Here is a 72,089-nt window from a genome sequence, read left to right as displayed (position 1 = left end):
TTTGTTTGTTTTTTTTTGATTTTATTGTATGTGCAGTATGGATGTTTTGCCTGCATGTATGTGTGTATGCGCACCACATGTATGGTCTTAACCACTGAGCCATTTCTCCAGCCCCTGATTTTTGTTTTTTAATGTGACATAATTCACAACTCAGTATGGCTAAATAGATCACAAAATGTCAAACCATTGTAACATGTTCAACATATCCTCTCCCCCACCGTGTGTGTGTGTGTGTGTGTGTGTGTGTGTGTGTGTGTGTATGTGTTTTAGTTTAGATTTGTTTCATAATGTTTTGTTTTTGTTTGGGGGAGTTGTTTTGAGGTTTTGTTGTTGTTGTTGTTTTGGGAGTTTTGGGGGGGGAGGGTTGTTGTTGTTGTTTTTAGAATATCTATTTATGTAGCCCCAGCTGTCCTAGAGCTAGTTCTGTGTAGACCAGACTGGCCTTGAAGTCACAGAGATCTGTCTACCAACTTGGGATTAAAAGTATGTGCCACCATGTCTGGTTCAACATGCATTTTCCATACCAAAAGAGAAGTAGGAAGTTAAGACTTGGCAAGAAAACAGTAGAATGTGCTTTGGCTAGAAAAAGCTAATTGGCAACCTGCTTCAAGTTCTTAGGAACTGAGCCCACACTGCCAGACCTTTAGCTTTTACTAAGAAACACTGGGCGGCAGAACATATGCACTTGAAAAGGGCAGAAATTCTGTTCGTTTTTAATGAGAAGTTGTGATGACTTTGTAAATTACAGACAGTTCAACTTTTCTTGGAGCCCGGAAGAGCTTCATGTTGTCACTGCAACAAAACAGGACCAAGTGTGGGAAGATGCTCTGTGCGGCCCTGGGAACTGTGTTTCATCAGACCCAGTGACTCCCCCATGTCACCCTTCTCGGTGAGTAGACAGGAGACTTAAAAATAAAATTTCAATTCTGTGTCTCAGGATTTTCCCATGCACAAAATGGTTGTAGCATAGCATTTGTAAACCTTCACAATCTAAGAGCTTAGCGACTGGGTTTTGTTATTGACATTTAAAAGAATAGCCCATTTATTTCCTTTGGTTGTGGTTTTGGTTTCCCTGTTTGCATTCTGGAGCAGTACTGAACTCTAAAGGGTATTGTCTTAGTCAGACTTGTATTCCTGCACAAAGCATCATGACCAAGAAGCAAGTTGGGGAGGAAAGGGTTTATTCAGCTTATACTTCCACATCGCTGTTCATCACCAAAGGAAGTCAGGACAGGAACTCACACGGGGCAGGAACTTGGAGGCAGGAGCTGATGCAGAGGCCATAGAGGGTGCCGCTTACTGGCTTGCATTTATATAAAAGCGAGGACTACCAGCCCAGGGATGGCACTGCCCACTGTGGGCCCTCCCACCCTTGATCACTAGTTGAGAAAATGCCTTACAGCTGGATCTCATGGAGGCATTTCCTGAAGGGAGGCTCCTTCTCTGTGGTAACTCCAGCTTGTGTCAGGTTGACACACAACCAGGCAGGACAGTTGCCTTGGATGCAGCCCTCCATCATGTCTCTGAATCTCTTGCCTTGTCCAGTTTTTCTACACTATGTTATAGTCTATAAGTTTTCTTATCTCAGCCTCTTTGCACTAGGATACAATCTGTCTGTTCATCATGGCACCACCTGCCCCTGTCATGGCTGATTAATCATGACAGTGTTCAATAAACACTTAATGAAAAAAGACATAGATTAGACCAAAAGTCACAGTGGAGACAAATAAAATAAGTGATGAAGGGACAAAGGAAGATGTCCTTGTTATCGCAGGGTTGTAAATGATCCTTACCATGATAATAAAACTCACTAAGTGGTCATTTAGGACTCTTTGATCTGAGCCTCACTTGAAGGCAGCTCCCGAGTTAATATTCTTATTTTTTATCTATTTTATTTATTTTGGGCTGGAGAGATGGCTCAGCGGTTAAGAGCACTGAGTTCTTACTCACATACATAAAATAAGCAAGTAAATAAAAGAAAGATTTATTTATTTCATGTATATGAGTACATAGTAGCTGTTTTCAGGCACACCAGAAGAGGGAATCGGGTTTCTTTACAAATGGTCGTGAGCCACCATATGGTTGCTGGAATCGAACTCAGGACCTTTAGTAGAGCACTTACTTCTTACCACTTGTCTTACTTCTCAAACTATCCGTATATTTCTGTTATTCTTTCAGCCTGAAAGCCCTCATTAATACAAATTATTCACTCTGGGCACTCTACTGTGAACCCATAACACTAGAACTTAGTCCTTCTGTCTAACCAGAACTCTTGTATCTACTGACCAATGTCTCTTCATCCCTTTCTTCACTGTTTAGGATCAGTCAGAGAGAAACAGAGAGACATTGAGAGAGAGAGAGAGAGAGAGAGAGAGAGAGAGAGAGATAAATAGAGACTTTTTGCAGTCTGCCCTAGTGTTCAGTTTTGCACTAAAACCTCACACTTGCACAGTGTTCATTCCCTGTCCTGACTAGAGCAAGCTCCATCCCTGAAAGCTCCATGGTGGCAGCCTGGGAAGTGCCCTTTACGAGGAACTGGGGACAGGGAGTTGTTCTAGCTTGCTGTGGTCTTAGTTTTCGTTTTTTTCTTTTCCTGTGGTCTGTTTTCATTTGTTGTTGTCGTTCTTGTTGTTGTTGTTTTTGTTGTTGTTCCTGTAGCCCAGAAAGGCATCAAACTCACTCAATAATCCTCCTGCCTGAACCTTCCAAGAGCTGGGATTTCAAGTGTGAGCCAGCATGACTGGCTATTATACCAAGTGTGTATATGTTACCCACACCTCTGTTTACTTTTTCTATAATGTTTCTAGTTTGGTTTTTTTATTTTTCCTGCTTTTTAAAAGTTGTTTGTTCAAAGCTAAACTACAAACAAGCACACATCAGCCAAGGCCCTTGTGGGGTCAGAATAATCAATATCACTGTCCACATCTTTTCCTGCTAGAGGGCCCCAGGGGCAGAAACATGCTCAGAGTTGTCATCCCCTTAATAACAATGTTTTCTGGAAGACCTCCTAAAAGGCTTGCCTGGGGCTGACTTGTCAGGGTGTTTTTTATAAGTGAAAGGAGTAGTACATCATAAAGTAAGAGTAAAAAGGACGGTTGCTGCAGTAGAAGCAGAGGTAGTAACAAGCTGACAATACAAAGCACTGTTTAGCATCCCAAACGGCCTGCATCATACTTTGATGAGATTGGAAGCACAGGCCAGGCACCTGATCACACCCTCACCACATTAGCACTTTCATGAACAATATATCAGTCCCGTCATAATATTACAGGGTACAACGGTCTTCAATGTGCCTTGTAGTTGATCCAAACACTATTATAGAAGCAGAGTGTGATATCTCACTTCTGCAATCCCAACACGTGGGAGGCACTGGTGGGAAGATCAGAAGGCCCTAACCATCCTTGGCTACATAGCAAAACAGGTTAGCCTGAGCTACATGAAATCCTCTTTCAAAAGAACCCAAAACAAACAATAATAATAATAATAATTAATAATAATAATAATAATAATAATAATAATAATAATAAAGCCATGATCTTTGGCACCTCCTGGCTGATGCCCATGTGGAGATGAAGCTGAGCATCTCCTTCGCAGCCACAGGCTGTGATGAAGCAGACGATGAACACAGACTTCACGATCTTTATGATAATCACATGACCATGGAAGTACCAACTGATGCTCCATGTGAAAAATGCCCAAATCAGTGATAGGATTGGTAAATGAAGCAAGATGTCTTAACCTGTGGCAAAGTATGCCTGGTATTGAACGAGGCACATTCTTGTTATTACCCAAAAAGAACCAGAGAGAACAAGCAGAGGACAGTTTGGGAATGCATTTTGGATGCTAAGCTGGGTGTTCTCTCTTCACTTACTGTAAAAGAAAACAGGAGAGATCATCCTCGGGCTGGCCTGTACTACTGTGCCCCAGTAGGTGGGGCCTAAGAGAATGGCCAGAACCTGCTAACTTTCCAGTCTCTCTAAGGATAATGCCCACTGATACATTGTTGAAACACCCTTAAACAAACAAACAAAAAAAAAGTGTCTCTGCTCTACTTTTGCCTCCTTGTCTACAAGGATTTCAGTGCCATCTGTATATGCTGCATGTAGACATGTAGTTACACACATATACAAATAATTTAAAATAAATAAAAACTAATTGCTTTTTTGGGTAGGAGGGTGTCTGTTCTTGGTGCTACATGTTCAGCAGTGGCCTCGACAGAGCCTAACATACTTGTGTAAGAAGCAATACTTCCCATGAGCAGCCATCTGCCAGGACAGTTGCTTCACTTCCAGTTGGATATTTCTTGTCTGTTTAATGAGGTCTTTATTTTTCTTTTTTAAGATTTTATTCATTTTTATGTATGTGAGTGCCTGTGTCTGTATTTGGGCATCCACATGCATGCAGTGCCCACAGAGGCCTGAAGAGGGCATCCAACCCCCCTCTAAGACTTAAACCACAGGTGGTTATAAGTTTCCAGTGTAAATGAGACCAGACCCTCCGTATGGAACTGCAGCAGCCAGTGCTCTTAACCATCAAACTATCTCTCCAGCCTGAGAAAACACTGTTTTGTTTTGTAGTTTTTCTTTATTTGGTTGGTGTTCTGAGCTTTTTTCTTTTTCTTTTTTAGGATTTATTTATTTTATGTATATGAGCACACTATCGCTGTCTTCAGACACACCAGAAGAGGGCATCAGATCTTATTACAGATGGTTGTGAGCCACCATGTGGTTGCTGGGAATTGAACTCAAGACCTCTGGAAGAGCAGTCGATGTTCTTAACCACTGAGCCATCTCTCCAGCCCACTCTGAGATTTCTTTGAGACAGGATTTCTCTGTGTACTGGAACTGGCTGTCCTGGACTCACTCTGTAGACCTGGCTGGCCTCAAACTTACAGAGATCCAGCAGCCTCTGGGAGTGCTGGGATTAAACACATGTGCCACCATGCCTGGCTGAAGATGGTTTTCAAATAGTATCTCTTTTTTTTTAAATCTTGTAGATCATGGCTTATTTCCTGCTGTTACATTTGCTGCTCCTTGAAGAAAAACAGAGGTATCTATCATCCGTTAAGTAAGAGAATCTTTTGCTTAGCTGCTTAGACATCTGGGCTGACTTAAAAAGTGTTTTCTGACCCATCTGTGTGCAGATCTCTGCATCTATTTCTCCAGCTGTATTGTTCTCTGCCTCCTCATATAAGTAACAGCATTGAAATCCTCCTCCCCTCCCCCCAAATGTTCCACATCTTCACCCTTTTCCTCCTTGCCCACAAGGACCTCAGTGTCATTGGTACATACCACACATTATTAAAAGCACCTCAGTGATACCACTGAGCTCTGCCTGTACAGAGGCGGTTCTGAAGCTGACAAGACAACTGGGAGCTTCTAAATCCAACTGGTCACCCAGGGCTTCAATGCACACAGGCTTTCCCTCCCTCAAAGAATGTCCACGGATGACTGAGGGGAGAAACAGCATCAATAAATAATTGATGAAAAATTGGTTTGGTTTGGTTTGGTTTGGTTTGGTTTGGTTTGGTTTGGTTTGGTTTGGTATGGTTTGGTTTGGTTTGGTTTGGTTTGGTTTGGTTTGGTTTGGTTTGGTTTCATTTGGCTTGGTTTGGCTTGGTTTGGCTTGGTTTGGCTTGGCTTGGTCTCACATAGCCCAGGCTTGAAGCTCACTTAGGCTGGCCTTGAACCCCAGATCGTTCTGCTACCACCTCACACCTCAGGATTACAGGCATGCTCCACTAGTCTCATCAGTAAACCACATCTGAACTTTATTTTCCTGGGCTGGAGCCTTAGCTCAGTTGGTAATAGCACTTAAGGCTCTTGCAGACAACCCAGGTTTTGTTCCCAGCACTCGTGACTGTATTTATAGTTCCAGGGGACCTCTGGATCTGAACCCACCCACACACAGGTGGTACACAAAAACTCATTCAGGCACACAGACTGGCAGACAGACAAACAGATGAAAGAGTCTAAGCACAAAAACCTATCGAAAGTGCTTGATTTAATTAGCAAATATTCTTTAGTAATTTTTATGGGTTTAAAATCCATGGTTAGAGTTTATCATTTTCAAAAGAGTTATTTGTACATAATTATTAAGATTAATTAACATCTTCTTTAGGGCTGCTCAAGCTAAGCTTAGCTGGGACATTCCTTTATAACCAACACTTGGTTATACAGGAATACCCAAGAGGAATAGGAGGGAGCCATCCTTGGCTAAAGGGCACCCTGAGATTCATGAGCCCCTATTTAACAAAAACAAAAACCCAAACAATCAGTCAAACTGAGAGGAAAAATTACCCTTATGGAAGGATGAATGTATTTACACAATAATAAAATTATAAGTGTAGAGATTGGTAACTGTGGACCGGTTTCTTCATCGGTGACTCATTTTCTTCTCTTGTAGACCTTGTGGTAGATATTGTCATTGCTTCCATTTAACAGAAGTCTAGAAATTGCTTTGCCCAGTGTGTTCGTGATGCAGCCTCAGGGTGTGAGGCTGGCTGGGACAATTCGTGAGCCCCTCGGAAACAAAATAAAGGGTCTAGGAGATGGCTTAGCATTAAATGTGTTTGTTCTCCTTCCAGAGGACCTGAGTTCATTTCTCAAAGCCCACCTTGTGCTCCTCACAACCATAACCCAGACTCAGAAAATTAAACACCCTCATCTGATCTCATTGTGGGGACACATACATAAAAATAAAATAAATTTGTTTTAAAAGTGATTTATGTTAACCAATCATTTTCCTGATATCATTCATTCGACTTGTCTCTCCCTGCCTTATAAGGAAAACAACCTTTTGGTTAGTTTGCTTGAGGTTCTCTGGGCAGCCCTGGCTGTTCTGGAACTTTCTCTGTAGACCAGGTTGGCCTCAAACTCAGACATCTGACTTCCTCTGCCTTCAAAGTGTGGGATTAAAGGCGAATGCCACCACAACAGGCTCTTAATTTTATTTCTTTATTCATTGATCACGCTTCCGGGGTTTAAACCTAGTGTCCCACATATGTCTAGGTAAATGTTCTCCCACTGAACAATAGCCCCAGTCACTTTTTATCCTTTTGCCTGGGACCTCCAGAATAATCCTAATTACAAACAAGTGGCACCAGGCTCAGTCTTCTCCTCTCCTCTGACTTTTTGTTTGATGGAAATTTTTCTTGGGATGTCACTACTTTTTGAGACAGGCCAACGTAAATGTAGCTGAGTATGTAGGCCAGGATGGTCTTGATCCCTCCCTTCCTTTCTCTCATTTTCCTCTGCTTTTGTTATCAAAGGGGTGGTTAAATAGATACTTGTGTTGACTTCCACCAGGATTAACAACAGCTCCTATCAACAGGAGTGTCCAGAAGCGGCAGCACACACCTGTAGCCCAGCAGTCTGTATCCTCAGAGACATGCTGAAACCATCCTGTGCTGAATGCGGCGTAGCCTGGAAGACTGCTCCAGCAAAACTGATACAGTTAGGAAGAGTGGAGACCACACAAATCCTGGTGCATCCTCCTCTGCGAATCCATTTGAGTGAAATGTGACATTGACTGATGCTCCTGGTACCCAAAGTTAAACTCCTCTCCAGCAACAATGTTCAGTTCCCCATATCTAATAAGTTCTTCTCCTGGGATTTTTACCTTTTCCATGTCTCACACAACGGACAGGCATCTCTTAGAGTCTCACCAAAATCCCTTAAATTCTGGTCCCTAGCATACAGTCCTACTAACAGGCCCTTTACAGAGTGAAACTCCTGAAGTCTAACTCCCATCATGCAACTCTCTGTAACACAATGTGCTCATCACTAAATTCCCATCAATGCTGGCCCATAGCAGTCAACACAGTTTGTTAGACCTGGCCCTTGACCCTTGTTAATGAACTTGTCACCACAATAGAAGGGTTATTTCACTGGAGAACATTTGCACAGTTTGGTGTCAGACCAAGAAGCAAGGGACAGGGGTGTATATTTTACATATCAAAGCAGACCTGGCCTACAGGCTCTCCCAGCATCCCTCAGTCCCTACCTGGCGTCCCCTGCCCCCAGCCTTGAACATTCCTACTCAGGTTCTGGTGACTTCTCTAGCCTTGGCCCTGGGCCAGTGAGCTTGCCCACTAAAAAGCAGCTTCCCAATAAACCTGCCTATATATAATGTAATCTGTCTTGAATTGGCTCATTTCACCTTCGGAGAAATAACCTGTCACACACTTGCTGAAATCCCATTCTCCTTTGGATTGAGATAAATAAAATCAAACATTGACATCATTTAGAACAGAGCCTGACCACATTTTTTCTCTTCATTTCTGCCTTTTTATGTGAACCTGTTACCTATTTATTTTAATTGGCAAATAAAAACTATGTATTTATGTTATAAAAATAACATAAATGATGGTGCTGCCTGCAATATCAGCTGTTCCGTAAGCTGAGACAGAAGGGTCACAAGTTCAAAGACATATCTGAACCATAGAGTGAGTTTAATCTAGCCTATGAAATTAATGGGACACTTGTCTCGAAATAAAATTAAAAATACCTAATATGATCCAGGAGGTTCTGGGTTAAATTCTTAACCCTCAAAAACAAAACAAAACAAAACAAAAAAACAAACAAAAAAAAAAAAAAAAAAAAAACAAGGGACCAAGGGACTGAGTATAACTTCCTCCAGTAACAACAGGTACTAAAAATGGTCATCTTCAGCATTTTGTGATAATGACACAAGTTGACATATTCAAATATTCTCATCCCTTCTTGTGAAAACTAACCTCTGTCCTGGACAAAGTGACAGGCTTTCTGAGCACTGTCTCCCACGAAGGACCAAGCCTACTCCACATTTTTATCTGCAGTCTCTGGACCAAATGTTTCCAGATTCTTACACTTTGTTTAAAGGAGGGAAACACACAAAACAGACTACCAAAGGATTTATCTGGAAACAATAACCAAAGTCTAGAGTTTGTGTCCTGCAAAAGATGTCTAGGTAAGTGGGCTAGGTGATGAATGCCTTTAATTCTAGCACTCCGAAGGCAGAGGCAGGCAGATATCTGAGGCCAGCCCAGTCTACATGAAGCATTCTAGGACAACCAGGGCTACACAGAGAAACCCTGTCATGAAACAAACTAACAAACAGGCAGCAGGACCTGAATAAACCCCTGTCCCCATCACTTCCCCTTCTCCCTCCTCTTCTGCCTCTTTCTCTATACAATAATTCTGACTATCCTGGAACTACCTCTGTAGATCAGGGTGGTCTCAAACTCACAGAGACACACCTGCTTCTGCCTCTAAGTGCTGAGACTAAAGGCATGCACCATTTCATCCGGCATATCGAGGACTTTTTTTTTTTTTTAGATTTGTTTATTTTATATATGAACACACTGTAGCTGTCAGACACACCAGAAGGGGGCATCAGATTCCATTACAGATGGTTGTGAGCCACCATGTGGTTGCTGGGATTTGAACTCAGGACCTCTGGAAGAGCAGTCAGTGCTCTTAACCACTGAGCCATCTCTCCAGCCCCATCGAGGACTTTTTAAAAAAACAACTTTATGGGCTAGAGAGAGAGCCCATATGGGGGCGTACAGGAATCAGTACAGTTAAGAGTAATTGATACTTTTCCAGAGGATCTGAGTTGTGACTCCAGCACCCACACAGGGTAGTTCAAAATTAACTGCAACTCCCGCTCCAGAGGATCTGAGCCCTCTTCCGGGCACCCATGCACGTGTGCACATACACACAGAAATATAAATAAAAATGTAAAAACTAAACCTTTAAAAAGGATGCCTTTCTAGAACCTGGGGAGATGGCTCACTATAGATCCCAAGCTGGACAAGAACTAACTCTGTGGCACAGACAAGCTTGGACATTTCTTCCTGTTTTTGTTTGGTTGGTTTTGTTTGTCTGTTTTTCTTCTAATGTATATTTTTATGTGAATATTTGCCTGTGTACATATGTGTATGTAAGGGCATCCCATGTGCACAGTGTTCTTAGAGGCCAGAGGAGAATATTAGATTCCTGGAACTAGAGTTAAATATTGTCAACCCCCACATGGATGCTGGGAACAGTATCCAGGTCCCTCCGAAAGAACAGCATAGGCTCTTAGCCACAGAGACTCCTGTCTCAGCCACCTAAGAAGTAGGGACTGCAATCGGCTGCCACTCTATCAGCTTGTACCTTTTTATGTATGTATGTATGTATATATGTATGTATGTATGTATTTATTTATTTTCTGAAACAGGTTCTCTACAGTCCTGGCTATCCTTGAACTCCCTATGCAGAACAGGCTGGCCTTGAACTCACAGAGATGCACCTGCCCCTGCCTCCCAAGTAGCTGACATTGAAGGCACGCGCCACTATAGCTAGCTAAATTTATTTTTTAACTACAGGCATGTTTGTGGTGGAAGGATATGAGAAAGTGAGCACAGATCCTGTCTTAGCTAGGGTTTTATTGCTGTGAACAGACACCATGACCAAGGCAACTCTTATAAGGACAACATGTAACTGAGGCTGGCTTACAGGTTCAGAGGTTCAGTCCAGTATCATCAAGGTGGGAGCATGGCAGCATCCAGGTCGGCATGGTGCAGGAGAAGCTGAGAGTTCTACATCTTCATCCGAAGGAAACCAGGAACAGACTAAGCATCCTCAGGCAGCTATGAGGAGTGTCTCCAAGCCCATTCCGAGAGCCCACTTCCTCCAACAAGGCCACACCTTCTGCTAGTGCCACTCCCTGGGCCAAGCAAATGCAAACCATCACACACTCCTTGAAACAATTTTAAAGCTTAAGACAAAACAAAAACAAACATACAAAAATCCACAAGATCATGCCAAGTGGTATTGGCACACATTTTAATCCCAGCACTCAAGAGGCAGAGGCTCTCTGAGTATGAGAGCAACCTGGTCTACAGAGTCCCGGGCCAGCCAGTGCTACACAGAGAAACCTGGACTTGAAAACAAACAGACAAAACAAAATTTTGCTACCCTGTGTGGGTGCTGGGGACCCAACTCAGATCCTCTGGAAATTAGCCAGTACTCTTAACTATACACAAGATCACAGTATTCCTAGGGAAATTATGTAAAGATAGTCAGAGGCCAAGAAAATGGGTCAGCAGGCTGTTGTCCTACCAACTTGAGTTCTACCCCTGAAGTACCATCTACATAAAGGAGACTCAGAGAACATATTTCATAAAGTCACCTCCGACCTTCACACATGCACTGTGGCATGCATGACCCACCTCTCCACACACACCACAGTAATAAGTTGTTGTTGTTTTTTAAAGAGGACCAAACTGGGTATGGTGACCATACCTTCAGTTGTAGCACTTGGGAGGCAAAGACAAGCAGAACCTCCTAAGTTTGAGGCCAGCTTGGTCCACATAGTAGTTTCAGAACAGCCAGGGCTTCATGGTAAGACCCTGAGACAACTTTTTAAAAACTAAATAGAGCGCTAATATCAATGTATTCTTCAAGATTTCCAGACTTCTCATCTGTGTACAGAACAGCCATCCTCCTATACTCCGGAGCTCTAGCAGATTGTTTCCATACGCACCACGGTACATCCTGCAAAGCCACACTCCAGTAGCTTACTCGGCACCACACTCTGATGTCTTCCTGGACTGTGTCTTTGTATTGTGATTAAATACCTTCTGGGAAGGCACAGAACGCTCTATGTCCACCTTGTCTCAGTGTGCTGCCGTCACAACCCGAGAGAGCAGCTGAGAAAAATGTCACTCCATCCCTGATCATTATGATTTTCTCCAATGATAATAAACACTTCAAACCTATGAAAGCAGGTGGTTCCACACTGATATTAGAAGGGTCAGAAAATAAGAGAAAAGGCCCATGTTCAAAATAAATGCCCACTGGATTCTAGAGATGCTTTAACTCACTTAAGGGAAATACACAAAAATAAGAGGAGTGTGTGGGTTGTGATTTCAGCACATTTTGCTTCCTTTTCAGGTGCTCCAATGAAAGGCAAGCTAGTGTGACTGCCAAGTGTGAATGCCTGCCTCTTCTTTGAAGCTGCAGTTGTTAGCAATCTCTCTCATCTGAGTTTGTTTTACTGTTTTGTGCATGGTGATGCTTCTGTCTCAGGAGGAAGGTAATCTGTATCATAAAAGTCACCTTGTTTCAGATCTGGGTAAAGCTGAGAGCCGGAAGGAAGTTAATAAAAGTTACAGGTTTTCTGGGGGGTGGGGGAGGAAGAAACAAACAAATGGCAGAATTAAATTAGGCTGCTCCCGTTTATCTTTACATTTTTAAAGACTTATTCTCATCTTTATTTGTATGTATGTGGCAGGATAGGGGTATGTGCAGAGGCCAGAAGGGAAAGCTAGAGGTCAGGCAGCTGTGAACCACGTAGGTTGTGAGCTACCTGATGTAGAAGCTGCAAGCTAAACCTTGTCCTTGGAAATAGCAGTAAGTGCTCTTAACTGGTGAGCTATCCTCCCAGCTTTTATGCTTTACTGCATGCGGTTGTACAAGTAGGTTGACTTCTTTCTGCCTCAGTCTCCCAGGCAATTACAAGAATGAGTTTCCCTCCCGATTACAGGTATGAGTTCTGATGTCTGCCAAACTACCCTACTATTTACAAAACATTCTGTCTTAGTTGTTTTTCTATTGCTGTGAAGAGAGCTTTTAGAAAATAGAATTTTTGGGGGGCATGAGTCCATGACCTTGATGGTGGGGAGCATGGGAGCAGGCAGGCAGACATGGAAGTGATAGCTTACATCTTGAGACACAACCATCAAGCAGAGAGAGATAACTAGACATTGTTAGTAGTTGAAACCTTGAAGCACCACCCTGACACCCCAGTCATATATTTCTTTCAACAAGGCCACACCCCCTAAACCTTCCCAAACAGTTCCACCAACTGGGAATCCAGTATTTAAATATAGAACCCTATGGAACCATGCTTATTCAAATGTCTCATAATCTAGGATGGTTGTCTATGGGAAATGCTTTTTTAGATTTATTTTTAAATTGTTTTTTGTTTGTTTGCTTTCTGTTCTCTTAGCCATTCCATTTTGAAACCAATGGGATTCCAAGGCATATCACTCATATCAGACATGTGTCCTTTGAGAACAGTATTCACTGGGAAGATTGAGGAGAGGCAAGAATAAATGAAAACCCTAGTCTGGTGGCACATCCTGTCATTCTAAGTGCTAAGGAGGCCGAGGCAGCATAAGTTCAAGTTCAAGATCGCCTGTAGTACACAACAAAACTTTATGACTATGGGAGTCTCTGTGAAGCAATGACAACCACAGGAAGATATGAACAAGGCAAACAAATATAAAAAACAAATAAAATGACTGTCTGTCCCAAGTAGCTTAGTTGTGTGAGTATATGTGTGTATAAGTTGCTCGGAACATGTATATACCACACACACACACACACACACAGAGGTAGAGGTAAGGGAAGGAAGAGAGTTGGGGGAGAACACGGGGCTCTGTTAAGAGTCACATAGTCTCTGCAGAACCCGGTCATTATTCAATTGAATCTACCACTGGGGTTTTCTAATTGGTCCACTTAAGTCCTCTTTAAAATGTGTCCAACCACAAGGTGAGATCTTTTCTAATGTTTACAGAATCTTGTCTGGTGCTAATGATGGCCCTAGGACATACAACTCCTTTGGTATTTAGTGCTTTGGAGGGTCAGAAGCCTGTGGAGTGATTCCTAGGAGGACAATTAATTAGGAGTGGGGATGCAAAGAAGGAGAGTGGAAAACAGAGTGCAGCTGAGGGAGCAGCTAGGTGACATGTCCAGGCTTGGTGACACATTCCAGGTCTGAGCTCCAGCCCAAGAAATTGAGAGAGATCAATGAGGGGAAAGTACTCCCCTACCCTCCTAACCCCACCCTCCCCATCTCACCCTATGCCCTTCCCACTTATTTTAAGTAATATGTGTGTGTGTTCATACATAATACAGAGAAATATGTCTTGAAAACAAAGAAAACTCCACAAGATCACAATATTACTAGAGAAAATATGTAAAAAGGATCAGAGGCGGAGGAAATGGGTCAGCAGACTCTTGTCCTACCAACATGAGTTCCACCCCAAGTACCACCCACATAAAGGGAGAAGCCAAGAACATATTCCACAGTCACTGGCCAACCTTCATACATATATCCATACATACATCCATACATACAAATATATTTTTTTCCCAAAGTTGCTCAGGCTGAATATGAACTTGTGATCCTCCTGCCTCAACCTCTTGAGTAAGTTGGAAGGCCTGAATCACCAAGTCTGGCCTCCTTATGCACCTCCCTTAAGGTCACACTTGTAGCTGGGAGTATAGATCTTCTGGGAGAGGATTGCTCGGCATAAATGTAATGCTGAATTCTTTAATGAAGCTCAGCCTAGATGCACACAGGTAAGACCTTATTTCCTTCAGTCTTCATTCATTCAAAACCTTATTTCTAAAAACCAAATAAAACACAGAAATATGCTCTAACTAGGGGCAGATCTCTCACATGGTAGATGGAACTGGATTTCAGTTCCTTGTCTGTACTGCATTAAACGGGAGGTCCTGTCAGAGATCTAGCCAGTTTGGCCATTATTTAAGGGGAGCCTGACAGCACAGGGCTTTGAGAGGAAAGGGAAAGGCCACCCGGGGCTGCTGCTCAAGGCCAGGCTGGGCAGTTTAACCAGACCCTATTTCAAATAACAGCAAGTAGAAAGGGAACTGGGGGTGTCGTCAAGTGGTGGTGTGCAGGTGACCTGTGCTCAGTCTCTGCTACTGGGTGGCTAGAGTTGGTCACCTGAACTCAGTCCCTGGGTCCTACCTGATGGAAGGAGAGAACTGACTCCCAAAAATTGTTTCTCAGACCACCATACATTTGCTACAGTGTGTGCATACACATAGAAAGAAAGAAAGAAAGAAAGAAAGAAAGAAAGAAAGAAAGAAAGAAAGAAAGAAGGAAGGAAGGAGAGAGAGAGAGAGAGAGAGAAAGAAAGAAAGAAAGAAAGAAAGGAAGGAAGGAAGAAACAAAGAAATAAAGGAAGAAACAAACAAATAAATATTTTAAAGATTCTAAAATTTAGAAATAAAAAAGCAACGGTTTTCTTTTATAGGCAGATATTTTTCAACTACACATATTCATTTACTGTGTGTATATATCACAATAAATTATGTAGAGACAGGACGACTCATTGGACTTAGTTCCCTTCAGAAAGTGGGGTCCCAGGGACCAAATTGAAGGCACCAGACTTGGCGACTTGGCATCAAGCACCTCAAACCAAAGGCAAAAGCAGAATTCTGCTGCTGCTGCTGCTCCTGGTTTGGTTGCTGGTTTGTTGTGGTGGTTGTTTTAGTTTTTTTGCTTGTTTTATTTTTTACTTTTTTTTTTTTTTTTTTTTTTTTTTTTTGTGTAGCTCTTGCTGTCCTGGAACTCACTATGTAGACCAGGCTAGCCTTAATTTTATAGAGATCTGACTGCTTCTGCTCCCAAGTGCTGGAATAAAAGGCATGGACCAGTATGCCCAGCTCCAAAGGTAGACTTCTTTGTGAATAAGATGGGCCAAACTCTATTGTGCTTGTTAAAATAGCAATCCCTTTGAGAAGGAGCTGCTCTAGACTTTTGCAGATCAATGAAATCTTTGGGTGCTTAAGCTGATCTCAATTGTATCAAATAAGCCTCACTTTGGACCAAAGCCTTCTAGGAATTCACAGCAGAGGTTAAAACCAGTATCTAGCCTGCCTGATAGAGCAGAAACCACTTTTACTAAGTTTCTCCATTCAGAACCACCTGCCAAATGGCCGCACATGATACAATAGGCTTGGGAAAATTCCCATTCAGGTAAACTAGGTACTCACTGACTTCATGCATTTACTCTGCCAGTACTTACTTAGCCACGCGTGATTGCTCGGTGTATGCCAGTGTCTAGTGCTCTGGTGCCAGAGACAGGATGGATGATCGATACATGTGAAAGTTTAGCCTGGCTTGCACAGAGAATTCCTGGACAGCCAGGACATACCATGAGAACTAGACTCAAAACAGTAAGAACAACAAAATATGATAAAAAAAATAAGACATTTTCCAAAGAGCTGGGCTTGGAGACATGTATGCACTTTTAAAGATGAAGAGAATGGCTTGAGCCTAAGACTTTAATAGTCAACAGCACAGTTCTAGCTGGAAAAAGAAAAAAAAGGTAATAATAATAAAGGAATGAGAAATTCTCATAGTTACATTCATGCTTAGGACATGTAGGCATCAAAATGAGTTGGAGGCCAGCCTTGGTGACACATCAAGTTAAAGACTAGCAGCTTAAGCTATAAGAAACCTTGTCTCGGGGTGGAGAGATAGCTCAGCAGGTAAGAGCACTGACTGCTCTTCCAGAGGTCCTGAGTTCCAGCAACGACATGGAGGCTCACAACCATCTGTAATGGGATCTGTTGCCCTCTTCTGGTGTGTCTGAAGATGGCGACAGTGTATTCATATACATAAAATAAATCTTAAAAAAAAAAGAAAAAGAAAGAAACCCTGTCTCAAAACAAACACAAAACCACGCTGGACATAGAAAAATGCATATGTAACCTCAGCACTTGGGAGAATAAAGTTGAGTTGCTACAAGTTAAAGAGCAGCCTGGTCTACAGGCTTACAAGGAGACCTGATGCAAAACCAAAGAAAAGCAGAGCAGGAATTCTCCATAGCTCTCTCATCAGCAGTCCATGTCTTTCACACTAAGAGAAGCATCTCAACCTGATGTTGCTCCAACTTATTCTGCTGTGAGAAGACACTGGTGGCCATTTGCTATGTTCGGTTTTGAATGAGTGCTCTGTCTGCGCGTATGCCCACCTGCCAGAAGAGGGCATCAGATCCCAGTATAGATGGTTTCAAGCCTCCCTATCATTTCTGAGAATTGAACTCAGGACCTCTAGTGCCCCTCTAGGATGCTGTTTTCTTAGTAAACAATCTATCCCTTTGAGAAAGAGCTATTGTTGCCCTTGCCCGTGTGTGTTTCCGGTTTTGCAGATGAGAGTCCTTTAATAGTGTGACGCCATGTGCGGGGTCACTCAGCTGCTAAGGGAAGGTTGGACTTTGCTGTCTGTGCTTCTTACCATAGTCCCCACAACCGCTCTGTGTCCTACCACTCCCTCAGCCACGTTACCTACCCATTCACACATTCATGTCTATTTTGCCTTTCTTTTAGTTGGAAGGTCCCTATGAAATACCCACCTATCCTAACGTGGAAATAATCCTCCGGCAGCTTTCAAAGGAGAGCCCAAGCTAAACAAATAAGTCTTCATGTTTCCAAACTCATGTTTTCTCCAGTTACACTGGGGGAAAAAACAAAACTCTTCTGGAACTCACTCTGTCGACTGTACCACCAATGCCCGGCAAAGCTTCTAATTTTTAAAAGACATACCGCTTGCTGATATTGTTGTTTGTGACAGTCTTGTGTTAAGTTTGGCAGCGCAGGAACTCACTATGTAGATCAGGCTGATTTACGACTCATATAGATCCACCTACCTCTATGCTGTTAAAAGATGTGTAACACCATTCCCATAACCTCCAAGATGTAACTTCTTTTCTTTTCTTTTCTTTTCTCTTCTTTTCTTTTCTTTCTTTCTTTCTTTTTCAAAGCTACTTTTAATAGTCTGGGGTGTGCCCCACAGTAATAAAATACACTGGGAAGAGGTAACCCCTCACCCCCAGGAGTGGCCCAGAGAGAGAGAGAAAGAGGCTACTTGAGGGGAAGGAAGCATAAAAGGAGCCTGCTGCAGACTCAGGGCAAAAGGAAAGCCATCGGTGCTGGAACCTGTGGGCACTGCAGGAAGAAACTGGAACATGGTGGGTCTGGCTTCAGGCACACAGGCATAGGGCAAGAGGGTTGAACACGAAGCCACAAAGCTACTTGGGTTCCTCCTCCTTCTCGTTTGCCTTTTTCTGCTTCTGCTGAATGATATCCGAGTCCCTCTGCTTGCAGCAGAAAGCCCATCATCTTGGCGCTTTTCCTTAACCGTGTCGCCCTGTTTCTTCATGTTCTTCTGGCGGGCGCGTTCTTGCTGGTTACCACGGGTCATCGCGATGGCAGCGGCTCCAACCTGCCTCCCTTGTGTCCCCTGGTTCGGGATGAAATTTCTAATAATCTTGCCTAGTAAGTCAAACTGACCTGGGGATTAAACCTAATTCATCCAGTGTGGTACTCAAGCACTCTACCACTGTGTAGGATTCAGACACTCTTACGTTGTGTAGTACAGGCAAGTCCTCTAACTTGAGATCCATTTCTTTCAACTCTGCAGCCCACCCATTACAGGTAAGTCACAGGTCTTACCATTATGAGGTGACAAATGGAGATCTGAATCCCACAGTCCCCGCTTCTAAACACAGTCATTCACGTCACATCTCTGGCTTCTTGCAGAGAATATCCAAAAGGAACTTTTCCTGGTTGGTTGGTTGGCTGTTATTTGTTTGTTTTGGTTTTTCAAGGGTTTGGGGGCGTGTTGAGGGCATTTTCTGATATCATAAGGAAGAGGCTTGATCTTTGTTTTAAGTCAAGCTTGTTGTTAACTTACTGTGCAAGGAAGTTACCAGCATGGTTTCCCACAAATCTGTATCATCTGCAAAATGGGAGCCAATAGTGACTCAGTTTTATTGCCAGAAATCCCTATATACTCAGTAGACCTTAAAAACGTTTTACAGAAAGAGATGGGGGGAGTAATCTTGCTTTTAGTCCCAGCACTTGAGAGGCAAAGGCAGGAGGAGCTCTGGGAGTTCAGGGCCAGCCTGGTCCAGGACAGAAGGCTACACAGAGAAAACCTGTATCAAAAACTAACCAACTAGCAACAATAAAACCTTTTAATAGTTGGCAGATAGAAAGCTGTGGTTTTTAAGACAGGCTGCCAATTCCAACCCTGCAGAGGCTGGGGCTAGAAGATCAGAAATTCAAATCCTAGCCAGGGGTGGAGGAGCACACCTTTAATCCTAGCGGTCTGGAGGCAGAGACAGGAAGATCTGAGTGTTCCAGGTCAGAGGGGAGTTCTATTATGAAGAACCTAATAAAAAGAGGGTTGGATGGGGAGGAATTACAAAAAATGTAATTCTACGGGCTGGGATTGTAGTTCAGTGGTAGATTGATTAGTAGGCAGAATCTAAGCCCTGGGCTTAGCCGGAGCCCCAGAATCACAAAAACAATACAATACCCCCTACCCCTGCCGTCCTATAGAAAAGGAATTCAGGAGTAACTAGAAATGAGTTGTTTTCATTCACGTTCAGGATGTTAATTCCATTAGATAAATTTGCAGTCTGCTCATACTGTTTGTTCAGGATTCTCTAGGACTTCACGTTCCCTTAGCAATATTTAGTTAGAACTTCCTTCCTTCCTTCTTTCCTTCCTCCCTCCCTCCCTTCCTTTTTTTTAAAGACAGAGCCCCACTATGTAGACCAGGCTGGCCAGGAGCTCAGAGAGATCTACCTGCCTCTGCCTCTCAAATGTTGGGATTAAAGGCATGTGCCACCCACGCCCAGCAATAATTACAGTTTTTAATTCCCCAGATCTACAGTCTCCAGGAGCAGGGTGTGGCAGCTCACACGACTAAATTCACAGTGTTCCTGAGGCTGAGACAGTACAATATATACAGGTATAAAGTGTGTTTCCCTCTAAGCAAGGAGACAGTAAATAAAAAAGAAGAAGAAGAAGAAAGAAAAAGAAATAGATTCGGAGGAAAAAGCCAAATAATTAAACCACACAATAGTGGCTTTATTAAAGTCAGCCACAAACCAGATTTTAGCATCACAATTTTGTTGGGGGTGGGACCAGGGGGGGAGGGGAGCGGAAGAGGGCCTCAAGACAACAGGAAGTAGGAGGAGAGTTTTAAAAGCCGAGTGAGGCCAGAGGTCATTTGGAATCTGGAAGAACTTTCTGTGCGAGGTTTCATCTCTTCTCAAGATGGAAAATGCTGGAACCAAGAAGGTAAGAGTTGTTTTCCCAATTCCGCTTTCCGAACTGGAGAATTTAGGGCCTCTCATTTTTTTGGGTCTACCCAGCCTTTGTTAGGGGAAGAAATGAATGGGCGGTACAGTTAGTTACACTTTAATTGCTTTTTTTTTTCCTTTAAGGTAGGTGTGTAGCTCGCTGGCCCTCTCGCTGAGGCCCTGGGGCCTGGTTGGAGCCGTGCTAGGAGAGGAGGCTGTGATTTGGAAGGGATGCTTTGTCAGGAAGGAATTTAGATGCCGGAGGTCACAGGATAAAACTGAGGCTTTGGGTAGCAGCAGAAAGAACCCGAAGTCCCCAGTTACCCTGAGAGGAACCGAGGGCTTAACCCAAAAGTGCCTGCCACAGGGCTTCAGGCCCCTTGTTTATCCAAAGGAGTTGAGGAGTTAGAGAAGGCAGACAGACAAGCCCTGCTGGTTCCTAACCGTAGTAGCCGGAATCCTCAGCACCTTCCTGGACTCCTTCCCGAGAAGCCGCCAGCTACCTCCAGCTTTCTCAGGTGTACGGATTTTGGTAGATCCAAAAGTGAATAGTTAATAAAGAGGTTATGCAAAGTTAAGTCTTAATTGTCCTCGAGGAGCTAGTTCCTATTGTGATGTAAAAGTGCCGAGGTGTCAAGTAACAAACATGTTAATTTGTCACTTACTCCCACTCTGGCGGGGGCTGGGGGATGGAAAGGACCTAGGTTTTGGGGCGAAGAGACCTAGTGATTTGTTTATAGCCCTGGGTGCCCTGGGACTCTCTCTGTAAACCAGGCTGGTTTGTCTCCGCGGTTCCACCCTCGCCCGGCTCTTTTATTTGGAGTTTTTTGTCCCCCGCCCACCTTTCTCCCCCCTTCTCCCTCCCTCTTTTTCTGAAAGGAGATTTCGCTGTAGCCCTAGCTGTCCTGTAACTCACTCTCGTAGACCAGGCTGGCCTTGAACTCAGAGATTTTCCTTCCTCTGCCTCCTGTCTGCTGAGTGCTGGGATCAAAGGTCTGTGCCACTACCGCCTAGCTTTAAAAAGCTTTTTAACGTTTGGTCCTCCGTGTTGAAAATACTATAGTGGCTATGAAGGTAAGGGGTGTGTTCAGTTTGTATCTGCTAGAAGAGACCTAATACTTTTTTTTTCTGTGCTTAAAGATTGTTTTATGTGTGTGTGGTTGTTGTGAAATGTCCCTAGGCCATGTCTGAGAGCCTCTGAAGGGAAATCCGGCAGACCAAGGACTGGGGGAAAATATTTGGAGCGTGAGACGGGTAGAGTAAGGTTTTCTTCCTCTAAAATTACTATTCGATTCCTTCCGTTATCTTGAGCTTCGTTCATATCTATTTCATCTTTTAGTTTTATCCCAGAGCCTAAGCTTGGGCGAGGCTCATCACATCCTTGGTGACCCCCCCCCCCCCCCAATCCACTGCCCAGGTGCTAGGATTACAGCTACTTCAGTGTTTTTCTTTATTTAAAATAGTCCCACAGCGGGCGGGCCTGTGGCTCTTGGTGGACACCTCTAATCCCAGCATTTACCGAAGGCAGGCGGGACTTGCGAGTTAGAGGCCAGCCTGGCCTACAAATCTAATTCCAGGACAGTCAGGGAGGCTACACAGAGGAAAAACCCTCTCTAAAAAACAAACAGAGAGATAGTCTCACAAGCCTGGGCTGGGCTGTCCTTGGTTCTGGCCAGTGCTCTGTTACTTTTGTGTGCCTCCAAGTCAACATGTTTTCATTTTGACTCCCTCTCTGTCCCCCCAACCATTGCTTCCCTATTGCATAACTCAGGTTGTCTTTTCAAATGATGCCCCGAGAATGCACACTGGTAGTCCTGTGCACTGAGCTCTTGGGGAGCTCCGATGTGAGTTACTTTAGAGCAAATGAAGAAGTATGGTGGCTCAGGACACCTGCAAATTCTGTAACCCCACTCCTCTGTCCACAGCAGGGCACAGACGAGCTGAGGGAAGAAATGGAATGCCAGATGTCTAGTCAACCGAGCACATCTTCTGCAAACACTAAACCAACGGGGAAAAAACAGAAAAAGTCAGAGAAAGATAATGGTAAGTCTGTAAAGGCTGAAGTCTTTTCGTGTAAGAAACCTTAATTTCCCTTAAGTGTAAAAAAGGGCGAGGGGGCCCCAGCCCTCCTCCCAAACCTTCCCGGGAGAAGGTAAGATGGAATTAGGCATTCTAAGCCCAGAGGCCACAGTCTGACAGAGAAATCAACAAAACTTAGCTGAGTTTGTCCCTCAATGTTTGCTGAAGGGCTTGAGTCTCCTCTGAGGACCAAAGGAGTGTGAAGGGTTTCTTTCTCTAGCTGGAGCCTCATCGGAAGGGTAGAGAAAGTGAAAACAGGTACCAGGTTCTTGTTCCCACTAATAGTAGGGAACAAGAAAAGTGAAGGAGCAAAGAAACTTCAATAAACTTAGAGGTCATTTGACAAGGAAAAAAAAAAAAACAAAAAAGAGCCGGGGAGGACAAGAGTAATCTCTGCTTTTTTGCTAGCGCTGCACTTCACTGAAGTCTAGCTGGGTTCTTACAACAACAAAACACAGACAAGGTGCTTCCCTCGGCCAAAGCCTATTCTTTCCATCGTCAAACTTCCATGTCGTTCTTACCTCGGTTGGTCTTAGCACTCTGGGGTAAATAGGCAATGAGAACAGTTTGCACCTGTTATCCTAAAACTAAGTGAGGATGAACCTAATCTTGAAAGAGGGGTGTGTGTGTGTGTGTGTCTGCGTAAAACTCTATACAGTCTGTCTGTCCCTGATCTGTTTTAGGAGTCTGACAGTTTCGTTTACTCCTGTGGTAAAAGCACTAGGCACCAGAGTATTGATTGGCTCAGATCTAAGGCATTAGTCTCCAGGATTACTCTCTGTTGGAGAATCCTCAGAGCAGCAAGCCTAGCACATTTGTTTAGGCTTAGCAAAGAACACTGGGATTTGAAGAGTCCAGGCTTTGGGTCTGTCCCCTGGAGTCTAGATAGTCTTTAGGTGATCATGTAAACACGCACCTCTATAGAAGTGGGTTGCTACATAAAGAACCAAAGGGGATTGTGGGATTCAAAGTCTATACAGCTGTGCAAAAGTTGTTACCTAACCGTATTCCTTTTGTCTCTCAGGTTGTAAACCAAAGGAGGAAAACCCACAAGCTATTCAGACCCCTGGACACACTCGTAGGAAGGTATCAGTTCCTCCTTTTCCACAGCATCTGCCCCCAGTGAACCTGATTCACCGAGATGTTTTGCGGGCGTGGTGCCAGGAGATGAAGCTGAGCAGCAAAGGCCAGGTGGGGGCCCAGAGGGGGCCTCTTGCTGAGCGGGAGTATGACAACCAGAACTCAACTAACAACTCTTTTTGTTGTTGTTTTTTTTTTTGTTTGTTTTGTTTTTTTTTTTTTTTGTTGTTGTTGTTCTTTTGTTTTGTTTTTGTCTTAGAAATTAGATGCTTATAAACGACTCCTTACAAGGGCTTTCCCAGATCAAACGGTAACTATATTTTTTGAGACTATTTAGTATTAGCCCAGGCTAGCCTGGCAGTCAGTCTGTGAAAATAAAGTGACTTCAAGCTCAAGGTCCGCCTACCTCCCACTGGTAAGATTGTAACCTTGCACTGCCCTCCCCGCCCTGCATGTAACCTTGCACTTTAAGGGATAGTGGCGGAGGGAAGGGTTTGGTTCTAGTAACTATTGGAGAATAAGCTGGGGGATTGTCTTGACCCCTTCTTCCCTCTCTATCCCCAATTGGAAGAGAGAACATGAAGTAATAAAACTAAGTAAGGTGGGTCTTATTCGTGTTTGGTGATGGATAATTAATCTAGGGCTATAATGCATGTTCTACCGCTGAGCTGCATGATCCCTTACCCACCCCAACCCCATTTTTTGTTTGTTTGTTTGTTTTGTTTTGAGTTTACATGTAGCCTAGGCTGGCCTAAAAACTTTTAAGAACCTCTTTTCTCAGAATCTTACTAATCCCAGGTGTGGGCTGCCATACTTGGCTGACTCTTTTGTTTTTGTTGGTGTGCATTTTTGAGATAGGGTTTTGCTACGCAGCCCTTGCTGGCCCCAAACTTGGTAGCGAACTTCCTGCCTCTGCATCCTGAATACCTGGCCAGCATTTTGGCTTTTGAGACTAGGACTTACTATGCTTTCTACAAAAGTAGTAAGTGCTTGTGAGAGCTGCACCATCTCTTCCCCACCTGCTCACAGCTCTATGTGCAGTGTGTCTCTGGGTGCGCATGTGCGACGGTGAGCTTGTGAGCTTAGGAGACAGCACTGGTTGTTCTTGCCTTTTCTTTGTTTTAAGACAGTCTCTGCTGCTTGCTGAGGGATATGCTAACCTAGTTGGCCAGGAGTCCACCTCCCATCCTATCACAGGAGCATTAGAATGAAATCCCAGACGTGAGCCACTTAGTGTAGCTTTTTATATGTGGATTGTGGAGATTCAGCTCTTTTACTACGAGGGTCCCACCTGTCAGCTCCAAATGTTTCCCATTATCTATAATTCCCTAGGCCGAGTTAAAGAATGTTCCTGACACAGCCAAAGAGGCCAGGTTGAAGATGTCTCACAAAAAAATGAAGACTGAACCTGGGGAAGACTCTCAGGTGACATATCCCCTGGAGATTGTCACTGTACCAGAGGAGCAGATACCTGCTCTTGTTGACCCTCCTATGCTCTATGAGGAAGTCAGCACCACGATGGTGACTACATCTGCCCCCGAGTCACTGATGGCTTCTTGGGTCAGAATTGCAGCCAATGCGAAGAAATTCAAGGCAGTGCCAAACACTGCGCCGTCGGAGACCTATGGTAAGTCAAAGGTTGGAATCAGTCACAGCCACCAGCGATTCCTGGGCCTGGCCCATGCAGTTTCCTAGTTCCATTTTGGGCAGGACCTGAGATCTAGTATTCCTTTGCACTGAGAAGAACCACCTTTGGTGTTTTGAGGTGCAGGGGGTTTTTGTGTAGCCCTGGCTGTCCTGGAACTAAATCTGTAGATCAGGCTAGCCTCAAACTCATGGATTCTGCTGCCTCTGCCTCCTGAGTACTAGAGTATGCACCACAATCACCTGGTGAGACATGAAAGAATCTTAGAGTAAAGCACAGGCATATGACAGTTTACCCTGAATTTTTATTAGCGACTCAGGCAATAACGAAGCTGTTGATCTAGGAAGTCACACTTTGGAAAATAACTTCAAGTTACTCACCAAGCAAGAAGCAATGCGCTTGGTGTGCTTTCTTCCTCAACATTTTTTTATTTGAAGTCCAGGGCCGAAGACTAGGATCTTGGCATCTATTAAGTTGATGTTAACAATTTACAGTTTCTCCCTAATAAAGTAAGCATGACTAATCAAACGTATAAAAAGCCTATGATCCCAACGTCTAAGTAGGAGGATGGGGAGTTTGAATTGAACCCAGGCTACGTGAGACTTTCAAAATAATAAGAGAACTCCTGAATAGGAAAGAAATGCAATGAAGGAAAATGATGCTTAGCATTGATAACAGTGGGTGATTGTAGGGCTAGAAACATGGCTCAGGTGTTGAGCACTTCTTGCAGAGGACTCAGCCATAGCACTTGGGAGACAGAAGCAGGTAAATCTCTAACTTGTATGGCTTCCATAGCTGCATGATGAGACCCTATCTTGTGAAAACCCTTTAATTTTCTGGGAGGTGTTTTTGGTTTTGTTTGTTTTTTTTTAAATGGGCTTTGTGCTTTTTTTCCCCTTAGATATAGCTATTTTCAGACACACCAGAAGAGGGCATCAGATCTCATTACAGATGGTTGTGAGCCACCATGTGGTTGGTTGCTGGGATTTGAACTCAGTTCCTCTGAAAGAGCGGTCAGTGCTCTTAACCACTGAGCCATTGCTCCAGCCCTGTTTGGGAATTTTTCTAGGGTGGTTGTTGTTTGCCTTTGTTTTCTCTAACTCTGGCTGTCCTATAACTAAGCTCTGTAGATCAGGCTAACCTCAACATGACAGTATTCCTCTACCTCCTTAGTGTGGGATTAAAATCAACCCCTACCTCCCAGCAATCTTCTGGGAGTTTGTTTGGTATACATGTGATGTATTGGAATCACTCATGCAGGCAAAAGCAAATTCTGTACCATTAGAGCTATAGCCATAGTCCTAAAGCCTGAAGGTCTCTTGGATACTTTCATAGTAGGTAGCAAGATGGATTGGGATGAAGGTTGGATTCTCAGTCTTACCTCGGGGTTGCCATTTCAGAGAGGCATCAAGTCTAGACTGAAACTGTGGTGTGTTCATGTTAAATCTCTTAGCGTCCACAGGGGAAATGTGGTGTGTGGTTCATGGGACAAGCCTTCCTGCGACCTCAAGCGGTTGGGTTCGGCTGCAGTTTCATGCCGGACAAGCCTGGGTACCCGATAAGAAAGGGAAAGCGGTTGCCCTCTTCCTGCTGCCGGCCTGCACATTTCCACCCCCGCACCTGGAAGACAACATGCTGTGCCCCAAGTGTGTTCATAAGTGAGTGCTGTGGGCCCTTCAGGTTGCCTGAGGGAAAGGTTAATTTTAATTAGCTGTGTTTGAATATTACTTACCTTGCTCATGTAAGTAAACTCCCAAGGAGCTGCATTTGCCGGTCTGAAACTTGCTATGTAGATAGTGCTAATCTCAAAGGTGGAGCAAAACACGTCTGCCTTCTTCTGCCTAACAGTTTTTTTTTGTTTACTTTTGGGATGGTCAGGAACCAAGGCTCACCTAGATCACACGGCAGAAGCCAGCCTTGAAGTTCTTACTGTCCTGTCTTCACTTTCTGAGCCTGGGGTTGCAGTGTGCTCCCAGGCCTGGCTTATGCAGTGGTGGGGATCCAATTCAAAGGTTCATGTGCACGTCCTCAACAGATCTAGTCTGTTTTAAGTCTTAGTGCCTCTTCCTGGTTCTGGTCTCTTATCATCTGGGTATGGCAAACCTTGTAAACCCAGCATTTGATGTAGTGTAGACTAGAGTGGATGCTTGGGAGTTCAGGGCAAGCCTGATCTACTTGAAACTTTATCAGAGGTGGGCGAGGGAGAGTGAAGTGGGGGAGGAAGACATGAGTAAATGAATACATCCATAGATACATTTGTTATTTGTTTTCTAGGAACAAGATTCTAACTAAGAGCCTCGAAGGATAAAGGACAGGTCTCAAGTTTGGGCTAGCTGCTGGAGTCACCCACTCTTGTGCGTGATCAGCAGAACTGCGGCTGACACCGAGACTGATGGAAATCTATATCTATGCCTTTGAAGGTGCCCAACTCGCCCAGAAATTATGGGATATTGTAAGTTAGTTGATGCTTAAGTGCAAGCAGTTTGAAAAAAGCCAGTGAGGCTACCAAAAAGTCCACCTCTGCTCACTGTGATGACTGAACTCTGGGAGTGGGTTCCTACTCTAGTGTGACGATAAAAAAGTGTCTTATGTGCTTTGCTGCAAGTTGGTCCTGGAGCAGGGATATGACATCGCCAGATACAACAGTTGGTAGTCCTGTCACCAGCACAACGGGGTCATAGCCAGTTTGGTGGTCAACTGTAGATTTGGCTTGTTCCTGTAGCCTCTGTGTGTTCTCTTTTCTGGGTTGTAGTGTGTTAGTGTTAGTACTTGGGTTTGTTTTCTACTGTTGTAAAATATTACACCAAATCCGGTTTGTGGCTTTTGTTTTTGTTATCTGTTTGATTGCTTACTTTCCTCCTGAGTTCCTTCTGCCCCCCTCTGGACATTTAGTCTTTGGAACAATGCTTGGAGCAGAGAGAGGTAGGGTGGGGCTCCTTTTCTAAGCCAGGAAGAGCTAGGCTACTAACAATCCTTGTGCTCAGTGTGTGATGGGAGGGAGTAAAGGCCACCATCGCCAACCATTCACTTCCTCAGTGCACTGCTGGCACAGTTATTCCATGGAGGTGTTGAATGAACAGGAACGTGCTTGCTTGGCTCCTTCGGGGGACTGAGTACAGGTTAGGGTGAAAGCTTTCAGTGAGATTGCTGGGCTTCTGTTTGTCCTAGTGTCATTTCCTGATGGACCCCTGCTGTTCGTATTTGATATCATATACAAAACTGCCAACCCTGCCCTGTCTCCCCCTCTTGTCTGAAAAGGACATGGTGAGCACTACAGGTGCCGTGGATGAAGTTCACGACAGGCGGATGGGTGGTGTGCTGATCATGCTCCTGGGGAGTAAGATAAGGTTTGCACTTGAGTTTTCCAACTAGATGCGAGTCCAGCCAGAGTTAGGTCCCTGCCCACAAGTGTGTGTGGCATACCTGCCTATAGAATTCACTAGGAACCATGGTATATGTTATCTCTAGAAAGCCCTCTATTTCCCCCTAAAAGGGTCTGGTACATTCCAAGTGTATATACCTTAGTCAGAGAGAGGTCTTGCCAAACCCTTGGTGAAGATTCCTCTGGAAGACATCTTGTTCCCTCCCTGACAACTGTACATGACAACTGTACATACGTGTGAGTGTGTCCAAGTTATGCCAGGAAACATTTTGTCAGTTGGAGCTTTTTCATCAAAGTTATATTGTTAGCTGGGACTAGTGGTGAGAGTCTAAATTCCCAGCAAAAGGAAGGTAATGTGTGTTCAAAGCCTGCCTGGGTTACACACAAAACCAGCCGGGTCAATATGGTGAGACTGTTTCAGTGAAAAGGGCTAAACAGTAAATTAGAGCCTTAGTATTCATGAGGGCCTGGATTCAAACCCCAGTACCACTAACCAGTAAACAGTGGGTTTCCCCCAAGTCACTTTAAGCATAAGGTGAGATTAGTGGGAATGGTTAAAAAAATGAGTTACTAATGTCATACAATGGGACATGCAGTTATTACTGATAATTGCTTTTCCAGAAAAGATTTAATGTGAATCTAATCATGAAGAAGCAATCAGTCCTGATTATACCTGTGGTTAGAGTAATTACTAGGTGAGCCTAGTAGGCTTTCTTTTTTTTGTTTCTGACACTCTTAAATAAACCCAAATTTCTGAAGGCAAGTTAATAACTGGTAATAACCTTCACACCAGTCAAATAGCTTGTTTACCTCCTCTACCATCTACCACCATTATTGAGTCTTACTTGGGTCCTTGAGATTCCTATGTAGAACTCAACAAAGCTGCACAGAAAAAGTTGGTATGTTACATGCCCATTTAAGTCGTGTGTGTGTGTGTGTGTGTGTGTGTGTGTGTGTGTGTGTGTGTGTGTGTGTGTTTGCGCGCGCCCTCAGGAGCCAGAGAGAGCATCATATCCTCAGAAGCCCATCATGGACACTGAAAACAAACTTGGGCCCTCTGGAAAAGCAGGATGTAGTAACACTGAGTCTAGCATGCATGAAGCCCTGTGTTAGGTCAGCACTCAATAAATGGACTATAGTGACCCTCACCTGTAGTCCCAGAACTCACAGCAATGTCATAAGTTCCTTATAGCATGGTTATAGAATATATAGCACAGAATACCTTCAAACACTGGGCCACTGAGGTAAATTACCAGGTAGAGGTACCCACCACCAAGACCTAGCTACCTGAGTTTGGTCCCCAACAGTGTGTGAAAAATCAGTGTGTTTTTACAGTGGCTAGTTATGGCAATGCATGTACTTAATCCCAGCCTGGTTTACATAGCAAGTTCCAGGACAGCAAAGACTACTTACAGAAGACCTGTCTCCAAAGTTTTCTTTCTTAGTGACCTCCATAAATTCACTACAGCACAGTGGAGATTTTAAAATAAAAACAGCATTATCAGTTCAGCACTGGGATGCACAGATTATTTATAGCTATATCCTAGTAGATAAGAATTGGGAATGAGTGAGACAGGTTTCCTGGTGTAGCCCTGGGTGTCCTGGAACTAACTGTAGATGATGCTAGCTTCTAACTCAAGAGATCCCACTGCCTCCTGAGTGCTGGGATCAAAGGTGTACTCTTACACCCAGCAGATTTTTTTTTTTTTTTTTTTAATATGGGAAAACATTCAACTGAACACAAGATCTCCTGGGAATGAAGTCAGGCCATGACTGTAGTCTACAGCTCATTTCCTTCTGGGGAAAGCCTGAGGTCTCCAGACATCCCTCAAGCCTTTCCTCTCCCTTCTTCCTCATCTCTGACATCCCCTCCAGCAACCCTGCCCTTATATTTCTTAACTGTGCTATTCCCACTGTGGGGCCTTATCTTTTTGCCAGCTTGATTAACTTGTTTTTGACTTACAGGCCTGGGAGGTAGCTCATCTGGTAAGTGTTTTAATGCTAGCCTGTAGCCTCACACTCATTCCAATAGCTCTGGGGACCCAATTGCAGTGACAGTTTATGATCACTGCCTCGGGTTATTGTTTGACTTCTTCCTCTGAAGGAAAAGGTGAACTGTTTTGTCCTGAGGTCCCAAATCTCCTTCTTGTTTGTTTGAGATAAGATGTGATCAGGGAAAGTGACCTTGAAGTCCTGATTGTCCTGCCCACCACACCAACTTGGCTGCTTCACCTGAGGCTCTGCCATTTTCCTCCATGATCCTAGGATGGAATCCACAACCTTGTGCATGCAAGGCGAGTTCTTCTAAGTCTCCTGTCAGCCTCCTAGAACAGAGATCTGACCTGTATTAGATGCTCAGTACATGTTGGTTCATTCCCCAGGACTAAAAACAACTACAAATCCCCTCACCCTTAAAATAATAATAGGAATTGTAAATCTGCGTTTAAAACTTAGAACTCAGCATTTAAAACTTCTCAAGGGGGCAGGAGAGATGGCTGGGGGTTAAGAGCACTGGTTGCTCTTACAGAGTTCCTGAGTTTAGTTTTCAGCATCCCCATGGCAGCTCAGAGCTGTCTGTGACTTCAGTTTCGGGGCACCCTTATACAGACACGCATCCAGACAAAACAGTGAATATACAACAGGTAGAGGTGCCTGATGCCCCAAGGTCAGTGCCTGGAACCTGTATGGTAGAAGGAGAAAACTAATTCCCATAAATGATGCTCTCACTTTCCCAGTTCACCTTGGCAAGCACACAGGACACAGTCAGTGTAATTTCAAGTATCAAGTCCAGCTCTTAAACTGGTGCAGGTGGACAGAAGCTTGAATCCAACCTGGGCCACATAGCTAGTGCGAAGTTTTCACACACATAGTGAAGATTACATTCATTCAAGTGTCGCAGAAAACCTGTGCTTTAATGGCAGCTGGAAGATGAACAATAAAGTAATCATTCTGGGAAGCACTGCAGGTTTTCCTTTCCGGCTCAGTGAGTCAAGAGTGTTCTTCTAGTCTTTGGGAGTAGTATGTGGATGAGGTGGAGTCCTGAGACTGAGGAGGGAGAAGAGACAGATGTCTTCGGACCTCTGAACCAGAGTCCTTGTAGCTGATGCTGCTGACATGCTTGGTCTCCAGCAGCAAGTCCTTCAGGTTTGTGACCGTTGAGCGATCGTGGGGTTTCTTACAAAGGCTGATGCTTTGTGGGTTGTTTGCTCACTGAATGCACTATGTTCAATACCCAAGGAAGGGCTCAGTGCACCCAACATAGTGCCAGTTCTCAGTTATTCCAGGAGCATCATAATTCATAACAAGGTAGACACCATGGAGTAAACATCATAGGCTATTAGCACAACATTTCTGGAGTTCTGTGTTCTGTGTGATATCCTGCCTGGAAGTTCTACCATACCCCATATCCTGGTGAGAGGCTTTACTAGGACACTCTTGGTAAGTTTCTGGATTTCTTTGGCTTGGTGGCACTCATTGAAGAAGAGTTTGCCATTAACCCTTGCAGTAGGAAAACATGCTGAGGCTGTCTAAGCCCTTGTTGATCATATGGTCTGCCTCATCTCAAGCCAAGCAGTGACAGGGTCTTAGTCAGGGTTCCTATTCCTGCACAAATCATCATGACCAAGAAGCAAGTTGGGGAGGAAAGGGTTTATTCGGCTTACACCTTCCACATTGCTGTTTATCATCAAAGAAAGTCAGGACTGGAACTCAAGCAGGTCAGGAAGCAGGAGCTGATGCAGAGACCATGGAGGGATGTTACTAGCTTGCTGTTCCCCCCCACACACTTACTCAGCTTGTTTTCTTATAGAACCCAGGTCTACCAGCCCAGGGATGGCACCTCCTACAATGGGCTGGGCCCTCCCGCCTTGATCACTAGTTGAGAGAATGCCTTACAGCTGGATCTCATGGAGGCATTTCCTCAACTGAGGCTCCTTTCTCTGTGGTAACTCCAGCTTGTGTCATGTTGACACAAAACCAGCCAGTACAGATATCTAGGCTGAGCATTTTCTTTTACAAAAGAAAGAAAAAGAAATATCATAATGCTTCAAATAATGGCCACTATTATGTGCAGGTGACATTGGATGATCTCCATTTTCTGATGAGCACGCCTCAAAATTCCTCTTACCTCACACGTAGCAATATTTTGGGGGTGCTAAGAGTCTGCTAGGTCAGTTCTCTGAGGGGCACATGATAAGTCCATGGGGCCTATCTTAGTGTTTGATTGCTGTGAAGAGACACCATGGCCCCTGTGGGCTTGCTTGTAGTGTCAGCTGTTTTCAGAAATCAGTCCATTTCCAGCGTGCAGGCAGACATGGTGCTGGAGAAGTAGCTGAGGTCCTGCATCCAGATCCTAAGGCAGCAGGAAGAGAGCTGAGAAACGAACTGCTTTGGGCTGTTGCAACCTCCTAGTTCTGCCCCCAGTCGCCCCCAGTGACACTTTCTCCAACAAGGCCACACACCTTAGTGCTCAGTAGTACCACTGATGACTAAGCATTCAAATGTGAGCCTTTGGGGCCCATTCTTATGTAAACCACCATAGAGCCCTGTAGGCCTAAAGAGTGGCGATCCTGTTTCTGTTCCAGGCTACTCTACGGAGGACAGTGAATGCACCAGTGTCTAGCCTGGGCTCATGAAATCAATGGCAATTATGTCCTATACTGACAGAATGGTGGGTGCCCTGGATTTCAGTGGGTTTTGGGTTGAGGATACCTTTCTTCAGGCCTCAAAGGGTGGCTTCTGGAAACTTCATTTCTTGTTTGGAGGTGGATTCCATCTCTCTCTTGGAAGGTACTCTTCCAAACATGGTCTTAGTAAAAATGTGGGTGTTAGCCACATGTGGTAGCACATACATACCTTTAATTTCAGTACCTGGGAGGAAGAGGCAGGTGGAGTTCGAGGCCAGTCTGGACCACAGAGAAAGTTACAGGACATCTAGGGCAACACAGAAGCCCTGTGACACTCAAGCCACATTCTACAGAATCTTCTCTTCCCTCGGTTTCTTCTCCTTGGCAGAGTCTGTGCATGCTTCAGCTGCTAATCCAGGAAAGCTGATGTCACTCCTGTGTCTTTACTGCCTCTCACCTGCTGCCTCCCTCTTCCCTCCAAGGTCCACCCTTTTGTGTGTAGACTGTAGTACTGTCTGCTCTAAAGCAGTGGCCACCTGTAGCAGTTAACTTTCCTGTTGCTATGGTAAAACACCATGACAGGGATTATCTAGAGACGCAAGGATGTGTCTGGGTTTATGGTTCCAGGGGGATAGGAGGCCGTGACAGGCAGATCAGAATTAGAAGGCCTATATGTCAGTCCGCAAGCAGGAAGCAGAGAGCTCAAAGCCCACCTCTCCTTTGCTCCTCCCCCTGCCGTGACACACTTCCTCCAGCAAAGCTACACCTTTTGAACCTACCCAGGATAGATAGCAGTTCCAACTCCAGACCAAGTATTTAAACATAGGAGCCAGCAATGGACATTGTCATTCAAGCCACTGCCAGTGCTGCTGCAGTGACACATGGGACACACTGTCCTGGCTTTCATTCTCAGAGTCTATGAGTTGTCAGTGTCCACTTTCACTCGTGCTCCGACTGCTGACTTTATTGCAGCATTGACCCCCAAGTTTCTCTGCTCCAACTCTGCCTGAAGTCCTTGGTGCTGATTGGCCGTTTATCTCCCAAGCTGGTGCTGAAGCTGGTAGTGTATTTGAGGCTGTCCTTGTTCAGCTTCCTGTATACCTTGGAGGACTCAGCCTGGCTTCATTCTGAGCCAGGCAGGCACTGTGAGGCTTAGCAACTTGGAACTTCACTTGACTTGGACTGTTCACACATATCTGATCTAATGCACTCATAAATGTGCATGTGCTACCCACTGCAAACAATAGAATGACTTACTCCCTCCTAGACACTTTCAGTAACCAACTCCCCTTTTTCTGATTCTACTCAAATATATTCTAGGACATATCTGGGTTTAGGGAAGGCAGGGACCTAATTCAACCTGAATTAGTTTTGGGTGACTGCAGTAAGATTGTGTCCTTTGACTAAACTTTTAGAGCAAAGTCTCATTTCTCACCTGATGGTTATACAAAATTGGGCTTGCATCTTGGGAAAGAATGTGCATCTGAGCAAAAGCATACTCAGTCCGAACCTGCCAGTGAAAATAAAGAACTGTAGGTTGGAGAGATGGCTCAGAAGGTAAGAACACTGACTGCTCTTCTAGAGAACCAGGATTAGATTCTCAGTGACTGCCTAGTGAGTCTCAACCCCCTGTAACTCCAGTTACAGGGACTTTAATGCCCTCTTCCGACTTCCCCAGAATCAGACATTAATTAGAAGTCCTAAAAGTGACTCATGCCGTAGAGTACTCTAATTCTGGGAACTCCTGCCAGCTTGCACCATACTTGATCTGCAGCTATCTCTTTGGCTTTGAATAAAGATTCCTTGCTACTTTGCAACCTGTGTGTGCCTCTTTAGTTCCTTAACTAAGATGCCAAGAAACTGGAAATACCCAATTCTAGACCACCGGTAGCAAATCCTTGTGCATATGGCTGAGGACATCCCACCCTCCTCCCCTACACTCTACTCCACCCTCCTTGCTCTCCCCATTAGTAGCTACTGCCGGTGCTACAACTCTAATGGAGAAGTTTTGTGTTCCCTATGCTGATTGGAGGGGTCTACTTGGTGGCACCCACATGTGACCGTATGACTGCATCCACTATCTCCTGGTGCTTCTTGAAGAACCCATGATGGAAGTGTACCTAAAGCCCCAAAAATGCTAAGCCTTGAAAAATAGGAAAACGTCTGGATTGCAAGACAGCTGTTGTTCTTTTGCCAGAAGATTAGAGTTGGTTCACAGCACCTGTATAAAGGCATACAACCATTTCTCACTCTAGTTCCAGAGATCTACACCATCTCTTGATCTCTATGGTACCAAGCATACATGTGGTGCTCACAGATTCAAACAGGCAAAACGGACACATAAAATGACGAGATTACACTTTTATGTGTATAAGTGTATTGCTTGCATGTCCATCTATGCACCACGTTTGTGCCGTGCCTGACATGGATAGAGGTTGACTTGGATGCTGATACATGGTGGAGGTGAAGGTAAGCTTGGCAATAATCATCAATTAACTAGGTAACAGAGGCAGAATAATTCAGGGAAAAAAGTGATTTTTAGCTGGGCCTTGTGGCCCAGGTCTATAGTTTCAGCCACTTTGCAGGTAGGGGGAAAGAAAATCACATGCCTGGTGGGGCTGGAGAGATGGTTAAGAGCATCAACTGCTCTTCCAAAGGTCCTGAGTTCAAATCCCAGCAACCACATGGTGGCTCACAACCATCTGTAAAGAGATCTGATACCTTCTTCTTGTGTGTTGGAAGACAGCTACAGTGTATATAATAAATAAATCTTTAAAAAAATACTTGCATGGTTATAGTACATTCAAGGTCAGCCTAGGTGACTTAATGACACTCTAGTGTGCATGCACACAGGCATACACACACACTTCTAAGTTCTCCTCAGGATGGGGTCCTGTATAACTAGCTGACCAGTTCTGGGCTGGCAAAGCAGGAAAGAGGATATACACCAAAGGGCCTGCTGGCATGACCTGACAGGAGTTAGGAGAACAATCCCCAGCCAAGCAGGAGAGCAACTAATCTCTGAATATAGTCATGGATCATCAAGAATTCATCCCATGGAGAAACTAACCATCAGACCAAGCACTGGGACCCCAGTGAGGGTGCTGGGGTGGGGGTGGGGAGGGGAATGAAGGAGCTAAAGGGAGGTTTTGGCCTCATGGGAAGAACAACATTGTAGAGCAACCAAATCCTCCATAACTTCCAAGAACTAGAACTCCAACGATTGAGCAGGCATTGAGAAGCCAATGGCTCCAGTTGCATATGCATCAGAGAATAGCAGTGTCTGATATCAGTGTGAGACCTTTGGTCCAGTGAAGGCACCTTTTCCCAATGTAGGGGAATGCCAAGGCACTGAGGTGGAGAGGGTGATTGTGAGCTAGTGCACCTTTGTGAAGACAAGTAGAGGGAGAGCAGAATGGGAAAAGGGGATAACATTTCAAATATAAATACAAAGAGTATCTAATAAAAAATTTTGTTAAAAGAATTCATCTCATGGAGAACAGTTTGTCCTGGCTCAGGACACAACATTGGAGCAAGAATCCTAGATGAGACAGTATCAGTGCTAGGATGATTCTTAGCCAGAGTGAAAAACCAATGCTGATCCACGGAGAAATACTCAAGTTTAAAGGCAAAGGAGGGATAAAAGAGTGAAGATGCTGAAGAGAACAGGCCTGCAGGGATGGAGATGGTGAGGTCACGTCTACGAAGGGATGTTCTTTGCACAGCCTCATGGGATGAGGTGCTGAGAATGTCTATCAGGAATGTGCTAGGAAGGGGTGCACCACAGCGGAGAATGTCCTCTGATGGTAGATGAGGCAGTTATGGTATCAGGACAAAATATCAGGTGAGGGATAACGGACCCTGAAATAATATACAAGTAGGATATGGCATTTAATTACTATAAGCCAAGAACTACCAAGAAGGTTGAATAGCAGCCAGAGGGCCCTGACCTCAAGGACTATGAGGCTGGGGTCCTGGTGGGCAAAACTGACAGGCACTCAAAAGGCTGTTCCTCAAGACCCTGGGTTTGGTCCCTTGCGGTGCATAAACTGGATGTGGTGATCCTGGCTCCTGAGAAGCAGAGGCAGACGTTGAAGTTCATCCTTTGCCTTTGCTACATTGTAAATCAATTTAAGCTCCCTGAGACTCTGTTTCAAAAAATAGCAACAAAACAAGTCAGAGGCTAGAGGAACGAGGCACCCAGACTAAATGCTGGGATTGAAGGTGTACAACACCATGCCCACTTTTATTATATTATTGTTGCTGTTTTGTGGTGCTGAGAACCCAACTCGAGACTTCATGAGCATTTGGCAAACATTCTACCAGCCTTACATCCCCAGCCGCAAATCTTACTCTTTTTGAAGGGTGGGAAAAGAAATGGGAGCCGTTCAGGAGGGCTTCTCCTGTTAGCCTGGCTACTGTAAACTGTACAGACCATTTTGGCATTGAACTGTATGTGACCAGCCTATGCCTTCCAGGTGCTGGGATTTAAAGGCCTGAGCTGCTCCACCTAGTTAAGAGGGCTCTGCTTATCTGGGAGTGGTTCTTGCCTTTAATCTCAGCTGTACTGAGAAAGGCATGCAGAACTGTGTGAATTTTAGGCCAGCCTGGTCTATGTATCAAGTGCCAGGCCAGTTGGGGCTTTACAGTGAGACCCGTTCTCCCCAAAAGAGAGAATGCTTTTTTATATTTTTATTTTTTACTTAACCACTCTTGAAGGACAGTTGTGCATGAGATTTCTCTAGTCTCACATCCTGTCAATCATTTCTTTCTATATTTGCCCTCATCCTTCTCCAAGTCAGCTAGCTTTCCTTTCCAGGCAGGTCATGTTGTTTGTTTTTGTTTTTATCTTTGTGAGCTTTAGCCTGGCGAGATTCACTTTGCTAGGGTTTATCCTAGGGTGTTGGATTCCCTGGACAGTGGACAGTACTGAACCACCATGTGGGTGCTGAGAATCGAACCTCATCCTTCAGATACTCGGAACTACCAAGTCATCTCTCCAGTCCCTCTGCCAGGCTCTATGGGACATGCTTCTAATCAGACACATAGCAAGTAGAGGCAAAACAACTAAGATCTCAGGGCGAACTCCCTAGCACACTGAGCAGACTGGGCTACATGAAGCTTGAAGCAAAGAGTTTGGTTGTTTTGTTTTTGTTTTAGAAACAACAAAATGATCTAAAAGCTAGGAGAAAGAAATAAACACAAGATTATAAAACTGGATTTAAAAAAAAAATGTTCGTGTTTTGTTTGTTTTTGAGACAAGGTCTCAGGTGTAGCCAAAAGGGTAGTCCTGACTGGCCCACAACTTGGTGGTATGGCCCAGGAAAGTCTCAAATTTGGGGATCTGTTGGCCTCTGCTTCCTTCCTGAATGCTAGCCAAGGATACGTGCCATCATGCCCAACTAGTTTGTTATTTTTTTAAATGAGAAGACAAAGGCATTTTGGGTGTCTTCATTTCCACTGCCTAGTCACATTCGTGACTAAGCATGTCAGATGTCCTCTGATCTTAGCTGCTTGTCGGTCCTGCCCTGTGTGTGCGGATGTGGTGCTCTAGAACGGGGTCATATAGCTTTAGCACCGTAAGCCTGGCTAAACTATTTTGTTTGACTCAGACAGGTCTCACTATGTATTCTTGGCTGACCTGGAACTCTTTACAGAACAGGCTTTGGTCTGCCTCTGCTTTCTAAACACTGAGCTTAAATGTGTATGCCACCACACCCAGTTTTAGTGAACAGGTCGTCTGTCTTTTAAATTCCAACTTAAACTTTATTTTATGTATAGAAGCTTTCTTGTATGTATGCACTACCAAGTACCCTTGGAAGCCAGAAAGTCTCACTCAGAAAGAACTCTAGCATGTGAAGGGGCATAGAGGCTCCTACCAGTAACCTCCCTATTTGGGAGACTGAGGAAAAAGCATTGTCAAAAGTTCCAGGACAACCTGGGTAACAACACCAATTGAGGCTTTGTCCACTAGGTCACCTTTCTCAATAATCCAAAGCAGGGGTATGGTACCTACATGGGAAGGAGTCCTTGCCTGTGCATAAGTCTCTGGACATTATTCAGTTTCTATTCCACAAAGGAGGAACAAGGATTGTCTGCTATTATTGGCCAACCTCTAAAACCAGTTTTATCAAACCTTGATTTGGCCATTGTTACTAGACTGTAAAAAAAGTGCCAGAGGGGATCATGGAAATACAGATTCCTGGGCCACACCCTCAAAGGAATCATTCAAGAGATAGGCACAGCTTCATAATTTAGATTTCAGACAATTCCTCAATAAGTTAGAAATTACATTTTTTAGGCTAATCTCTTCTTTCTTTAAAAAAAATTTTTTTAAAGATTTATTTATTTTAGGTCTGTGAGTACACTGTTGCTCTCTTCAGACACACCAGAAGAGGGCATCAGACCCCATTACAGATGGTTGTGAGTCACCATGTGGTGGCTGGAAATTGAACTCAGGACCTCTGGAAGAGCAGTCAGAGCTTTTAACTGCTGAGCCATTTCTCCAGCCCCCTTTTATTTTATTTATTGATTGGCTGATTTTTAGACACTCCGGAACCCAGGCTGAGTGGAAAGTTTGTTTTTCATTTTTTCTACGTCTTCTGTCTCTGGCTTGGTAGGACCTGCGGGGGTTTAAAGCTCCCAGTTAGAGGTTTAAAGCCTCCATTTTTCCTGGCTCAGCCTCCCCAGCACTGGGATTACTAGCATGCACCACCCTGAGGGAGGGTCCTTCCAAACCGGCCAGTCAGAACTCTAGGTCATGACCCGCCTGCTTCTATTTGACCCTCCTGCTTCTATTTCTGCATCCGGAGCACCGCGGTTACAGACATTTAAATTGGTAAGAAGGGAGCACTGGGACCGGCTTTGGATTTACTCACGAACTCAGCTCTGTGCTGTCAACTATCGACCGAGACTCAGAGAACTGATAAAATCCCTGTCAAAGGGAAGAGAGTGGAGAGAGGAGGAGGGGAAAGAGCTCAACTGGGCAACAGGAAGACGGGAAGTAGAAGGAGTCATTTCCCTATAAAAGAAGTCGGCATCCATTCAGTTGCTGCCTTTGTCTTCTCCCAAGCCTGCCTGAAAAATGTCATACTTCGGCCCGGAGACTTACAACAAGGTAACTTTTCTTTCCAGGAGAATTGGTTTTCTCTTGGGAGTTCTTTTTCACTCTTTCTAGGTCTCCTGTCTGGCTTCCGAGGAACTGCAGGGGGTTTAAAGCCTCAGTCTTGGAATCCTCTCTGCTTGTTACTTGTTTTTTTCTTCACATGCTTGACACTGTATTTCCTGGGAGTAAATGAAACTGTTTCCTAGATAAGGTAGTAAATTGTCCCAGACAAAAGGTGCTGTAGCTTTGATAAGAACCCACTGGAAAGGTGAGCTAAATTAAAAAGTTTTTGATTATACATTTAAAAAATTAGCTTTTTTTTTTTTTTTTTTTTTCTAATGAGAAGTAACCAGGTCGGCTAGTGCCTGGTTGGTGGGTTTCCTTCCCTATCTGGGCTTGTGCGATTCTGGGCCTGATAAGGTCCACTGTACCAAGCTAGAGAAGACAGAACTTTGCCAGGCCGGTACTGCTTTTAGGCCTCAACATGTTCCTTTGGTTTAGTTTGGTTTTGGTTGTTCTTGATGTTTGTTTGGTAGTTTTTTGAGATGGGGGTTTCTCTGGCTGTCCTGGAACTTGTTCTGTAGACCAAGCTGGCCTGGATCTGCCTGCCTCTGCCTCCCAAGTGCAGGGATTAAAGGCGAGTGCGCCACTACCCCCCCCCCCCCCCCCCGTTGTCTTTTACTATAACAGAAGTGGGTTTGTGTCTGCTGAACATTGAAAAGGTGCTATACAAATGGAAAAAGAAACCGTTATTTCGAGTTGGAGAGATTTCAATTAGAGTAGGGAGGGGAGTGGACCTAATGTTCCGGAACTTTCTCAAGGAGGCGTCACTCCCGAGTTTAAGCACCGCTTTCCTGAGACTTAGAAAACACTTCAACTTTGGCATGGTAGTTCCCAGTATCCTGTTTCCTGAGGTTGTCTTTTACTTTGTTTGTTTGTTTGTTTGTTTCTTTCTTTCTTTCTTTATTATTTACTTATTTATTATATATAAGTACACTATAGCTGTCTTCAGACACATCAGAAAAGGGCATCAGATCTCATTACAGATGGTTGTGAGCCACCAAGTGGTTGTTGGAATTTGAACTCAGGACCTCTGGAAGAGCAGTCAGTGCTCTTAACCGCCGAGCCATCTCTCCAGCCCTTTTTCTTTATTTCAACACTAAGACCCCAATGATAAATTTTAGCAGTCTTGCCTCAAAAGTAAGCAGAATCCCCCACTGCTTCTTTTTGCAGAACCAATCTGAGGAAGACCCGGATGAAGAAAGTGTGGTTTTAACGCTGGTCCCATATTCTGAGGAGCCATTTACTGACGAGGCCATGGACTATCCTACGGAATCAAATGTTTCTTCAATCATAGACAGCAAACCACCAGGTATCATCAGACTTAAGAGTTCTGGAGAAAACAGTGTAGGTTTGAGATAGATTTCTTAGTAAGACTTTGGAAAGCCCAGAAAAGTGCACTGCTTTGATACAAGGGTCATTGTGTTGTCCTAACTGGCCTGCTATTCTCAAGACCAGGCAGACCTCAAATTTCCAGAAATCCTCCACCTCTTCCATCCTCCACCAAACCTCCAGTTTTACTCCCTGATGCTGGGGTCAAAGGCATACAAACTTCCCCAATCTCAGTTGCTAAGCCTCATGTACTGTTTACTGTGGGAATTAGGCAAGGTACACAGAAAGCTGTCACATGGCAGCTAAGGCACAAGTTCAAGACAGCGATCCTCAGTAGTACAAACTTATTTTAAAAAAGTTAAAGGATGGGGGCAGGACATGTGCTTAAACACACAGCAAAGTAACTTTGAGCAGCACCACTGCTTTAAAAAAATTACAGGTTTGGCGTGGTGACTCAATACCTTTAATCCCAGCACTTGGGAGGCAGAGGCAGGGAATCTGAGTTTAAGTCCAGCCTGTTCTACAAAGTGAGTCCAGGACAGCCCTGGCTCTGTTACACAGAGAAACCCTATATCAGAAAAAAAAAAAAAAAAGATGAACACACACCGTACTTACTCCGTATGAAAACTGAGCACTTAGCATAAAATGCCATGGTAGCAAAAGCCTGTAGTTCCAACACTTCATAGGTTGAAGAGGATCATGTTCCAGGTCTTCCTCAACTACATACCAGGTGATGTCAGTGTAGGCTGTTTATGTCTTAAAACAAAATAATGACCAAAACAAGCACAACAACAAACCCACCTAGTATCTCCTAAAAGTCTCGGCATTTCACAGGAAGGTACTCGGAGGTGTGCCACCCTCAGAGCAGCTCGGGGCCGGGGTGCAGTATGTACGAAAAATGAGACTTAAGAGTTCTGGAGCTTTGTTGACTTGGAGTGAATTTTAGGAGTGGCCCTTTTGATTCTGTAGAAAGAACTGGGGGCTTGGAGAGAGTAGTGCTTCAAAATCTATGCTTTCAGGCTAATTTTTGGGTAATACGCCCCACTCCCTGTTTAGTCCTGACTGTCCTAGAACTCAGTCTGTAGAACAGACTGGCTTTGAACTGAGAAATCTGCTTGCCTCTTCCTGCCTCTGCCTTCAAAGTGCAAGAATTATAGGTGTGTACCACCATGACTGGCTTGCTGTTGGACTTTTTATTTAGCGGAGGGTGAACCTCTGGACCTATTGCTTCTGGGCTGCAGGAAACAAATATACTAAATATTCTTAGGCACGCCTTTAATCTCAGCTCTTGGGTGGCAGAGGCAGGCAGATCTCTGAGTTTGAAGCTACCTTAGTCTACAAAGCAAGTTCCAGGACAGCCAAGGTTACACAGAGAGAGCCTGTCTCCAAAATAAAACAAACAAACAAACAAACAAAAAACCCCAATAAAACCAGAGAGAGAGAGAATTTCAGTTATCTAGAATGCATACTGGCAGATTCACAAACATTAAAATAAGAATCTTATTTAGGATTTTGAATGTAAGTGTGGGTTACTGTACTGGGTCTCCTATTTTAAGAAGTATGTGCTCTTGGTCAAGTGAATTCTTCATTTTTTTCCCCTCATAATTGGAGGGAAGTGCTATGGCTTTCTCCTGTTCTTTTCTCAGTCCGTTCCATGGTGAGGTATGAGGGAATCAAACACCCAACAAGAACCATCCCAAGCACCTGTCCTCCGGCCACCCTGCCTCCTATCAATGATGTGTCCCGGAACAAGCTTCGGGAGTGGTGCCGTTATCATAACCTGAGTACGGATGGCAAGGTTAGTGCCCCCCCATTTGGATTCTCTGTTACATGGACGACACAGATTGGTTACATTCTAACTTTATTTTTTCTTAATTTCCTCAGAAAGTTGAGGTTTATTTGAGACTTCGGAGACATTCATATTCTAAACAAGAATGTGTAAGTGATATTTTATGAGGATGGTGGGGTGGGTCTCCCTGTGGGGTGAGCTGTCTTACTGACATTGTTATATGTAATCTTCTTTGAAGGCGGGGTTACAGACATTCGGGAGAACCAAATGTGTGGTTTGAACTCAGTCACCCATTCCCCAACCACCACCTTCAACCATTTATTGTGTTTGTTGTCTGTTACCATGTGGTCCTCCTGCCTCAGCTTCTTCCCCTGTCTAATAACTGGGGTTACATGCCTGTATCACTCTGGCCCCACACGAATCATGATTTCATTATAGTCCAGTAAAATTATTTCCTATGTGGACCCATTTGAACCTCTTGAGACAGCAGTTTTTCATCTCAAAACTGGGTACAACAACTAGGTATGACACAGCTGGGATTCCAGAACTCGGGCGTGGGTGCAGTAAGGCCTACAGTTCAAGGTCAATATGGGTGTCACCTCCAGACAATAAAAGGAGCTAGGGGTGGCAAAATTCAAACCAGTACTTGAACAAATGAGTGATTGAGGGCTTATCACGTAGTCCAGCCGCGTAGTCCAGCCGCGTGTAGAACCTGTTCTTGTCTTGACCTTTAGGTTTTGTGCAGTGTGCACATCATGTGCCAGGCAGAAGGAGGCTTTTCGTATCCTACCTGTCTGACTACTCCTTTGGTGCTCGGATTTTCTCAGCTATTCTGAAAACCATCTAGCCCCAGCAAACCTATTTCCATCCCCCTAGGAGCTATAGTTACAGGCATTTGTTGGTGACACCCAGCTGATGACACATTGTTGCTGGAATCCTAACTCCAGTCCAGTGATTGTCCCCACTGAGCCATCTGCCCAGACCAATCTGTGCTTTTGGTTTTAACTGCCAAAATTCTCTCCCCTTTGAGAACCAACACTGTAGAGAGAAGCAGTGTTCCAAAAATGGCTTCCCGGTGTGAAATTAGGGTGAGATTTGCATACCAACCCTGAGCACTTTTTTGAATCTTGGTGAATTCCATTTGCAGTATATTCCCACCACCTCTCGTGAGGCCAGAATGAAGCTGGGCCCCAAGAAACCTAAAATAGTCTTCAGAGGAATTGGATCTCCAAGCAACTGCCAAAGTAGTAATCAGGAGAGTGGTGTCCTGGAGATTCTAACTTCACCTCGGGGGTCCACATTTGCAGCCTGGGGAAGAATTGCTATGAGAGCCGCTCAGTCAATGTCTATGAATCGTTGTCCTCTTTCCTCTTCTGCAGAGGCCTTTCTGCCACAAGCCACTGGTAAGACCTCCCTAAAGATGTGAGTGCTTCTCTTTAGAGGTATGGTTAACATCAGCAGTAGACAGAAAGACTATAAAGGTGCAGTCTGGTAGGGTGGTTCATATCTAAGCCCTTGGGAAGTGGTGGCTGGTAGATCAGTAGTTCAATGTCATCCTTTACTTGCCGGTGAGGTCAAGGACAACCTGGGTAATCATCTCAAAATAAAGCTAACCTAGAATAGTGGTTCTCAGTCCTCCTAATGCTGTGACCCTTTAGTACAGTTTCTCCTAACATAGTGACCCCCAACCATACAATATTTTTGTTGCTACTTAATAACTATAGCTTTGCTACTGTTATGACTTGTAAATATTTTTAGAGATAAAAGTTTATCATAGGGGTCTAGACTGACAACCTGAGAACCACAGATGTAGAGGATACATTTGACTCAAGGCTTCATTTGCCTGGTCTACAGAGTAAGTTCCAAGACAGCCATAGTTACACAGAAAAACCCCACCTCAAACAAAACACAATTCTGGGTGGTCATAGCTATATACAATCATTATGCTGGAGTCTTTTATTCCATCAGTCTAAAGGTCAGGACCTGACATTGGCACCTTTGTATCACTCGAGTGTATCTTGAAATCAGATCCCTCTAGGATCATTCTTATTGTTCAGGATTGTTTTGATTCTTTCAGTCTAAGACCATGGTGGGAGTCACATCATTTCACTTTCTTGGTTCCTTTTATTCCAAAGTATGTATGCATGTATGCATTGATGCAGTTGTGTATTAAATCCCTCCCCCCCCCCCATTTACCAGTCATGACTCTTTTAGTCAGATCAGTACAAGGTAGTATACTACAGACTCTGAGTCAGAATACCTGTCAGCTCATGGAGAAAATGGTATTTAATACCATAAATACTGGCTACCTCTACTGTTACAGGGAAAGCAAAGGTTTGTGGGGCTTGGCTCAGTGGTAAACTCTTAACCTAGCATTTGTGAATGTCTAGATTTAATCTCCAATACTGGGAAAAGAAAAAGTAGGATAGAAGTATTAAAAATAATTCTGCAAAGTGACCAAGAGGTTCCTGTGGTTAGCAACTGTCATCTGACATACTGATCTGACTAAAAGAGCCATGAAAATTTTATATTTTTCAAATACTTAGTTTTTTATTGTACATTGCATGAGGAGTTTTTACCGTTTATGAGCCATCAGAAAATGCATTTGACTTTTAGCAAAATAAAAGCAAACCCAAGAGTAGTTTACCGAGGGGTGGAGAGTTGTCTTGATTTTACTGTTTGCTTTTTTTACTCAGGAACCAGATGGTGTGTTGTCCACGGTAAGCAGCGCCCTGCAGATATGATAGGCTGGGTTCGCCTGCAGCTTCATTCTGGTCTGACCTGGGTTCCAGACACTCCCCAAAGGATGAATTTTCTCTTCCTGCTACCAGCCTGTATTATCCCGGAACCAGGAGTGGAAGATAATTTGCTATGTCCCGAATGTGTTCACAGGTAACCTCTTATAGTACCTCTCTAGGTATGGGAAACTGAAAAGAGAAGATGTCTAGATGAATTTCTGAATAACTGAACAGAAGCCGGAGAGCAACCACTTTCTTTTTCTAATTTCCCATATTGATCAGGTGGAAATAGGAAACAGCTTAGAATTGCATAAGTGTGGCATATTCTCAAGTCTGAACAATGTGCCTGACAAGTGTGGAACTTGCCCAAAATCTAGTTGTTAGAGGCTAGGAATTTAACTCAAGGGGAATAATGCTTACCTCACTTGAATAAGACCCTAAATCGGATCCCCAATACAATACAGAACCAGATGTAGAAGCCAGCCTAGCTATGTGAGATAAGGCCCCAAGGAAAGTACCCATTGGCTTTATGAATACTGCTTTTGATCTGACCTATATTTATTTCATTGGCTCAGATCACTGATTATGTTTGAGGAGATCACATGGTACATGTGATCACAGTCAAAAACCAGGTTCTCATGTCCCCAGGTAGCAGGCACCTTTACCTGTCAAGACATCTGCTAGCCCTGAGTTAGACTTCAAAACTCAATATCTATCCAGTACTACGAAACAGTCTTGTGCACTTTCAGAATGTTTGGGCACCTGGACTACTTGAACTCTGAGACTATGGGGACAACTTTGACTGTAGATCCTCATGCAATCTTAAGTTCTGGAAAAGCATCTTAGGGACTCCAGAGACGAGTTTGGTTTATATATATATAATTTTTATTAGACATTCTCTATTTACATTTGAGATATTATCCCCTTTTCCTGCCCCCACTGGTATCCCCACTTGCCACCCTTCACTTGTTTCCATGAAGGTGCTCCCCCTCCCACCTCAGTGTCTTGGCTTTCCCCTACACTGGGAAAATGAGCCTTCACTGAACCACAAAGGCCTCTCCCCCTGCTGACGCCAGACAATGCCATCTTCTGCTACATATGCAGCTGGAGCCATGGGTGTCTTCATTTGTGCTCATTGGTTGGTGTTTTAGTCCCTGGGAGTTCTGGAGGGCTTGGTTGGTTGATACTGTTCTTCCCATGGGTTTGCTTTCAGCTCCTTCAGTCCTTTCTCTACCTTCTTCATTGGGGTCCCTGTGTTCACTCTGGTTAGCTGCAAGTATCCTCAATTGTATCTGTATAACTCAAGCAGAGCCTCTGAGGAGGCATCCATATCTGGTTCTTGCCATTAAGCACTTCTTAGCATCAGCAATAGTGCTTAAGTTTGGTGGTTGCATATGGGGTGGACCCCTGATGAGGCAGTCCTAGTGATCTTTTCTCCAATCCCTGCTCCTCTATTTGTCCCTATATTTCCTCCCTCGAGTGTTTTGTTCTCCCTTCTAAGAAGGACTGAGGCATCCACATTCTGGCCTACCTTCTTTTTGAGCTTTATAAGGTCTGTGAATTGTTTCTTGAATATTCTGAGCTATTTGGGGTAGTATCTGCTTATCAGTGAGTACATACCATGTGTGTTCTTTTGTGACAAGGTCACCTCACTCAGGATGATATTTTCTAGTTCCATCCATATGAAATGGTGTGTGTGTGGTTTTTTGTTTTTTTTTTTTTTTTTTTTTGAGTCAAAAAGTCTAAGCTGTTTAAACTCAACATAGATCCATCTTGCTCTGCTAGTGCTGGGATTAATTAAAGGTGTGTGCCACCACACCCAGTTTTGGGTTTTTTGTTTTGTTTTGTTTTTAGTCTTTAAGGGGAAACTCTAGATTCTCCCCCCTAGCAACTTTTTAAAAATTTTCTAACATTTGTCTTACAGCAACAAGAAGATGATGAGGAACTTTAAAATTAGAAGCCGTGCAAAGAAAAATTCCCTACCACCAAATATGCCGCCTTAGACAACATCAAGGTTTTACTCTGGTCTGAAGGGAATGAATGGAAAGAAAAACGTTCTGTGATCTTTATAATGGCTAAAAAACCCGGACTTCAGTCTTCAGAAGCCCCTCCTCTTCCAGCAGACTGGAGAATCTGCAGACAAACCAGCATTCATTGCTCTAACACCCCGCTGAAGCTTAACATCTTGTATCTCATGGTCTTGTGCTGGATCTGCCAAATGCTTAGCTATCAGAGAAATGATATTGTTTTAGTGGATTCGTTTTGCTGTACTTTTTTTGGGGGGGGAGGGTTGGGGAGCAGTTTCCAATTAGGAAGGCAGAAAGTACTTTTATTTTATTGATTAAGGCTTTATAATATAGTAACGCTAATGGTCTGAAATACAGTATAGGACTCATTGCTTATGCTAAACAATCTTTAGGTGTTGACAAGTGTCTAGAGTATACATTTGAAATTATAGAGTATGCTACCTTTCAGATTGGCTTTTACCTAGCAATATGCATGCCCTCTTGATTTTTTTTTTTCATTTTAATGCTGAGGTTCCATTGTCCAAGATGGTCTTATGAAATGATGCTATACTGGTGGACACCTAGTTGTTTTTACATATTCAAGACAGGGTCTCTTGCAGTACAGCCTGGCCTTGAATATTTTAAGTTTTTTAAAAATATATTACTTGACATTTCCTGCTCTGATCCCACTCATCACCCCTGTCTTCTCTTATTTCCCGTGTAGCCCCATCAATCTCTCTTCCAGGGCCACTCACGGGGACATGAATATAGAGCTAGTCCCTGATGCACAGGCAGCTCACCAGCAGCTGAACTAACTGCTGATGGCTCCCCATGTTCCAGCGGGCCTTGACTGCCAGTAGCTCCCCAGGAAGAGCGGGGCTCCCATGAACTCATCTCTCCTTGGCTGAATGTTAATGGGCTTGGTTGATCCTTGGGGCTTGATTGGTCCTTGGGCTTTCATTTCCTAATTGCAGACGTGTACCACCACATGAAGTGCTGGACACTCAGGGCTGTGTGCATACTAGCGAGTCACATACTTTATACGGTGGCATTCCCAGCTGTAAATGTATGGTAGGGATAGAGACTCTCTGTAAAGCCCACTGATCCCACAAATTCAGACACACCTGTGTCTGTCCAGTCTTGCACATAGATTTGAGACAGTTGCGTGCGTCCCGCTTGTCTTTAGGAACTCATCTGTGACCTAGGTTGATGCCGAGCTCTTGACCTCACCTCTGCTTTTCATACTGACCGATTCCAAGTTGTGCCACTGCACCCAGATTACAGGCACACAGTAGGGGTGTATTGCTAGCATTAAACCGAGCCTTCCATAATTCTGGGTGGCTTCAAACTTTACCGCTGAGGATGACTTTGAACTTCTGATCCTCTTTCCACCAACTGAGTGCTAACATGTTTCCACTTACTAGGAACATTTATGAAACATTCCTAAGGTTTTCTCTCTGCTACTTGAGCACTCTATACTTTGGGCTATATCCCCATCTTCCCTTTGTTTTTTTTTTTTTTGTTTTGTTTTGTTTTTTAGCTGACCCAGGTTGAGCTGACCTGGGTTATGTTGTAGCTCAGGGTGGCCTTAATTCCACCTCAGCCTCCTCTGTGCTCTCACAGTGACAGAGAAACATGCACAGAGAGCACAGGTGTGTACAGACCCTGCAAGACTGCAATCCCAGAACGTAGGAGGTAGAAGCTAGAGGACAAGGAGGAACAAGGCCATCCTTATATATGGCAAATGATATGTTGGGGCCAGACTGGACTACAAAGTAATTTCAGAATTTCGTGGCTAGACTGTGCCACATGACAACAAACAGTAACAAAAAGAAAAAGGAAGAGTGGATATAGGAACCAAACAAAGAAAAGTGAAGGAGGAACTCATCTAGGGTTCTGGAAAGATGGTTCTGAGGTTAAGAGCACTGGATGCACTTCCAGAGGTCTTGAGTTCAATACCTAGCAACCATGTGGTGGCTTATAGCCATCTCTAATGAGATCTAGAGTCCTCTTCTGGCCTGCAGACATGTAAGCAGAATGCTGTATACATAATAAACCTTTTCTTAAGAGTCATTTGGAAAAAAAAAATTCATTTGGACATTTAAAATGGAGGTAGGAGGCCATAGTCATCCAAGCTTTCAGTCGGCCTCTGAATTTAGAACTGCAGTGCAGGCACTCAGACACCGGTCTGCTTCCCTGTGCAAATTGAAACATTGTTACATCGTTAATCTTTGGGGGTCTTTCAGTACAATGGATTCCTCTTCCTAGAAGCAGAGGCAGCACAGAATCTTGCCTTGATTCTGCCTACAGCGTCTCCCTCCTCAAAGTCAGGAATCTGACAGCATTGGTTATACTAGATAATCTAAGGTCATTTTTCCATTTCAAGAGCTTCAATTTGCCGAACCTGATGGCACATGCTTTCAATCCCAGAAATTAGGAAGCAGAGAGAGGCATATCTCTGAGCTGTAGGGCCAACCTGGTCTGCATAGTTCATTTTAGGACAGCCTGTGCTACACAGAGAAACCCTGCTTGAAAAAAAAAAAAAAAAAACCCCAAAAATCAAATGCTTCAATTTAATCAGATCTTCCCAGTCTCATTTGCAATTTAAACTGTTTCCTTCTCAGGGTCCAAAGAACAATTTGGAGGAAAAGATATAACAAATTAAAATTCCTGTCTTCAAACAACACAGTCTCAGTATTTACAGAAAGTGCCTACATAAACTTTAGGGACAAAGAAATTTCTCATAGCATAGGTCCAGAATCTAAGCAGTATCTGGTGTTTCCAGGTGGAAACAGGTGTTTCGGAGGTGGAAACAGTTTAGCAACTTGGGACACCACTTAGTTTGGCCTATGCAAACATCTCGGTTAATAACATGTTAGCAATCTGCCATCCCCCACCTTCCTTTGATGTATTAGCACATGATAGTGTGTGAGGATAAGGGGGCCAACTTAGGGGAGTTGGTTTTCTCCTTCCACCATGTGTGAACCAGGGATCAAATCTAGGTGTCATCCTTGGAGGAAAATGCCTTTGCCCACTGAGGCATCTCACAGGCCCAGTTTTACTTATAAGCATGTTTCCTTGTGTGTATGTACCTCATTTTCTTTATCTGTTGGACTCTAGGGCAGTTTTCTGGGAGCTATTGGGATTAATGTCAACACGGATGTGCATGTGTCTCGTTTGTCGATATAATGTACTTCAGGTCGATACTCAGCAGTGGGATACCTGGGTCATCTGGTTTTGTAGTTCGAGAAACCCCCATACTGACTTTTAGTGACACAGATTTATGTCCCCAACAGAAAGGTCCCCATTCCCTCCACCCTCCAGAGCATTCATTTGGCATGATTCTTCTGGCTGGTAGCCATTCCAACTGTGATGAGTTGCAGTCTTAGTTTAGTCTAATTTACATTTGCCAAATGGTGGAAGATGGTGAAGTCTGTTTCAAGAATGTATTGAGACATGATTGTAAGGCCTTTTGTTGTAATTTAACTTTGCATTAGAAATATCACTTGTCTTTTCAATGGTGTATTTCATCAAAATGGTGATTATACTGATGTATTTTGTGGTACCCAACCAGGTTGTTAATATCTGTAATTCATGTTCCATGGAGAATTCTACAAAGGAAGTCTATGGGGGCAATTATCCCTTCACTGATAATTTTGATAATGTAGCTAAGAAATTAGAGTTTTCTTATGCTAATCCACATGTCCCTCAGTTCCCTCAGCTATTTCCTGCCTCAACTAATATTTTTTCCAAGAGATCATTCAAAGGGTAATTCTATTTCCTGCTGAGCATGGTGACTAATGCCTATCATTTTAGCACTCAGGAGGTGAGGCTGGAGGTTTACTGGGTTTGAAGTCAGGTTGGGATACAGTGAGATTACTACACCCCCCCCACACACAGCCCACATATGATAATAATTCTATTTCAGAAACCTTGGGTAAATAGCTTCTTTTGGTGGAGTACTTATTAAAAATATTTTAATAGAGGCCTAATCATAAATACTAAGAAAGAAAGAGATTAAAATGAATGGAAGATATACCTGAGGACACGGGTTTGGTGTCTGATAGTTTCATAAATGACTTCTGATCCTCCTGCCTCCACTCTCTGAGTGCTGAGCTCTAGGGTTACAGATGTAATCCAGGGCATTGAGCTGTGGTGCCTAGTAGCCAAGTGCTCTAACCGCTAAACTACACCCTCAGTACTCCAAACTCTGTCTTTCTACTCTTCAATCCCAACCATCTGGCTTTCTGTCTTTGAACTGAGCATGTGGATTCCTATGCTTGTTCAATTTTAAAAAGTTGACTCAAGCTTGATGTGGTGGGAAACACCTTTATCCTTTCACTCGGGGTTGAAGTAGGGGGTCAGGGACTACACAGAACATTCCAATTCCATCTAGGTTCCTGGAGACCCTGCCTTAAAAAATGAGAGAGAGGGAGAGAAAGACAGAACCTTCAGATAGACAGTCTACAAGTGCACACTTAACAATCCCAACATTTGGGAAACAGGCAGGAGAATAACAGTGAGTTCAAGGTTTAATTGGGCTATATAGTGAGACCTTCCTCCAAAAGGGCTAACAGCTGGGCAGTGTTGACACATGCCTTTAATCCCAGTACTCAGGAGGCAGAGGCAGAAAGATCTCTAAGTTCAAGGCCAGCTGGGTCTTTATTCCAGGACAGCTAGGGCTACACAGAAACCAAGTCTCAAACAAACAAGTTGACTCAAGTAAAACCTAGTAGCCAGTTCTTACAGTCCCATTTAATTTCTCTAGGACTGGGGAGTTGGCAAAGATCTGCTTCTGAGAACTGTAGATACAAATTTTTATCATTGAACTCATTGGTGGGAGCGCACACTTGGTACAGTGCTTGAGAGGCAGAGGCAAGCAGATCTCCAAGTTCAAGACCAGACTGGTCTACAAATTGTGTTCCTGGAAAACAGAAAAAAAAAAATTGTGTTATTAATCTTTTGAACCAATTTTTTCTTATACTGAAAATAGACTTTTTCTCACATAATATATTCTGGTTATGGTTTCCCTTCCTTCTTTATCTCCCAGTTCCTCCCCACATAATTCTTCTAGCCTGTAGACAGGCTGCCTTCAATCTTAGATTACAAGTACGGGCCACGATGCTCAGTTTTACTATTTGTTCTAAAGATACCAGTGGTGTGATGTCTTCTGAGAAATGCTGCAAACTTTTGAGGCATACAGAAGAATTACAATAAAACATTTCCTATTTATACCACGTGGCTGACCCACTCTCAGAAAAACAAAAACATAATTTGTACTTTTTTACATGTAGAATTTTAAAATGTTTTTAGTTGTGTCTATGTGGATGTGCCTGTGAGAATTTCCATAACAATGTGGGTTCGGAATCCTGGGGATCCCCTGGTGTCTGAGCTACAGGCTGCTGTGAGCACCCCTGTAAATGGTGGAAAGAAACAGGGCCTTTGCGAGGGTGCAGCTTGAGTTAATGAAGGTGGGAAGGAGGTTGGTGGGGGCAGGGGGCAGGGTGGAGTTGGGTGTGGTTGGGTGTAGGTAGAGGACTGTGGAGGACCAACCTGGGCAGAGAAACCACAAAAGCAAAGCTTATCAGCAAAATTCGACCGTGCGACTTAATGCCTTGTAATCTAATGATAAAAAATTACAACAACCATGGCCATCCTCTAAAGCCCTTTTTTAAGTGTGCTGAAGCTAAACCTACATTGGTGTGTTGAGTGATGTGGAGATTCGAACACTGTTGTGTGACTTTGTAAGTCACTTGGCACTTGGTATCCATTTCTTTGTACAGCCTTGTCTGCCCTGGAACTGGCTCTGCACTATTTGGGTTTTGTTATTTTAATTGTGTGTGTGTGTGTGTGTGTGTGTGTGTGTGTGTGTGTTTGTGTGTGTGTGTGTGTGTGTGTGAATGCAAGTGTCCACAGAGGTGAGAAGTCAGATCCCCCACGTTCTGGGGTTATAGACAGTTTGAGCCACCTGATGTAGGTACTGGGAACAGAACTCAGGTCCTCATGAAGAGGATCCCAGGAAGTGACCAAAAGAAACATCTTTGATTTGTTTTCTTCACATGAAAGTATATCCAAGTATACCTGCACCCAGGCAAGCGTGTGCACATACACTCACACACATGGAGGGGGGAGGGATGGAGGAGAGAGCGAGAGAGCCCTGTTAGCTTGGAAATGGACTCTTGGAAGGATTAATCACCAATGATAAATGTTCACTGTCCCCCAAGAGCCAGACTCGTTGTGCTATTTTGAGCAAATCCTATTCGTCAGTGTCGACCCGTAATAGCACCCATCTGTTATGCTGCTGAGATCTGCCCATGAGGTCAGCCTAATGACCTGCTTGGCTCCAAAAGACCAGAGGACTTACAGGCCTGTGTCTATCACAGAACAATCTGTGACCACTACTGCTAAAGCCCAGCCTCTTCTTCACCCTAACTTAAATGAGAAACAGAGTGGGGAGTTTCCCAAGTCCGCTCACCAACCCTATTGGAGAGAAGACGGCATAGTGGACTTCACTGCATTGCTAGCAATAGAAAGACAGACCAGCTCAGGATCTCATCTTTAAAGAGCTTCTTTCATGGTTATTCTTGACAATAGAAATGCCTTGAACATTTTACTATGAGCAACCGACTCACCAAGTTGTGAAGTCACTTTGTGGTTTCAGTATCTAGGGAAGGTAAAAGTCATACAATAGGTGAGAATACTGTGTATTGAGAAAAGGAAATTAGGCAACTTGGGGGGTGAGCTGGACCAGCATGTAACGATGACAAGATTAGGAACCTGAGCTGCATCCCCAAGAGCCACATAGTCAAAGGAGAGAATTCACTCCCTCAACTCTTCCTCTGACTTCCATGTTCACTTGCTGGAATGTTCAGTCCCCCAATAAATAAACACACTGGTACTAATAAAACCAAAGTGAGCGGTAAGTTACATACTTATGATCTATAAAAACCACGTTTGAGACACTTATAACTTTTTATGCCTATAGACAAATAACCATAGAAGAGTTGTTTTCTTAAGATAAAAGCTCATGTATTGCAGGATATCTTCCAATGACTGATGCTGCAAACTCCAACTCCCGAATGTTAGCATTCCTATACATGTAACTCAGCATTCAGTTTGCTGTTGTTTGAGCTCCAGGGATCAAACTCAAGTTTGTGTGACAGGTGCTTTTACCCAGTGAGCATCTCCCCAGCTCTGATTTTTCCTACTTAAACATTTAATTTGGGATCTGGAGAGATCTATCAGTGATTAAGAGCACTGGTTACAGGCTGGAGAGATGGATTAGTGGTTAAGAGCTCTGACTGATCTTCGAAGAGGTCCTGAGTTCAAATTCTGGCAACCACATGGTAGCTCACAACCGTCTGTAATGAGATCTAATACCCTCTTCTGGTGTGTCTGAAGACAGATACAGTGTACTCATATATAATTAATAAATAAATTAATTAATTAAAAAGAAAAGAGTCCTTTACAGAGGACTAAGGATGGCAGGTAAAACCTATCCACAACTCTAGTGCCCTCTGCTGGTCTCTATGTGCACTGCATGAACATGATAGCTATGTAGGGCCAAAACTATAAACGTAAAATACGTACAGCACTGCCCCAGAAACAACTCACAGTGTGAAGTCCAAGAAAAAAACAAAACAAAACAAAAAGTCATGCTCAATCCTTACACACCAAGAACACATTGACAAATTCCAAGTTACACTCTGTATTACATATACTTTTTGCTCACTGTAAAAAAAAAAAAAAAAAAAAAAAAAGCCAAGCACTGAAAAAAAAAAATTGTATTGATTGATATTTTCTACAACATTCTTTTCTTTCTGTTAAACTCTCTAAAATGTTTTTCTAAAGTCTTGGACAACCAGGGGACTATTGCCTGCAATTTTTTCACCGTCTTATTTACCATGTGGAAAGAGTTTGGTTAAATTCTGTGTATTAGAATCACTGTGCTTCTCCTTTGGATGTTTTGTGTAGTATTGTTTTTTCTAGGAAACCCCATTGTGGTTTTTACTGTTTCTATGTGCCCTTTTGCCAATAAAAGATGGTCTATGAAAAAAAAATACATACATCTTTAACATCGACTAACTACTTAATTTGGTTCGTAGCATTCAAAACACTGGTTTCCATTATGACATTTTAACTTTTGTATGTCATTGTGATGGTTTGCATATGCTCCTCCCAGGGAGTGTCACTATTAAAAGGTATGGCCCTGTTGGAGTAGATGTGTCACTGTGTGTGTGGGCTAAAAGACCCTCATCCTAGCTGTCTGGAAGCCAGTATTCTGCTAGCAGCCTTCAGATGAAGATGTAGAACTCTCAGCTACTCTGGCACCAAGCCTGCCTGGATGCTGCCATGTTCCCACCTTGATAATAATGGACTGAAGCTCTGAACCTAGGCAGCCAGACTGTCTCAAAAACAAAACAAAAGAAATAAAAGCAAGGACAATGTTTTGTAGATAGGGTCTTACACAGCTATTCAGGCAGGCTGGCCTTGAACATGCAATCCTTTCAAGTAGCTTAGATTACAGTTTTCTACCCGTAGGGTAAAGATAAGATGGCCGGGTGTGGAGCTGCACATTTCTATTCTAGCACTGGGGATGGGGGTTAGGGTGGGAGAAGAGGCAGGAAGATCTTTGTGAGTTTGAGGTTAGTCTGCTCTACTCAATGAATCCCAGGGGTATATAGTAATGTTCTGTCTCAAAACAATAAGAGAGAGAGAGACTGAAACACCCATACACACACAGACACTTTTACATAGAAAGAAACTCTTTGTGTTACGTACCCAAGTGTGGGCCAACAGACTGAGTCCTGGCCAAATCTCGAACCCAGTTGCAGTGCCTCTGGCTTCTGCTCCTCTACTGGGTGCCCTCCCTCCATCGCTTGAAGAGCTAATTGTATGATTGATATTTACCTTCCCTTTTCACTGGCCTGCCCAGGAGTAGGCCAGCAGGGAGAGCTCAGCCCTATCACACAGTTCCGGGTAGCAAAGATTCCGTCGTACTCTTGGAACTGGGTGGGGGAGGGGCGCGCAGCATATAGAGCTTGCTGAGTACTTTATCCAGGGTGCACGCACGTCTTGTCCGGGTTTCATTTTCCTCCTTCCAGATAACAACTGTTCTCCTTCTAGGAGCAGGAAGTCAGGATACTGCAGTGCTTGGGATAGGCCCAAGGACTTGCCACACTGGTTCCTTTTGTCCCTTAGGGCAAGGATGGGCATCCACTCCCTGCTGCTGCTGATGGACCTGTCTGATGAGCAGATTACGAGAGGGATGTCATAGCAGTCCATCTTATGAATCCTTACAGCTGTTGGTTTGTTGTTTTTTGAGACAGGTTTTGAAGAAACCTGCTCACAGCACCACAGGGGTACCTCTTTCCCACTTTAGGCATAGACCACACCCAGAAACCAATTTACAGTACAAAAAAATGTTATGGTCTACCCTCCCCACCACCATAACCGTTTTTGTTCCTTGCCTGCCAGTCACTGACACAGAGAAGTGACATGGCTCAAGGACATGCTGACCACATTCCCTGTTCTGTTCTGTCTGTTCTGAATGTGCTGTGTGAGGTTCGCTAATCTTTAGAAATTCCACAAAGCTTTACATAGGACCCAGCAAATCAAAGATCAATACGAACCGTTATGCCTAAAACATCTTGAGTCAGAGCTGACCACTGGGCGGCCCTCCCTGCACCTATGTATGAGCTCACTGGGTTTTGTGGCCGACACTGAAGAATGCTACTAATAAGCCACGTTATGATTGTAATCCTCATGTTCTGTTATGTCAACGTTCTGAAATTCTCCTGTTTCCCACCCACCCACCTGCCTTACTCAGGACCTAGCAGCTTAAAGGTTAGCTGAGAATATTTTCCCTAGTAAACCAACTGTTCCCCTCCTTGCCCTTTAAACTTTTGAACCCGGTATTTCCTATAAAAAGTGTACCCTGAAAGCAGACTAATAGCTCATTTAGGCTCTGGAGTCCTTTTGTGCTACAGTATTAAGGTTTGCATTCAATAAACTGTTCTTGCTTAACCAAGATCGCTGTTTGGTTTGAGTGGCAGTTTCCTGAACCCCAACAAAGAGATCCTTTATTAAGCAAGGCACAGAAACAAGGTGGCTGGATTAGAATTCAGCAGGAAGGAAAGAGCAGCAAATAGCTTTGCAGGAGTAATTTTAAAAGTCAAAGGGGGGGGGGGCTGGAAAGATGGTTCAGTGGTTATGAGCACTGACTGCTCTTCCAGAGGTCCTGAGTTCAATTCTCAGCAACCACATGATGGCTCATAATCATCTGTAGTGGGATCTGATGCCCTCTTCTGGTGTGTCTGAAGGCAGCTACAGTGTACTCATATTCATAAAATAAATAAATAATTTCTTTAAAAAAAGAAAATACATATATAATTAAAATAAATGTTTTAAAAGATTTATTTATTATATTTATATAACTACACTGTAGTTGTCTCATTACAGATGGTTGTGAGCTATCATGTGGTTGTTGGGAATTGAACTCAGGAACTCCGGAAGAGTATTCAGTGCTCTTAAACACTGAGCCATCTCTCCAGCCCAAATAAAAATAATTTAAAAAAAAAAAAGAGTCAAAACGGGGAGGTCTGTGTTAGAACGAGCCCAGTTGGGTTGGTAGGTTCAGATCCTGCATGTTAATTAAGGTATCCAGATGGGGGTTTTGATTGCTAGACCTTGATGTTTTGATAGTTGGACCTTGGTGATCAGCCTCAGGAATGAGTCAAGCATAAAGAGGTGGCCAAATAAGGGGTTAGACCTTGGTGGCTAGCTTTAGACATGTGGAGTGACTAAATCGCACCATACGCCATACTCTGGCCTGTTACAGCCCTTCAGGTTTCATGCTCTGGCTGCCTTCAAACTTTTCGTGTAACTGAGGATGACTTTGAACTTCTGATCATTCTGCTCCCGTTGCCTAAATATTGGCATTGCATAACATCTGTCTGCATGCCCTTCGTTGTTCTTGTTTTGTATTTGGAGACAAGTTTTTTTTTCTACTAAGTAGTCCTGGCTCTCCTGGAATTTTGTTTGTAGACAAGGCTGACCTTGAACTCAGAGAGTACCACCAAGCCTGTCACCATGCCTGTTTTAAACCTCAGTAGTCAGGGGCTGGGGTTGTAGGTGGGGTGGTAGGTGGGGTTGTAGGTGGGGTTGTAGGTGGGGTTGTAGGTGGGGCTGTAGGTGGGGCGGTAGGTGGGGTGGTAGGTGGGGCGGTAGGTGGGGTTGTAGGTGGGGTTGTAGGTGGGGTGGTAGGATGCTTGATGTACATGTACAAAGCTCTGAGTTGAATCCTTAGCATCCTATAAAACTAGGTGGCCCAGTCTCTAATTTCCAGCATTGGGAAGGTAGAGGCCAGGAGATTAAGAGTTCAAAATCACCTTCTTCTACACAGGAAGTTTGAGGCCAGCCTAGGTATTAAAGACCTTGCCTCACAAACAAAGACTAAAAAGTAATATTTACATTATTATCACAGAAAGTCAACTTGAGGGTAAGGACTTCGAAACACTAGCATTTGGTACTGTCCTGCTTTTCCTCTATTAACTTTTTACTTCAGATAGGGGCTTACTTCAGATAAATTGCTCAGGTTGGCCTTGAACTCATGGATTGAATAGTCCAACCAGTTGGTCACATGACTTTCATAGTCAGGGAATAGAGAGTGCTGAATGCTCATTATCAGTTCACTTTATTCTTTCTTTCTCTTTCTCTTTCTTTCTTTCTTTCTTTCTTTCTTTCTTTCTTTCTTTCTTTCTTTCTTTCCTTTATTTTTAATGCAGCTCAAGATCCTAATGTAGAGAATAGTGTTTTCTGGTTAAGAACGTTTATTTATAAAATAAATAAATTAAAAAAGAACATTTATTTATGTACTTAATACTTTTTTGTTGGTGGTGGTGGTAGCTTTTTGTTTTTTTCTCTTGAAACACTGTCTCAAGTAGCTCAAAATAGCTGCAGATGATTGAGAACTTCGGAGTTTCATCTTTACTTCCCCACTAGATGGAAGACATCTCTCTCTGTCTGTCTATCCATCTACCTATCTAATCTGCAAATATCAAGCTTGACTTCTCTCTATCCTGTGGAGTTTGAACTTATCCTGATAAGATGCTCTTTTTAGATGAATAATTTTGAAATGTTCAGCCAAGTTCCTACATAACCAAAATTCCTCTAGAAATTTCCCAACCTTTGGAAGCCTCCTTGTCTTGCAGTTTTGGGGGCTAAATAAACCCTACCTTCTCCTATGTTTGATGACATTTTCCCAAACCCAATTTAGGGAGATAGCCCTGTTTGCCAGAGAATAAAGCTTGTATAATTTGACTAAAGAGTTTGGCTAATTGTTTTTATTCTCATTTGATGGGATTAACACTGGGAAGTACCTTTACCACTATTTTATTCATTCATTCATTCATTCATTCGTTCATTCATTCATTCATAATAAATGGATTTTTACAAACATTTAGCTTCTGTATTGTCTTAGTTATTGAATAAAACAAGCATATAAAAATCATCAGTAGTGAAACTCATTAATATTTTCAGTCTGAAGAGTTTTTTCCTGAGGTATAAATGTATCATTGTACTCTCTGCTACCTAATGACAGATACATTTCAGTTTAGAGTGAACTGTAAAAGGCTTCTCAAGATGCAAAGATTTTGGGATACCTCATCCAAGTCTCAGTGGCTGACTACAACATCCCTACAACAACTGTACAGATGACAAGTGGCCAGTCAAGCCTAAACCTTTCAACCTTGGTGTCAGACACATACTTTGTCCGCAACAGTCATTGGTTCCAGAAACACCTCTGATATGTTCTTTCCTTTTTACCGTATCACTACCCAGTTCTCCTTGTCTTTGTTCACTTGGTGAGAATATGTTGAAACTCTGGCTAAATTTATGTGTAAACACTGATCCTGAGTGTTCAGACGGATGTCCCCTCTGACATGAGGATGAATTATGCCACATAGTGACTGAAAATAGAAGTAACCCAGAAAGCAATTTGACCTCATTTTTCTCAAAGTAGGACTTTTTCCTTTTGTCAGTTATAAGTGAGCCCTAGGCTTTGAAGATGAGTCAAAACAGACAATATAGGGTGGGAGGGAGAGGATTCAAGTTTGTCATAAGTAAATTGTGCAACATTTAGGCAGATAACAAAAACTTCTAAGAATTCAGGTCATGTTTATCAGTCCATAGATAGCGCTCTCTCTCTCTCTCTCTCTCTCTCTCTCTCTCTCTCTCTCTCTCTCTCTCTCTCTCTCCCTCTCTTTCTCTCTTTCATTATTAACTCATTCATTCATTCTTTTTTTTTTTTTTTGAGACAACATTCTGGTTGGCCTAGAACTCACTGTGAACATCAGGATGGTCTTATACTCACAGAGATTTGCCTGCATGTGCTTATTGAGTGGTTGGATTGAAGATATGCACCACTGTGGTGGTTTGAACAGGTATAACCCCCCCATAGACTCGTGTGTGTGAGTTCTTGCTCCAAAGGACTAGGAGATGTAGTCATGTTGGAAGAAGTGTCACCATGCAGGTGGACTTTGGGGTCTCATATAAACTCAAGTCTTGCCAGTATGACACAGGCTTCTGCTGCCTGTAGATCAAGATATAGAAGTTCCTCCAGCACCATGTCTGCCTACGCACCATAATGATAATGGACTAAACATCTGAAACTATAAGCCAGACCCAATGAAATGTTTTCTATTATAAGAGTTGCCACGGTCATGGTGTTTCATCAAAGCAATGAAACCTAAACTAAGTCAGAGGTTGGTAGTGGGAACTGGAATATTGCTGTGATTTGCCTGGCCATGTTGTTGTTTGGAGGAATGTGGATTTTGGACTTTGGATTTATGAAAGCAATGGGATGCTTCAGTCAAGGATCAACGGAACAGTGCTGAAAGTGATTTGAATTGTGGAGGCCTGGCTCAAGAGATTTCAGGGTGGGGAGAAGAATGTTAATATGTGATCTAGAGATGGTTCTTGTGATTTTTGCAAAGGAATTGTCAGAATAACCTAGCATAGACTCTCTCATGTGGTAAATACTGTTTTAGCAAGCCAAGTAAGGGTAAATGCAAAATGCATGGCTCAAGGATAATAAGGGAACCAGGAAGCAGAATGGTTCTAAAGCCTGAGCTCAAGAACATAAACAGATTAAAGATATTAAATGAATGAGGAGGTGGGAGGGGGTGGGTGGGTGGGGAGCACCCCCATAGAAACAGGAGAAGGGGGATGGGATAGGGTATTATGGAAGGGAAACTGGGAAAGGGGATAACATTTGAAATATAAATAAAATATATCCAATAAAAAGAAATATTAAATTGAATGAAAGAACTTCAGGGCAAAATTCCAACTTGTGAAAAGGAATTAAAGAAAAGAAATTAGATACAGATGTGATGGGACATGCCTTTAATCCTAGCACTGCAGAGGCAGAGGCATAATGATCTCTAAGTTCAGGGTAGTCTACAGAACAACCACCACACAGTTTTTTTTTTTTTTTTTTTTTTTTTTTTTTTTTTTTTTTTTTTTTTTTTTTTTTTTAAACTAGGATCTCTTGAAGCTAGAATGGCCCTGAACTTTTAGATCTTCTGCCTCCATACGTTGAGCGCTAGTATTGTAGGCAAACTTTGTGATAGCCAGTAAGATGGACTACTTCCAAAGAGGATTTGTCAGCTGTGATGCAGACCTGAGTGTACCCATATTCTCTTCCCTCCCCAGGAGACTTAGTAGTATGAACCAACATTAACAAGAAACTCATGTAGCTTGCTATGACCCTACGTATCTCTCATTTCTTCTGCTTTGGGTAATGTAATATATTAACTCAGAAGCATGGTAAAATTTCAGAACTGTTACATGTTTTGAAAAATACCTTTTTATTTTTTATTTTATTTTATTTTTTAACCTTTTTAGTTTTAATAGGTATATTTTTAATTTAAATACTTAGTGTATGTATTTATGTGACATGACCTTGTACTACATGTATGTAATATATAATCATCATATCAGGGTAGTTACCATACCTATTATCCTAGATATCAATCCTATATTTGTACTGGAATTATTCTGAACCTTCACTGCTAGTTATTTTGAAACTCATCAGCCATAGTTACTTTACTGTGCTACAGAACATTAGAAGTTACTCCTCCCCTTACTGCACGGCCACAGTTCTTGACACTCAATTTTCTTCTGTGTAATTTAAGAGATTAGGGTGAGAAGATTTTGAAACTTCCTTTCATGTTTAATCTTTGATATACTAATGTTCTAATTGGCTCTGTCACTTTCATTATTGTTGTAAATGTACTCAGCCATTTTGTACTTGACCTTAAAGGGTCTTTAGCTCAACACTTCGCAGTAGTCTAGTGATAGTCAAGGTTGCTTAAAAACACTTTCTGCAGTGGAAGAAGTAATATTTATTTTAATTTGCTTGTACTACTAAGTCAATGCATTAGCCATCTGGGAAACATATCTATTAGAGGGACTGGAAGGTATATTATATTATATTATATTTATTATATTATAATAAAAATCTTATCTCCTGTGCTAGGGTATGACTCAGTGGTAGTGCCTGACAAAATGCATGAGGCCCAGAATTCAAGTACGGAGTTCCACAAATCAACCTGTTCCTTACACGTCTTTATGTCCTAAATAAAACTGACTATAGACCTGTCTTACATTTTGTTCAAACTTTCCTCTTTCACGTTTGCATGCTTAGAATTGCAGCACTTGGGAGGCTGAGACTGAGTGATTATGAGCTAGAAGTCAGCCTTGTATACATAGTGAGTTTTAGGCCAGCCTGAAGTGCATACAGAGTTTTAAGTCACCTGGTCTTATGCAGACTGTGCTGGATAGTTTCATGTCAACTTGCCACAAACTAACATCATCTGAGAGGAAGGAATCTCAATTAAGGAAAAAGCTGCATCTTGCTTACAGCAAATTGTTCGCTGCTTATGTTATCACTTTATAGGTAAGAAAATTGAAATGAATTTTCTTATTGTTGGCCATGTGCCTGTTTAACTGATATATCAGAACATGAAACCGGGGTTCAAGGTGGCCTAATGCGCTATATCACCCACCTGTAAAAATAGGCAACAGCAACCAAAACTCTGCCCGTACCTATGACTCCTCTCCAGGACAAGGCCAAGGAAGCAGAGTTCCCAAATTTGAGTAAATCAGATGCTTAGTTGGTTTTAGTAATTGTATAAAATGACAATCTAACCATGTATGAAAAATAATATAACTGTAATAAGATGTTGCTTACTCTGATTATAACTCTACTATAATATTCATTAAATATTTAGAGATTAAAAAGAAAGTGCCTCCATAAGATTGAGCTGTAAGGTGTTTTCTTAAGTAGTGATTTATGTGGGAACGCCCAGCCCGTTGCGGGTGGTGTCATTCCTGGGCAGGTGATCCTGAGTTCTATAAGAAAGCAGGTTGAGCAAGCCATGAGGACCAAGCCAGTATGCAGCGTCTATCCATGACCTCTGCATCAGCTCCTGCCTCCGGGTTTCTGTACTGTTTGATTGAGTTCCTGTACTGACTTCCTTCAAGGATGAACAGTATTATGGAAGGGTAAGCCAAACAAACCCTTTTGTCCCACACTTGGGTTTTGATCTTGGTGTTTCATCACAGGAATAGAAACCCTACATAAGACAGAACTGTGTTAGTAGAGAAGGAAGGAGAAAGAAAGTGGGGAAAAAAAAAACCCAATGGATCAGGTCATAGCAATAAAATACTAAATATTTGATTACATTTATGTTCTCAACTTTATAAGAAAGATGAAAGAAAAAGAAATTATTTTAGGAAGGAATAGCCTGAAAGGGGCTCAATTTAAAAAAAAATGGATACCTTATTATTAATTTTTTTCTGTGTTTGTCTCTGTATGTCTGTCTGTCTACTGTCTGTTACAATGTAGCACTGTGATGTCCCAGTTTAGCACTCTTATGACAGAGGAGAGCACTGATGGAAACATAGAGTTGTGTGATGTCACAAGGCAACAGTACAATGACACAAAAGAACACTGGAATCAAAAATGGAGTATTGTGATGGCACAATTTACCTTATTGTCACAAAAAAAACACAAGAAAATGGGTGGGGCTGAAGACATAACTTAAGAATTAAGAGCAGTGTCATAGGGTCATATTGCTGTGAAGAGACAACACGACTAAAGCAACTCTTATAAAGGACATTTAATTGAGCTGGCTTACAGTTTCTGAGGTTCAGGCCATTATCATCATGGTGGGAAGCATGGCAGCATCTAGGTAGACATGGCGCTAGAGAAGAGCTGAGAGCTCTACATCTTGAGGTTTAGGGAGCAGAAGTGGATTGCCGCACTGGGCATAGCTTGAGCATAAAAGACCTCAAAGCCTGCCTCCACAGTGCTATGTATACTTCAACAAGACCACACCTTCTAATAGTGCCATTCCCTATGGGCCAAGCATTCAAACTCATGCATCCTTGGGTGCCATTCCTATCCAAGCCATCACAAGCAGCATGTCATATTCTTCCACAGGCCAACATAACACTTGTTCTAGCACAGTGATCCACGGTGACATTGACTGTTCCCACTTATCATCACAATGTTCCATAGCATCATCACTGTGCTATTCCTTGCCAACATAGGGTTCCACTGTGTCATCACAATGCTCTAATTTTTATATAACATTTCACACTGTGACAACACAGTGTTCTATTTTTGTCACCATCAACCCACAACATGACACCACAAAGTCCCATTGTGCATCACAATGTTATGCTCTACTAAGATAATACAGTATTTTACTAGGCATCACTATTCTGTAGTTTTATGTCACAGTATTCTATGGAGACATCATAAAATACTGTATCATGCCATCATACTGGTATGTGGTAATCATACCATTGAGTCATCAAAATGCTCTGCTGGGCTGTAAGAATGATATATTTGGTGATATTACAATGCTTCCCCATGCCGACCCAATACTGCATTATAACATCACAAAGATCCATTGAGACATGGCGGCACTCAGCTGTGTCATCACAACTCTGCATTGTAATGTCAAAAAGAGATTTATTGTGCTGTCATGATTCTCCACTGTGACATCAGAATGATTTGCTGTATCACCACAATGTTGCAATCAGCAACTCCGGTGCCATGTGCTGTAAAAATGTTCTACTGTGATGTCATAGTTGTTCATTGGGCTATCACATGCTTCCTTGTGCCATCACTGTATGGCATTGTGACATCATAAGGTGAATTGTGCCATCACAATACTCCATTTCTTGATTACAATATTCTTTTGTATCATTGTACTGTTGCCTTGTGACATCACACAGTTGTGTTTTCATCACAGAGCTCTCCTCTGTCATAAGAGTGCTAAACTGTGATATCACAGTGCTACACTGTGACATTATAATGATACATTGTGACATCGAAGGCTTCCTTGTGATATCACAAAGCTCCACTGTGACATCAAGATTTTCTATTGTGACAATGCAGTGCCACATTGTGACATTATAATGACTCATTCTTACACACAGTACTCTGTGTTCCATCATATGCTACACTTAAACATCACCACATGGGTCACAATGCTAAATTATGACATCATAATGCTCCTTTGTGCTATCGCTGTCCTATACTGTGACAGAGTGCTACTATACGCCACCACTATGCTATGTTGTGAAATGACAATGCTTCTGTATGCCATCACAATACTGAATCACACCACAACAGCATTCCCTTGTGACATCTCGGTGCTGTTAACTGCTGTGCCATCACAATGCTGCACTGTGGTACACAACATTGAGATGTTGTGGCATCTCAATGGTCCATTATGTTACCACCATACTCACTTGTGCCCTTACAATGTTCCACAGTGACCTTACAAAATGTATTATGTCATTTGCAATGGTCTATTGTAGCATCAGAATGCTGCAATGTCTCAGAGATACACTTTAAATGTGGTGGCTTAAGTGAGGATGGCCCCCAGGCTCCTATATTTGAATGGCTGGTTCCCAGCTGGTGTACTGTTTAGGAAGGATTAGAAAGTATGGCCCTATCACAGGAGATCACCGTGATGTCATAATGAGGCATAGTGACATTCTTTAGCACTGGGATGGTAAAATGGAGGTACGTGATGTCACAGTGTAGTACACCAATTGAACAAAGGAGTATTATGATGTCATAATTCATCATGGTGTTCAATCATGGTGATGTTTAAGTGTAGCATTGTGATAGAACAGGAAGTGGCACTATGAATCTCTGTGATGTCATAATATGACACCGTAGTGGCACAATAGAACACTGTGGTGTGACAGTGGAGCTGTGTAATATCACCATTGCAGGTTTGCTATGCCATGGTGGAACATCATGATATCACCATGTAGTGCTGTGACGTTACAGCGAAGCACTGTAATGATGAACAACAGTCATAAGCAGTGCCCGATGGTGAGAGTCTAGTGGGGCACTGTGATATAATGATGGTACAGTGAAGCATTATAACATCACCCATATATACCATGTGGTGTCACCAAGACACAGTATAATGCTACAGTGTACCAACATGATCATTTGTCGCTGGAGGTGGGCTTTGAGGTTTGAAGAGCCTATGTCATTTCTGGTCTTGCCCTCTCTCTGCTTTCATCTTGCAGAAGTTAAGATGTAAGCTCTCAGCTACGGCTCCAGCACCATGGCTCCCTGCTTGCTGCCATGTTTCCCACTCTGATGATCATGAACTAACCTTTGAAACAGGAAGTAAGCTGCTTTGGTTATAGCATCACTTCACTGCAATAGAACAGCAACTAAGACAGTAACTAAAATGGGTAAATTTTAATTAATAAAATAAAAAAAAATGTAAAGATTTATCATGTCACCACAGTGGTCTGTTGTCACATCTCAGTGATCTAGTGTGGCATCACTATGCCTCACTGTGTCATTAAAATCCCTTTTTCATAACAAGTCTGCTTCGTTACACTAGCAATGCATCATGGGCCATCTCTGTGCTTTACGGGATGTCGCACTACTCTAGGTATTCTCATACTGTTCTGGGGCATCAGTGCCTTGTCACCCTGTACCCCAAGGTCACAGAGTTCCATTCTGTTATTTCGTGTTGCATCACAACATCACAGAGCTCTGCAGTGGCACATCACTCCTTTGTGTGAACGTAATACTCCATTGCACCATCACCGGGATTCATTCTGCCAACCTCCTGTTGCGTTCTGGGGTCACAAAGCTCTACTGTGCCATGTCACTGCTCTATCTTGACAACTCATTGCTCCTTTGTGCCACTAAATGCCGAATTTGATGTCCCAACAAATCCATTACTGGACGGCTGCTGCACCGTGCAACGGTGACGTCATAATTAGTGCTGCATTTTGATATCATGAAGATCTATCACGCCATCTCCCTATTACCATCCCATCACAATATTCGGATGTGGCACGTGACACGCCTTAGTTCAGCACACCACACTGCGACATTGCAGTGACCCATTCTACCTTTAAAGGTCGGGAGTGTTCAGCTAAAATTTTCATTGTAATGCTATACTATCTCAGAAAGTGTTCCATTGTGACATCATAATAGTCATTGTCTCATCGTAATGCTGCATTTTGACATGCAGCTGACAGTTCTCCACTGTGACAACATGACATGATGCTCCAATCTTGATGGTACACTGTGCAATCACAGCCCTTCATTTTACCATCATGAGTCTGCATTTTGATGCACAAACCTCCATTACTCTGCTTTGTTTAGCAACGCTCTAAGATCACACTAGTTAGTGAAAGGAGCTGTGTCCTGCAGTGTGCTCCCCTCTGCACTCCGGACTGGGCACAGACCACACTCAAACATCAATTTCCAAACAGAAATTAAGCAGAATAAGATCCGTTATTAAGCAAGGCAAAGAGACAAGATGGTTGAATCTAAATCTGGCAGATTCAGCAGCAAATCGCTTTGCAAGTGTGAGTTTTAAGATAAGGGGAAAAGGGAGGTTTGTGTTAGAATGAGCTAGGATGGCTGGTATTTTCTGATTGAGTATTTAAATTAGGGTAGCTAAATGGAGATTTTTGATTGGACCGTGATGTTTTGATAGTTGGACTTTGGCTATCAGCCTCAGGAATGAGTCAGGCATAAGAAAGTGGCCAAAAATTGGATTAGACCTTGGTATTCACTTTAGGAATATAATCTAACAGGTTAGCAAGGAAGAAGGAAGTGGGAAGGGCAAGGCATGCCTCTACCATGTTTCCCACCTGCACCGTGATTCCCAGTCTCAGGCCTGCTAGAACCCTTCACTTTATAATCCACAATGTGGCTGCATTGTGCTGGCACAGTGCTATTTCACTGCTCCTGTGTGCAATCACATGACTGCACTATGACATCTCAAAGCTCCATTGCATAATTGTATTCTATACTATATCAGAAAATGATCCACTGTGACGTGATAAGAACTCCTGTCTCATCACAATGCTACATTGTAATGTCCCAATGCTTTCTCCTCCTCCTCCTCTTACTCCTCCTCCTCCTCCTCTTCCTCCTTCTCCTCTTCTACTTCTCTCTTGAAAAGCATGGATTTTGATACCCAAACGCTCCAGTCAGTGTGCCATCACAATGCTGCATCATGGCATTACAAATAATATTGCATTGTAGCAAAACAATATTCTAAGGTAGCAGTCTTTTTTTCTTTCATTCTCTTCCTCCTCTTCCTCTTCCTCCTCCTCTTCTTCTGAGACGAAGTATCATTGCACTCCCTGGCTGTTCTGGAACTTCCTGAGAAACTAGGCTGTCTGGGATTCACAGAAATTTGCCTATGTCTGCCATACAAGTACTGGAATTAATGGTATGTGTTACTATGTGTAGCCCGATGTGCCATTTTAATGCTGTACTGTGCAGTCACAGTTGTCCTCTTTACCATTCTGATGCTGCATATTTGAACCACAATACCCCATGTCCCATAATTAGGTGGCATTGTGCCAGCACAATGACTCACTGACAGGTGACAGTCATAACACAGGTTCCAGGGCTCTTCACACTGCTCATCTATTTAGTTAGATATTCACTTATTTAGTGTGTGTGTGTGTGTGTGTGTGTGTGTGTGTTTGTGTGTGTCCATGCATCAGCATGCACATGAGTGCAGGTGTGTGGATACAACTATGCAGGTGCCTACAGATGCGTACAGGCCAGAAGAGCCTGTTAGATATCCTGGAACTGGAGTTATATGTAACTATGTATTACCCAGTGTCCTCTGGAAGAGCAGTAAGTGTTCATAACTGGTGAGCAATCTCTAAGCCTTGTGTGTATCTATTGTTGGTAAGCTTAGACACAATTCATTAAGTGTAATACACACTGTTAAAGTCAAGCTTGTGGGACAATGTTTCCTTTTTATAACAGCCCTTTGGGAAGAATCATTATTACTTGGAACAACTTTAATTTTATGACTTTTATGGTTCTAATTGATTTTTAATGAGAAAAAGTCATTCAGCAGAGGTTATTAAATGAAGACATAAAATATCCAGGAAAAATATGTCAGATGGTATACAGATGTGGATCATAAGACAGTGGTAAAACCGACTCAAGGATTTAACTTCACGATTCAAATGGTAGGAATTATTTCCAAATTCAGTTCTGAGGACTGTATGTCAAGTTCATTTTACTGAACCATAGAAGAGTGACCAGGTGGTGTTTGCTTGTGTACTATGTCTCTGTCGTTTAGCTGTTATGATATGGAGGTAGAATGCATCCACTGGCACACATGCTCAAACACTAGTCTATAGCTAGTGGTGGTATTTGGGAGTGTAGAAGAATTTTAATTCAGTAATATGGCTGCTCTGGCAAGGGATCACATCCAAACACTGAGTTCCGTGTCCTCTTGATCCATCTGGAGTGACAGACCTTTAGTCCCTCTGACTGGAATACAGACATACTCTTAATATACACCTTTAATCCCAAACAATGTACATAAAGTTAGTTTGTAGATGGAAAAAGCCTTGTTTGAAATTGACTTCTGATTGAGGGGTAGACAAAGTGATGAAACGAAGAAAGATCTGACAGAAGGAGTCTCAGATAGGATACTCCCAATTCTCACAAGAACAGCATATGAAAAAGAGGCAACTTAAGAGAATAAGAGAACAGCATGCACTCACTCGAGAGAGAGCACACACACACACACACACACACACAGGGAGAGAGAGGGAGAGGGAGAGAGAGAGAGAGAGAGAGAGAGAGAGAGAGAGAGAGAGACAGAGAGACAAAGAGACAAAGAGAGAAAGAGAGACAGAGACAGAGAGATAGAGACAGAGACACACCAGAGAGATAGAGACACAGAGAGACACACAGAGAGAGGAAGCTACTAAGACAGTTTTACAGAGGCAGGCTGACAAGTCAGAGAATGAAAAGATGAGAAGGATCCAGAAGATTAGAAAAAAATGCTAGATTTAGTTTGAGGACACACAGACCCACTGAGTCAGAAGCCGAGAGAAGCCAGTTTGAATCAGTCAGCTTAGAGAAGCGTTTCGATCCAGAACACCTAAACCGAAACTAGTCAGCCAGACTTCAGGACAAAACAAAACAGGAAAAACAAACAAACAAACAAAAAAACCAACCAACCAACCAACCAACCAAAAAAAAAAAATCCTAGAAATAATGATCTTATTTATCAGTAAGCTCTGAGATGACAACTACATCTGGTGAATAAGACATTTTTATAAAAATACTGTCAGACTTTTTAGACCTAGCTGACATATGAAGGTGAACATTCAAGGATATCGGTGAGTCTGATTTCTAGTTTAGTTTTCTGCCTTCTGGTTTGTAACTGGCTGAGTCATGAATTCCTGCCATAATGGTCAGAGTTGTGAGCTATCATACCTTTCTAGACAAAATAGACTGCACTCCCTGAATTTTAAGCTCAAAAGAACCACATCTGCATTACACTGTTCTGTCTGCTATTCCAACACAGCAATATGAAAAGTAATTAATAGAGAATATTGACCTCTCCTCTATGCCCTATGCCCAGTTATCACCTTAACAGTCAGTTAGATCTTGTATAGAAGACATATGTCTTTATGAACAATAGTTCCTTTTTTAAAAAAAGAACTTGATATTTTCTTTTATTTATTTATTTATTGATTTGTTTAATGTGTATGAATACACTGTGGCTGTCTTCAGATATACCAGAAGAGGGCATCGGATCCCATTACAGATGGTTGTGAGTCGCCATGTGGTTGCTGGGAATTGAACTTGGGACATCTAGAAGAGCAGTCAGTGCTCTTAACTGCTGAGCCATCTATCCAGGCCAGTATTTCCTTCTTTAATACATAGTCATATAGCAACTGGTGAGGTTACATGAAGACTATCATTCGCACCATCTTCCCATGAAGGACCTTGCACATGAGAGATAA

General features: G+C 43.1%; 3 protein-coding genes across 3 annotated transcripts; 2 read left to right on the top strand and 1 right to left on the bottom strand.

Moving 5' to 3' along the window:
- Window positions 1-17,613: 17,613 nt before the first annotated feature.
- Window positions 17,614-17,991, bottom strand: LOC308422966 (uncharacterized protein; the record flags this gene model as incomplete). Its single annotated transcript, XM_080919563.1, has 1 exon — window positions 17,614-17,991. One exon carries the CDS (start codon window positions 17,989-17,991, stop codon window positions 17,614-17,616), a length of 378 nt encoding a protein of 125 aa, XP_080775689.1.
- A 1,865-nt stretch (window positions 17,992-19,856) lies between these two features.
- On the top strand, window positions 19,857-26,994 carry DPPA4 (developmental pluripotency associated 4; the record flags this gene model as incomplete). The annotated part of the gene is made up of 7 exons (XM_080919498.1): window positions 19,857-19,880; window positions 21,808-21,925; window positions 22,986-23,152; window positions 23,301-23,351; window positions 24,374-24,668; window positions 26,140-26,344; window positions 26,961-26,994. The coding sequence occupies 7 exons, from the start codon at window positions 19,857-19,859 to the stop codon at window positions 26,992-26,994; spliced, it is 894 nt and encodes a 297-aa protein (XP_080775624.1).
- Window positions 26,995-39,777: 12,783 nt separating this feature from the next.
- On the top strand, window positions 39,778-47,720 carry DPPA2 (developmental pluripotency associated 2; the record flags this gene model as incomplete). The annotated part of the gene is made up of 7 exons (XM_080918903.1): window positions 39,778-39,810; window positions 41,032-41,170; window positions 42,837-42,988; window positions 43,075-43,128; window positions 44,127-44,382; window positions 45,676-45,871; window positions 47,642-47,720. 7 exons carry the CDS (start codon window positions 39,778-39,780, stop codon window positions 47,718-47,720), a joined length of 909 nt encoding a protein of 302 aa, XP_080775029.1.
- Window positions 47,721-72,089: the final 24,369 nt, after the last annotated feature.

Source organism: Micromys minutus (assembly GCF_963924665.1).
Source record: "Micromys minutus genome assembly, chromosome: 7".
Lineage (NCBI taxonomy): Eukaryota > Metazoa > Chordata > Mammalia > Rodentia > Muridae > Micromys > Micromys minutus.
The sequence above is the reverse complement of the archived record's forward strand: the minus strand, read 5'-3'. Positions and strand labels throughout refer to the sequence as shown.